Genomic DNA, 72,089 nt, shown 5'->3' on the forward strand with positions numbered 1-72,089 from the left:
AAAATCATACATCATGATTTCAAGTAGGATTTATACCAAGAATGAAAGGGTGGTTCTACGTTAGAAAATCAGCCAATGTAATTCACTGCATAAATAACTGATACAGAAAATGCATTTGATAAAACCCACCCTTTCCCGATAAAAACTCTGAATAAAATAGGAATAGAAGGGAAATTTCTCAACATTATTAGGGGCATATTTGCAAAACTGACAGCCAACATTGTTCTCAATGGAGAAAGACTGAGAGCCTTCCCCTTGAGAACAGAAATGAGACAAGAATGCTCATTATCACCACCCTTATTCAACATTGTACTAGAAGTCTTAGCTAGAGTGATAAGCAAGAAAGAGAAATAGAATATTCAAACCAGAAAGGAAGAAATAAAACTATCCCTATTCACAGATGACATGTCCTATACATAGAAAATCCCAAAGATTCCACAAGAAAGTATCTCGATCTAATAGAAAAATTCAGTAAAGTTCAGGGTACAAGATCAACACACAAAAAAGTTTCATCCATTCGCACTAACAGGGAAAAATCCAAAAAGGAAATCAAGAAAACTATACCATTTACAATAGCCCCCAAAATGATAAAAAAAATCTGGGAATAAATTTAACCAGAGAAGTAAAACAAACACTTATACAATGAAAACTATAAAACCGGTTGCCGGCAAGTCGATTCGACCGATAGTGACCCTATAGGGCTGAGCTGAGCTGCCCCATACGGTTTCCAAGGCTGTGATATTTACAGAAGCAGACTGCCATATATTTCCTCTGAGGAGCAACTGGTGGGTTTAAACTGCTAACTTTTCAGTTAGCAGTCAAGCACTTAACCACTGTGCCACCAGGATTCTTTTTATAAGAGACTACATAAATGGAAGGACATGCAGTGCTCATGGTTTGGAACACTTAATACTGTGAAAATGTCAATACTAACCAAAGTGATCTATAGATACAATGCAATCCCAATATAAATTTCAATAGCCTCATCTACCCTGAGACCAGAAGAACTAGATGGTGCCCAGCTACCTACCAATTGTTCTGGCCAGAGCCAAAACAGATGGGTCCTGATAGAATGAGAGAAAAATGTGGAACCTCAAATTCCTAAAAAAACATTCATAATTACTGGACCTGTTGAGACCAGAGGATTCCCCAAGATCATTGCCCTGAGATGGTCTTTAAACCTTGAGCTGAAACTATCTCATGAGGTCATCTTTTAGCTATATAATAGATTGACCCACAAAATAAAGAATATCACGTTAGTAAAAAATCATCTCTTTAAGACCAAACTGTCAACCATTACTTAAAAAAAAAAAAAAATGAAGGTAAGAAGACAGGGAAGCTGGATTACTGAAAATGGAACAATCAGAATGGAAACAATGAGAATGTTCATGCATTGTGAAGAATGTAACCAGAGCCACTGAAACATTTATATAAAAATTGTTGAATGGGAACCTACCGTGCTGTGCAAATTTCCACTGAAACCACAATAAAATATTATTGAAAAAAAACTCAGTTGAATTGCAAGGACAAATTAATGATTCCATATTTTTTTTTTTAATCATTGTGAGTAATTTTAATACCTTTTTCTGAATTATTAGTAGATGAAGCACAAAATTTTATACATTTTTCATTAGATTTTGCATGTAAAACTGCATCTACTAATTGAAGAATGCAATCTTCTCAAGCCACAAAGGAAATTACAAAAATTCACCATTTACTAGAACACAACACAAATCTCAACAAATATCAAAGAATTGTCTTTATTCAGACCACAATCTCTAAGCAAATGCAATAAAATTAGAAGTCAAAGACAAAAAGATAACTCTATACATTTGGAAATAATGTAACACATATCAAAGAAATTCATGAATTTTAATTCTGACAATGGTAGTTTCAGAATATTTATAATTGTAACAACAGTGAAAATTTTACATGTCCAAACTTGTGGAAGAGAGCTAACAGAATACTCAGAGGAAACTACGTAATTATAAATGCATATGCTTATTTAGAAAAACAGTGAAAACCAACTCAACTGTCCCTTACACATTAGAAAGAGAACAAGAATACAAAGTTTCGTGTCCTAAATGAAAAATAAACATATAAACAGAACTTAATGAAATGTTTTTAAAAAGAAAAAAAAGGGTCAATAAAAGCAAAAGCTGGTTTGAAACCAAATAATAATAATAATAAACTAACTAGACAAACTACTAGCCAAAATGAGGAAGAAAATAAAAGGGAAAGGGCAAACAAATACAACTAAAAGCAGGAGGAATGGACATACTTTCAGAAACAGTACAAAGAAAAAAACTTTAATCAAAAGAGAACACTGTAGCCAATTTGGAGCCCTGGTGGAAAAAACAAAACCAATCCCAGTGCCCTCCAGTCGATTCCGACTCATAGCGACCCTAACGCAGTGGTTAAAGCCCAGCTGCTAACTAAAAAGGTCGGCAGTTTGAATCCACCAGCTGCTCCTGGGAAACCCTAGGAGGCAGTTCTGTTCTGTCCTACAGGGTCACTAGGAGTCAGAACTGACTGGACAGCAATGAGTTTTTATAGCCATTAAATTTAAAATGTAAGATTAAATGGGCAATCTGTTAAAAAAATATTTAACTTACCTGATCTGTCTCCAAAAAACTTCCCATAAAAAAAAAAACCCCTAAGAGATGCTTAACCATTACAGGACAGATATTGAATCTCTAATTAAAATCTATATACCTCACTCTCAAAAAACAGAAGAAAAAAATTCAAATTCCTTTCATAAAAAAAAAAAAACTTTCATAAGGGAATAAAAATATCTGGAATCACAGACTGTTAGAAACGGATGAATCTTAGAGAGCACCTGATCCAACCCTCTCCTATGGATGAAGGAATTGAAGCTCTGAGAGATAAAAATTGCAATAATAATAGCCACCACTCACATTAATAGAGCTATCACTGTGCATCAGGTAGTATGCATTATTCTATGCATTATCTTATTTAATACTTTAAAAAAAAGAATACTGTTGCCATTGGGCTGATTCCAATTCATAGTAACTCTGTAGAACAGTCCCATAGCGTCTCCAAGGAGTGACTGATGGATTCGAACTGCTGATCTTTTGACCTCTAAACCACTGCACCAAAACCCTATAAAAGAAGCACTAACATTTTTATTTTCCATATGAGGAAATTAAGGCCGGTAAATTTTCAATAGTTTAACAAGTGTCACTTGGCTAGTAAGGGACAACTGGATTTGACAAAGGTCACTTGGCTAGTGAGGGACAATTGGATTCAAACTCAGGTTCGACTGTCTGCTGTGCACACAGCAAAGACACTGTAGATACTCAGTTGTCCCTGGCACTCCCCCTCCCCCACTCTCTACCCTCTCCACACACACACCTCCAGCAAGGGTGCCTTTCACCTACCAAAGGATCCCCTCAAGGACAAATTATTGGGAAATATTTGCTGTTGTTAGTTGCCTTCAAGTTGATTCTGACTCTTATCAGCCCCAAGTGTGCAGAGCGTAACTTATCTACAGGGTTATCAAGGCTGTGACCTTTCATATGCAGATCACCAACCTTATTCCTGACTCACTTCTGGGTGGGTTTGAACTGCCAGCCTTTTGGTTTGTAGTCCAGCGCTTAATCATTTGTGCCAGCCTGGGACCCCTTGGGAAATATTAGGGATTATAATATCAGCACCCCCCAGTTTGTTTTACTATGGGGGCTTGTGTGTTACCATGATGCTGGGAGCTACGCCACCGGTATTCAAATACCAGTAGGGTCACCCATGGCTGGCAGCTGAGCTTCCGGACTAGTTCTGAAAAGAATTAGCCAGTGAGCCAAAGCATGACCTTGAGTATATCCCACCTGAATTTAGATACTATTTCAAGAATAGATTGGATGCATTGAACACTAATGATGAGTTGTGAAATGACGTCAAGAACATCACACATGAAGAAAGCGAGAGGTTATTAAAAAGACAGGAGAGAAAGAAAAGACCTAAATGGATGTCAGAAGAGACTCTGAAACTTACTCTTAAATATCAAGTAGCTAAGGCAAAAGGAAAAAATAAAGTAAAAGAGCTGAACAGATTTCAAAGGGAGGCTCAAGAAGACAAAGTAAACTATTAAGATGACACATGCAGAGACCTGGAGATAAAAAATCAAAAGGAAATAACACCCGCAGCATTTCTCAAGCTGAAAGAACTGAAGAAAAAAATTCAAGCCTCGAGTTGCAATACTGAAGGACTCTACAGGGAAAATATTAAACAATGCAGGAAGCATCAAAAAAAAGATGGAATACACAGAGTCACTAAACCAAAAAGAGTTGGTAGACATTCAACCATTTCAGGAGGTAACATGATCAGGAACTGATGGCACTGAAGGAAGAAGTCCAAGCTGCACTGAAGGCACTGGTGGAAATCAAGACTCCAGGAACTGACGAAATACCAATTGAGATGTTTCAACAAACCGATGCAGCGCTGGAAGTGCTCACTCGTCTACGTCAAGAAATTTGGAAGATAGCTACCTGGCCAACCAAATGAAAGACATCCATATTTATGCCTATTCCCAAGAAAGTTTATCCAACTGAATGCAGAAATTATTGAATGATATCATTAATATCACATGTAAGCAAAATTTTGCTAAAGATCATTCAAAAATGGCTGCAGCAGCGTATTGACAGGGAACTGCCTGAAATTCAAGCCAGATTTAGAAGAGGAAATGGAATGAGGGGTATCATTGCTGATGTCAAATGGATCCTGGCTGAAAGCAGAGAATGCCAGGAAGATATTTATTTGTGCTTTATTGACTATGCAAAGGCACTTGACTGTGTGGATCATACCAAATTATGGATAATATTGTGAAGAATGGGAATTCCAGAACAATTAATTGTGCTCATGAGGAATCTGTAGATAGATCAAAAGGCAGTCGTTCGAGCAGAACAAGGGAATACTGCATGGTTTAAAGTCAGGAAAGGTGTTCATCAAGGTTGTATCCTTTCACCATCCCTATTCAATCTGTATGCTGAGCAAATAATCCCAGAAGGTGGGCTATATGAAGAAGAACGGGGCATCAGCATTGGAGGAAGACTCATCAACAGTCTGCGTTAGGCAGATGACACAACTGTGCTTGCTGAAAGTGAAGAGGACTTGAAGCACTTACTAATGATGATCAAAGACCACAGCCTTCAGTATGGATTACACCTCAACATAAAGAAAACAGAAATTCTCACAACTGGACCAATGAGCAACATCATGATAAACAGAGAAATGATTGAAGTTGTCAAGGATTTCATTTTACTTGGATCCACAATCAACACCCATGGAAGCAGCAGTCAAGAAATCAAAAGACTCATTCCTTTGGGTAAATCTGCTGCAAAAGACCTCTTTAAAGTGTTGAAAAGCAAAGATGTCACCTTGAAGACTAAGGTGCAGTGCACCTGACTCAAGCCACGTGTTTTCAATTGCCTCATATACATGCGAACGCTGGACAATGAATAAAGAAGACTGAAGAAGAATGGGTGACTTTAAATTGTGGTGTTGGCAAAGAATATTGAATATACCATGCACTACCAAAAGAACAAACAAATCTGTCTTGGAAGAAGTACAACCAGAATGCTCATTAGAAGCAAGGGTGGCAAGACATGTTATCAGGAGGATTCAGTCCCTGGAGAAGGACATCATGCTTGGTAAAGTAGAAGGTCAGCAAAAAAGAAGACCCTCAATGAGACGGATTGACACAGTGGCTGCAAAAATGGGTTCAAGCATAGCAACAATTGTGAGGATGGCGCAGGACAGGGCAGTGTTTCTGTCGCTATGAGTCGGACTCAACTGGACGGCACCTAACCGCAATAACAACAACAACATCAGCATACCTTAAAGAAGTTGCTACATATGAATTCTCTATAAAACTATTTTCCTTGCAAAAAGAAATCTCACCTTTGCAAGGCAGCTCTGATGACAGAACAAGTGAGGCTGGTGAAGGATAGGTCAACTTCATCAGATTCTTCCCCATGGACAGCATAGCTATAGTGAAGTAAGTTTATTCAGCTCCTTTTTAACTGGTAGCTTCCACTTCCTTTTAGACTTCCCTGTTGTAGGCAGAATAATGGTCCCTCAAAGATGTCCACACCCTAATCCCTGGAATGTGTTAGGTTACATGGGAAGGGGGAATCCAAGTTGCCAAGGGAATGAAGTTTGCTAATCAGCTGACCTTAAAATAGGGAGATTATCGTGGCTAATCCAGGGGGGCTAATGTTATTACAAGGGCCCTTATAAATGAAAGAAGAAGGCAGAAAAAGAACCAGAAGATGGCAACAAGAGACAAATTTTGTCTAATGCTGCTGGCTTGGAAGATGGAGGAAGGCGCCACAAGCCGAGAAATGCAGGTGGCCTCTAGAAGCTGGAAAAAAAGGAAGGAAACAGATTCTCCCGTGTGCCTCCAGAAAGAACGCAGTCCTGCCCACACTGATTTTAGGCCAGTGAGACCCTTTTGGACTTCGGTGGCGTATACTCCTGATTCTCATTTCACCACCGATTATTTTTGTTTTTACTCTGCCTATATCATGTCTCCCCAATCTCAGGCTTTCACTGGCCAGGATCCCTGGATTCTTTCTGTGGGAAAAATAATTAAAAAAAGAAAAAAATGATAATATATGTTGATGACTTACTATGCTAGGAACGCAAAAACCTGGTAAATACTTTTTAACATGGTAAAAATTTCTTAAAGGCAGATTTAAAAAAAAAGAATGAGCTTTATGCATTTGCAGAAACACTGGTGGCACAGTGGTTAAGAGCTTGGATGCTAACCGTAAAGGTCATCAGTTCGAATCTACCAGGCGCTCCTTGGAAATCTCATGGGGCAGTTCTACTCTGTCCTATAGAGTCGCTATAATTCGGAATCGAATCAACAGCAGCGGGTTCGGTTTTTTGGGCTTTATGCATTTGCAAGCCTTTCTTCTCTCTGTTGTATTTCACTAACTTGTGAGCATTGATTATAACACGCACAGACACAACACCACACACATCTGAACCAAAGTCCCTCTTTTAAAATGCCGGCATACCCAGAGAAGAGTGTTTGATGTGACGTTAACCACTGACGACTCTCTCTGGGTCCCTTCAATGCTGTTATTGTTGTTGTTAACTGCTGTCAAGTGGGCCCCCCACTCATGGAGACCTTATGCACAACTGAAAAATATGTTGCCCGGTCCTGTGCCATCTCCATGGTGAGCTGCACGTCAGACAGACTATTGTCATCCATAGAGTTTTCATTGGCTGCTTTTCTAAAGTAGATCTTCAGGCCTTTCCTCCTTGTCCATCTTAGTCTGGAAGCTTTGTCGAAAGGTGTTTAGCATCATAGAAACACACAAGCTTCCACTGACAGAGAGGTGCTGGCTTTACACGAGATGCACTGGCCAGAAATCGAATCCATGTCTCCTCACATGGAAAACGAGAATTCTACCACTGAACCATCACTGCCTTCACTCAGTGTCCTTTATTAGGGTTTAAAAACATATAATATAACAAAATGGACTTTGTTCCCCATCAATAAAAGTGCCGTAAGTTTTAGGGCAAGAAATAAAAATGGCCAGAGTAAGAAAATGCTAGTTGGTATACCAAGATTAGTTGTCATAGCCCAACAGGTTTCCAGACCCACCACCTGTCAGATCCACATCATGCCCAAGTCTTACAAAGTCACATTTTAACACAAATACGGGATATTAAAATTATATATATACGTATATATATTTAGTTTGCAGGTAAGATATTCGTGCTTTCCGCTATGAGCTGCAATTTTAATTAAAGCTGGCATATTTCTACTGCTGTGATTTAAAAGATTAACTAAGTTGGACAAGGTCTCAGATCTTTAACTACACCCAGCCTGTTTGCAATTTTTGGCACACTGCTTTTTAGGTGTGTTATGAAGGTGACAATGTGCCAGTCATCCAAGCTGTCAAATGCCTGCTATAATCTGTTCAGAGCCAAACTCATTTGCACTTGGATGAACACCTCCCAAGAAGCAATCACTTAAATACCTACAGTTTCAGGTACCGCTCATGGCTTGTAAAATGAATTTTACAACAAGCCCAGAATGATTTTTTTCTAAGTGCTGAAATAATTCCCTAGAATAAACCAAGATAAAGAATCCTGGGCATTATTCTTACTAACATTACAGTGTTATCAAACATTCACAGAATAAAATATTGGGTTTGGACAGGCACACAATGCTATATTTTAGGACATTCTTCTGAAACAACTCAATCAACGTTACTTTGAAACACAATATTAAAAAATTTCTCCTCCATCTAGTAGCAAGGACAGTTTCACACACTTCTAGTGAGAGTCTAAATTTAGTACGAATTTCTGACACATAGCAGGGATATGCAGCAATATATTTTAATTTTTGTATACTCTGATTCACTAATCCCAGAGGGAGGGCCAAACTAGGAAAAGAAAAGGGGTGAGGGTGGTGAAATATCCTTCCAGGCAAAGGCAACCTCATATGAAAAGAGTGAAGTGAGAGAAAGCATGAAGATTTTTTCTAGAACTGTTAATACAGAACTAGTAAAATCAGCGGATGTCAGGTTGATTCAGGCTCATGGTGACCCCGTTTGTGTCAGAGGAGAACTGTGCTCCATGAGGTTTTTAATTGGTGATTTTTGGAAGTAGATCACCAGGCCTTTCTTCCGAGGTGCCCCCGGGTGCACTCGAACTTCCAGACTTTTAGTTATGAGTGGAGTGCGTTAACCCTTTTTACCACCCAGGGACCCCAACAAAGAAGGATGGGGGAAGGTAAAGAAAACAAAATGATAGAAACTGTTCAGAAAAGGCCATTTTTAGAGGGTATGGTTAGCAAATATAACAACTCAGGCCTGCCTACAAAGCACCTGCGGTAATTTTTTCAAAACCCATGGGTTGGGGGAAGCAAACCAAAACAGCAGAATAGAGAAAGAATCTACCATGTATTCACCACACCATAAAAGCTGGTATGATAGAGTGCTTGAGTGTGGCAGTACCATGAGATAACATAACAAAGACAAATCATAATTTATAGGAAGAAATGGTTCCATGAACATTCAAAACCAACATCACAAACCTTTGAATCCCGAGAGTTTCCTCTTTAAAAAAAAAAAAAAACTTAACCAGACTGAAAATAGTAACATTAAACACTGAGACAGATGTGTTATTTCTGGGAGGTCTCATAGTAACTTTTGATCTGCTGCTTTAGTTCCACAAGGAGGAAATGGTGTGATGTAACCATTGTCAGAATCAGCAAGCTTCGTTTTGACATCATTTGAAGCAAAATTTGTAAAACAAGAACAAAAGGCAACAGCGACACAGTACTTCCTTTGAAAGCAGATTAAATTGTAGCCACAATAATAATTCTGATGGTATGAGTTATCAATATATACAGTTTCAGGAATGCTGTTTAAAAGTAAATTTCCTGACTTTGCCAGTTACACTGAGGTATCTAACAGTATACAGCCTTGTTTTTAGAAACGCAACTAAAATATTTAGAGTTAAAATGGTACTATGCCCCAAATTCCTCTCAAATGGTTTAGAAAGATTGATACTATTATATATATATTATTGTTGTTGTGTGCCAGCGAGTTGATTCCGACTCACAGTGACCTTAAAAGACAAAGTAGAATTGCCTCATAGGGTTTCCCAGGCTGTAAACTTTATGGGAGCAGGTCGCCAGGTCCTTTCTTCCACAGAGTGGCTGATTAATTTGAACCACTGACCTTTTGGTTAGCAGACAAGCTCTTAACCATTGCACCACTAGGCCTCCTTATTTTATATATGTAGATATACATATGTAAAAGGTCTCTGACTGGCACAGTTCGTCCTCAACTACTAAACGAATGGCTGGTGGTTTGAAACCACCTACAGGTACCTTGGAAGAAAGGCCTGGCAATCTGATTCCCAAAGATCACTGCCACTGAAAACCCCACAGAGTGCAGTTCTGCCCTGAAATACAGGAACCTGTGTCTGAATCAACTCTTCGCCGTGAATCTGAATAGATGCTTCAACAGCTGAGGTTTTGGGGTTTTTTTTTTTTTTGCTTTGTTTTGTTTTTCTCTTTCTACATTTTCCTTTTTGATAGAAGAAGTTTTTACAAGTAACAATGTTAAATATTATGACTGATTTAGACTCTAAGGGATGTGTCAACAGGTCCTAAGCCATTACTATACAATAGCTTAAGGGATTCAATTAAATGTACGTGTAATATTGAATACTAAAAGAACTGATGAAAAAAATTAGTTGAGAATAATTGGTGTGTTCTGGAACTCTGAATAAGACTACATAATAAAACACAAATATCCTTTCCCTTATACAGTCATTCTATAATAAATGTTCTTTTTGTTAGGTGCTGTCGGGTCGGTTCTGACTCATAGCGACCCTTTGTACAAAAGAATGAAACACTGCGCAGTCTTGCACCATCCTCACAATCGTTGCTATGTTTGAGCCCATTGTTGCAGCCACTGTGTCAATTCATCTCGTTGAGGGCCTTCCTCTTTTTCACTGACCCTCTACTAAGCATGATGTCCTTCTCCAGGAACTGGTCTCTCCTGATAACATGCCCTAAGTATGTGAGACCAAGTCTCACCATCCTCCATTCTAAGGAGCATTCTGGCTGTACTTCCTCCAAGTCAGATTTGTTCATTCCCTGGCAGTCCATAGTTTATTCAATATTCTTCACCAACACCATAATTCAAAGGCAGCAATTCTCCCTTATCCATCCTTATCCGTTGTCCAGCTTTTGCATGCATATGAGGCAAATGAAAATACCACGGCTTCAATCAGGCACACCTTAGTCCTCAGAGTGACGTCTTTGTTTTTTAACACTTTAAAAGTGGTCTTTTGCAGCAGATTTGCCGACCACAATACATTGATTGATTTTGGACTGCTGCTTCCATGGGTGTTGATTGTGAATCCAAGTAAAATGAAAATAAATACCCAATCATAATTAAAACTTTATGTAAAAAGATACAAACTTATCCTTGGCTAAAGACAAAAGAAGATATTTTCCACTTGGGGAAATGTCTCCTATTTTATAACACCAGTAGGGATAAATTGCTCAAGCTCCACACTGAGAATCTTAATCAAGAAGCCTATCACAGACAGAGGGTCCCTTTAGATTTTCCACTGGAAAAATACACACTAATACACATTAAGCTGACAAATGCATGTGTTCTTTAAAATTAAATGAGTGTGACTATTGTTATTTTTTAAGGGAAATGAGATAATCCAATATGGAGACCAGGTAGAAATACAATTGAATTCTCAGAGGATGAGCACATATTTTGTCTAGGATGGTTCTGAAAAAAACCCGAGTGGACATACAGTTCCAAGTTATATACAGTTTTCTTCTGGAAGTCGCCTAACACTTATGACACCCCTCACCATCTGTACCAACTCCAGCCCATCTCAACAGTTCTGATCCTCAGACTTAACCTTCTTCATCCTCACGTCTTTCCTCGGGAGATGAGTGGCCTGGTCAAAGTTAAGGATGTCCATTCCAAACATCACTTAGGTTTTTTTTTTTTTAAACTGAAAAAGTAACTGTTTCTTTGTTTACGGAGCATTAAAAATGAACCTCCAGTCAAAATGTCTGTATCACAAAAAGGTAAACATGGCACAATTAATACATGCCTCTAATTTTGCTCCCTTCCACTAAAATGGTAATAAAGTGATTTTTATTTTTAAAGACATAAATCCCCAACTTTGGGTAGAGCAGGAGAGGCTACAACTTCAAGAGCATTTGGGACAATGGAAAGCAGGGGGATGGATGGGTGATAACTAACTTAGACGACCATAGAAAGATGACTCCTAAGCTGACAAAAGGCAAAGTCTGAATCTATCCATAGAATCCCCCAAAGGCTCAGGTGTCTGAAGGACCCAGTGCTTCCAGAAATGTGGAGTCAACATAAAAAAAGGTGGTTAACAGCAATTTAAGAAGGAATTAGAGACCAGATCCCTTTCTCTACTTAGCGAAGCTGGGCAATTTCTCCCCCATCATCAGGCAGAAATTGTTATTTTTAGCCGCTGTCTAGTCGGCCCCTGACTCATGGCAACCCCATGCACAACAGAATAAAACATTGTGCAGTCCTGCACCATCCCCATGATGGGTTGCAAACCTGACATTTTTGATCCATAGGGTTTTCACTGGCTGATTCTTGGCAGTAAAGCACCAGGTCTTTTTTCCCAGTCCTTCTTAGTCTGGAAGCTCCACTGAAACTTCTTCAGCCTCCTAGCAAAATGCAAACCTCCGCTGATAGACAGGTGGCAGCTGTGCCTGACGTGTGTTGGCTGGGAATCAAACCCAGGTCTCCCACGTGGGAGGTGAGAATTCTACCACTGAACCAGGCCAAAGACCAGCAGTTTATTCCCTGGACATGTATCTTAGTCTGACACTCTGAAATGTAAGTGGGCTACCGTGATTTACCAGGCAGGCAGGAAGGAAACCTCACAATACAAGTAGAAATACAAACAAATAAACAAAAAAGAGCAGTTTGCAAGAAACAAAAATCATGCAGGGGAAGAAAGCTTGTAAGAAAAAAAAAAAAAAAACTTCAGTAACAAGACAAAAGGACCATTCAGAAAACAAAAGAAAGATCCCGAAAATTCAAATATCTCTAGTGTGGGAGCATAAATTTCAAAAAAAAAAAAGCTCCATAGAAATATTAGAAAATAAAATTTAGGAAATCTCTCAGAAAGAAAAGAAAAATATAAAATGTACAGAAAACAAAAATAAGAAAGCGTGTGTGTTTGCTTAAGATGATTTCTTACTTTCATTAAAAAATAAATGTACATGTTTTAGAAAGTCAAATTATAGTAAAACGCTTATAACAAAAAAAGTACCAGTTCCCCTACCAGCTTTTTCCTACTCCCTGCTTGGGTCCCAGGGGCAAGCACTTTGATTCTCTCAGCTGTTCCTTGTGGCATTTTCCTAGCTTAAAAATACATATATTTCTTAAGTAATATGTGCATTTTGCAGTATTTAAACATATCAATTTTGGACATTATCTAATTACTTCTTATTCAGGTAGTTGAGCATTGAACCCTTGTACCCGCATTCTCTCTACTTTCCCTTCTCCATTATCCCAGTGTAGTTATGTTGGCTTTGTAGGTTAAATTAATGTTCAGTTATGATGTCAACATAAATATGATGACATTTGCACTATGGTTACATTTCCTTTTTTATTTATATTTCTCCTGAAGCTAATTACTGCCACCTCTTTTTTATTGAGGTATAATTTACACACCATAAAATGCACCCATAATAAGTGTATCTACCACTTGTCTATTAGTTTGTCATAATGTCATGGCTTGCTTGTTGCTCTGATGTAGAAGTTATGCCACCAATATTTCAAATACCGGCAGGGTCACCCGTCGCAGACAGGTTTCAGTGGAGCTTCCAGGCTAAGTCAGACTAGGAAGAAAGGCCTGGTGATCTATGTCTGAAAATTAGCCAATGAAAACCTCACAGATCACTACACAAACATTATCTCACACCCTTGCTTTGGACAAGTCGTCAGGCGGTATCCCTTGCCAGAGGACGACATCATGTCTGGTGAAGTAGAGGGCCAACAAGGGCATGAGAGACCCTCGCTAGATGAGATGGTTTGGCACGGTAGCTGCACATAACAATGGACTTGGGTATACCGGTGATTTGAGGGGATGACACAGGACCGGGCAAGTTTCATTCTGTTGTGCGTAAGGTTGCCATGAGTTGGAATTGATTTGATGGCAGCCAACAGCATAAGGGGGTAATTCAATGATTTTCAATAAATGTATAGGGTTGTATAACCATCACCACAGTCTAGTTTTGGAACATTTCATTACTCCCCAAAACTCCCTTGTGCCTGATTGCAGCCAATCACTGCTCCCTCTCCCAGTGCCAGACAACCACTCTTCTGTTTCTGCTCCATAAATTTTCCTTTTCTGGAAACTTTACATAAGTGGCATTATGCAATATGTAGTCCTTTGTGTCTGGCTTTTTTCACTTAGCATAATATTTTAAGACTTATCTATGTTGTAGCATGTATCTGCACTTTGTTCCTTTTTATTGATAAATAGTATTCTATTTTGTTGCTATACAACACTTTGCTAATCCATTCACCAGCTGACAGATATACAGATTGTTTCCACATTGTGGCTATTATGAACATATGTGCACAAGCCTTTGTACAGACTTATGTTTTCACTTATCTGGGGTAGATAACTAGGCATGGAATTGTTGTACAGTAAATTTCTGTTTAACTTTTTCGAAAACTGCTGACTAGTTTTCCGAAGTAGCTGTCTCAGTTTACATTCCTACAAGAATATATGAAGTTTCCAGTTACTCCACCTTCTTGCTTTCACTTGATATTGTCAGTCTTTTAGTTTAAAGCCATTCTAGTGGGTTTATTACGGTGTCTAATTTTAATATATATTTCCCTAAAGACTAATTATGGAGTCACCATGAGTCGGAACCAACTCCATGGCAACTAACAACATGGACTAATGATTTTAAACATCTTTTCAGGGGCTTATTAGCCATTAGTATAACCTTCTTTCATGAAATATCTGTGCAAATTTGTTGCCCACTGCATTCGTTTTTTTTTTTTTTATTATTGCTGTCATAAAAAGTTTTTATGTTTTATAAAAAGTTTTATAAAAAGTTACCACAATTTTAGCATCTTAAAACAATACGCATTTATGATTTCACAGGTTCTGTAGGTCAGAAGTCTGGGTGGGCTCAGCTGGGTCTCCTGCTTAGAGTCTCATGTGGCTGAACTCAAGGTATCGGAGAGGCCGTGTTCCTTACTGAAGGATCAGGAGGAGAATCTTCTTTCAAGTTCATTCAGGTGTTGTGATTTTAGGAATGAGTCCTTCTGGCTGTCATCAGGGGCCAGTCTTTGCTCCTAGAGGCTACTCGCTTCCTTCTCAGGCTGTTCCATCCAGCAACAGCAGGTCGAGTCCCTTTCAGACATTAAATCTCCCTGACATCTTTTGTCTCATCTCTCTGACTCTAGCTTTTAAGGGCTAGTGTGATTAGACTGAGACTACCCAGATGATTCAGGATAATCCCATTACTGTCAAGTTGATTCCAACTCTTAACAACCCTATAGGACAGAGCAGAACTGCCCCCATAGGGTTTCCAAGGCTGTAATCTTTAAGGAAGCAGACTGCCACATCTTTCTTCCTCGGAGTGGCTAATGGGTTCAACCACTAACCTTTCAGTTAGCAGACAAGTGCTGAACCACTGTGCCCCTAGGGCTCCTTATAATAAGGATAGTCTCCTTATTTTAAGGTTCATAACCTTAATCATGCCAGCAAAGTTCTTTCTGCTATGTAACATAACATGTTCAGAGTACAGGGGATTCAAGTATGAGTATCTTTGGGAGGCCATTCTGCCTATCACACTCAATTTTTTAATTGGGTTGTCTTCTTCTTAATGAGTTGTAAAAGTACTTTAGATATTCTGGATACAAGTCCCTTATCAGATATGTCAGAGGTTCTCAAACATTTTCTGGAAAGGAACTGATAGTAAAGGGTTTACAATTGCAGCTACATACAATCTTTACGTTGCATATTCATTTTTTAACAACCCTTTAAAGCCAAAAAATAATTCTAAGCTCATAAGCCTTATCAAAAAAGGTTGCAGGCTAAATTTGGCTCAAGGCCATTGTTTGTTGAACACGGAAATATATGATTTGCGAATATTTTCTCCAAGTCGGTGGTGTGTCTTTTTTACTTTTTTTACTAGTGTCTTTTGAAAAGTGTGACAGACAGACTTCAAGGTGGCCCTCATAATCCCGACATTATAGGACTCATGCTTTTGTGTAATTCTATCCCTTGAGTGTGGTTGGATCTGTGACTTGCTTCCAACTAATAAGATGCAGCAAAGTTGGTTATATATTAAGAGTGTACCTTTCATCTTGCTAGAGTCTCTCTCCCCTTTCTGGCTTTGAAGAAGTAAGCTGCTGTGATTTCTACAGCCACAAGAAACCGAACTCTGCCAACAACTATGCAAGTGAGAAAGTGTATCTTGCCCTAATGGAGCCTCTGAGATGACCTCAGCCCTGGCCAACACCTTAAATGCAGCCTTGTAAGACCCTGCACATAGGGCCCAGCTAAGAGGTACCCTGGCTTCAAATTCACTGATATTGTGTATTGTTTGAAGCCAGTAGTTTTGTGGTAATTTGTTACATAGCATGAAAAATGAATACAAAGAGCGAAAGTTTTTTATTCATGTCCATTTTATTGATTTCTCTACTCTTAGATATCATAGCTAAGAAATTTTTACCTAAACCAAGGTCACAAATATTTTCTCCTGTGTGTTCTTCTAGAAGTTTTATAGTTTTATTCTTACGTTTAGATCTATTGTCTATTTTCTAGCTGATTTATGATGCGAGGTAAGAGTCTAAGCTAGTTTTTTTACATATGGATATCAAATTGTCCCAGCATCATCCATGGAAAAATTCTCTTTCTCCCATTGAACTTCTTTGGTGCCTTTGCTGAAATCAATTAACCATAAATTAAGGGTTTATTTCTCGACTCTAAATTCTATTTCATGGATCCATATGTCTTTCTTTACACAAACACGCCTCTGTCTTGATTACTATAGCTTTATTGTAAGTTTTATGTTTGGGTATTCCAAGTCAACCAATTTTGTTTTTCTTTTTCAAAATTGTATTGGCTATTCTAGATCTTTTGGGTTTCCATATATGTTTAAGAGCAGTTTGTCAATAGGGACTAACAGGTGATTGATAGGGACTGTATCAAATCTATAGATCTGTTAATGGAGAATTACCATGACCTTGAGTCTTTCACTCTCAGAGCTTAAAAGGTCTCTTCATTATTTAGATCTTCTTTAATTTCTCTCAGCAATGTTTTGTAGTTTTCTATGAATCACAAGAGCCTATTTGGGCATAGGCTTTTCTTTGTGGGAAGATTTTTAACTAGTAATTCAATTCACTTACTAGTAAGTCTATTCAGACTTCCTATTTCTTGAGTTAGTTTCAGTAGTTTGTATCTTTTGAGGGATTTATGTTTCATCTAAGTTTTCTAATTTGTTCACATAAAGTTGTTAATAATATTTCCTTCTAATTCTTTTAATTTCTAAGGGTTGGTAATGATGTCTCTTCTTTCCCTCTTGACTTCCTGATTTTTTTTTTTTTTTTTTTTTTTGTCTCCTCTCTCTTTTTGGTCCATCTAGACCAGGGGTCAGCAGAGTCTCTATAGCTTAGCAGGTACTTCATGTTGTCCAGATATTTTGCCCAAGCACCTTGAGCCAGTAAGGCTTACACCTTGCTCGTAGATCTGTTTGTGCATTGCAGAACAACTCCAAAGTTCCAGCACTTTGAATCTCTGTCCCTGCTTTTACTTTCTGTCACATAAGTCAGGTCTCCTCTGGGCATGTGCGTGGCCTTTCAGTCAGCCAGTGACAGGTGAAGTCCTTACCAAGTTCTTCTACACCTCTGTAATTTTTAGGACCTTCCTGTTACTTCCTGGCTAGTTTGTGGGTCTTCCACTCATCCTAACCAGGAGTATAACCTCAGGTTTACTTTTTAGGGTACTTGGCTTCAATGTTCGTTTGTTTGTTTGTTGGTTTTTTTCCCCAACTTATGTTGCTACTGTTACTGACAATACTGCTGGGGGTGAGTGTTTTGTTCTCCACTTCAAATTAAGTCAGGCCCCTACAGCCACAAAGCTGCTGATTTCATGGCCAGCCCCTGCCTGGTAGAAACAGAACCATGCCAATTGAGCTGAAGCACTGGATGGGGGCAATAATGCCTGTCATGGATTGAACCGTGTCCCCCAAAAACATGTGTATCAATTTGGCGAGGTGATAATTTCCAGTATTATGTGTTTGTCCACCATTTTGTCATCTGATATAGTTTTCCTATGTGCTGTAAATCCTAACTCTATGATGTTAATGATGTGGGAGAGGCAGTGGTTATGTTAATGAGTTAGGACTCAGTCTACAAGATTGGATTATGTATTGATCCAATCTCTTTTGAGATACAAAAAGAGAGAAGCAAGCAGAGAGATAGGCGGACCTCAAACCACCAAGAAAGCAGTGCTGGGAACAGAGTGTGTCCTAGTCCAGGGGAAGATGGATTAGAAGGACTTTTCTCTAGAGTCAAAGAAAGCTTTCCCCTGGAGCTGACACCCTGAATTTGGACACCTAGGCTACTAGACTGTGAAAAAATTAATTTCTCTTAGTTAAAGCCATCCACTTGTGATATTTCTGTTATAGCAGTACTGGATAACTAAGACAATGCCACAGATTTCCAATGCACTTCAACTTTTTATTTTTTAATTAGTAAATGCATCTAATTTGTCGTTTGCCTTTGTTCAATTTCCAGAGTCGTGAAGTGGTTGTTTTTGAAAAATCTGTCATGTTTTATACTTATTTATATTTCTTTTTGAGAGGATTTGCCCGCCTCTTGACTTTGCCATAATTCAAAATCCCTGCACTGGCTCTCTGGCCCTTAAGGTGCTGTCTGTGTTCATTTTCTTAGTTTCTCTTATATTTATTTTCTGAGCACTTACCTGTAGCCTGTCAGAAAAAAATTTCACCAAGTCAACATAAACAGGATATCTCTGTTGCAGTGTTTGATTTTTGGAGATTTCTCTACTGGAAACTTCCTCTTTTATCTGAACTAGAAATTACTTGCACAGCTAATATCTTAAGAGGTTATTTTACCTGTGTTTTATTGACTGCACAAAAGTATTGAACTACACAAAGGATCATAAAAAATTATGGATAACATTGAGAAGAATGGGATTTCCAGAACATTTAACAGTAATTGTGCCCATGCAGAACCTGTGTATAGACCAAGAGGCAGTCATTCGAACAGAACAAGCAGATACTGTGTGCATTATAAGCAGGAAAGGTATACATCAGGGTTTTATCCTTTCACCATACTTATTCAATCAGTATGCTGAGCAAATAACATGAGAAGCTGGACCAGATAAAGAAGACCGGGGCATTAGGACTGGTGGAAGACTCATTAAAACCTGCAATATGCAGATGACATAACCTAGCTTGCTGAAAGCGAAGAGCACTTGAAACATTTTTTGATGAAGATCAGAGACTACAGCCTTCAGTATGGATTACACCTTAACATAAAGAAAACTAAAATCCTCACAACTGGACCAATAAGCAATATCATGACAAAGGAGAAAAGGTTGAAGTTGTCAAGCCTTGATTTGTAGCATTCACCAATTTCCATGGTGTGAATACTCCCATCATGGCTGATTTTAAGCTACCAAAGTGATAGGATATCATTGAGCGTGGAGCTGGGAAGAGATATGCTAGATTAAGAGTCTAAGCATCCATACAACCACATCTCCGAGAGATCTACACATACGCACGTACATGCGTAAAGGGGAAAAATAGAAGAGAACCTCTTCATGGATTGAATTGTGTCCCTCAAAAATATGTGTCAACTTGGTTAGGTCATGATTCCCAGTATTGTGTGGTTGCCCTCCATTTTGTAATATTCCTATGTGTTAAATCATAATCTCTGCCTGTGGTTAAAAAGGATCAGGGTGGGGTATAACACCCTCGCTCAGGTCGCATCACTGATCCAATGTAACGGGAGTTTCCCTGGGGTGTGGCCTGCACCACCTTTTATCTTAACAAGGATAAAAGGAAAGGGAAACAAGCACAGAGTTGGGGACCTCATACCACCAAGAAAGCAGTGCCAGGAGCAGAGCGCGTCCTTTGGATGAGGGATCCTGTGTGGAGAAGTTCCTACTCCAGGGAAAGATTGATGAGAAGGACCTTTCTCCAGAGCCAACAAAGAAAAGAAAGCCTTTCCTTCGAGCTGACGTCCTAAATTTGGACATCTAGCCTACCAGACTGTGAGAAAATAAATTTCTTTTTGTTAAAGCCATCTACTAGTGATATTTCTGTTATAACAGCACTAGATAACTAAGACAAAACTTGTAAACACAGCTCCAGTAACTAAAATATTGGCTTGTGTCCTTTGACCCCTGTACTTACCTTCGCTGAATTTCAGCATTTAATCATCATTTTAAATAACGATTGCCTCAGCCCTAACATCCTGGGAAGGCCTAATTCTGAGAGTCCTGAGTGCATTTCAGATCAACTATCTCCATGCCAAGCCTGAAAAGTGTGTCTTCACTCAGAAGAAATCCAGTGGATCCCTACAAAAACGGTGCGGTGACTCCATGTGTGTCAAAGTAGAACTGTACTCTCTACAGCTTTCAATGGCTGGTTTTCAGAACTAGATCTCCAGGCCTTTCCTCTGACAAAAAAAAGAGATGGCCCCTCAAAAATTTCAAGATTATCTAGTGCTCCCTGGGATGTGAGTTCAACTACATTCAGTCAACAATGGATTTTGTAAGCCAGTGTATGGTGTTCTGAGATTATTACAAATAGTTCAACCAAACCAAGAACCCACTCATTCCTACTCATAGTGACTCTAAAGGACAGAGTAGAACTGCCCCAGCAGGTTTCCAGGGCTATAATCTGTATGGAAGCAGACCGCCACATCCTTCTGGTAGCTGGTGGGTTCCAGACTGCCAAACTTTGAATTAGCAGCTTAACACTTAACCACTGTGCCTCCAGTTCTCCTTAAAACAACTCAACAATGTGAAAAAAATCATAGAAATAAAATTTGGAAAACCTTCTGCATTGACATTGAAAAGTACTATAGAGATAACAAAAAAAAAGATGGTATTCTAAATTTATTATTAATGTATTAACACTTAACTATTTTTAGCCAGTACAGCCAGAATGCTCCTCAGAATTGAGGATGGTGAGACTTTGTCTCACGTACTTTGGCCATGTCATCAGGAGGGACCAGTCCCTGGAGAAGGACATCATGCTTGATAAAGTAGAGGGTCAGCTTAAGAGCGGAAGACCCTCAATGAGATGGATTTTGACACAGTAGCTAGCTATAATGATAGTCTCAAGAACAGCAACAATTGTGAGGATGGCACAGGACCGGGCTGTGTTTCGCTCTGCTGTATATAGGGTCGCTATGAGTTGGAACAGACTTGGCAGCACCTAAGAACAGCAATATTCTTAAAGCATGTGTAAATTAAAGACCTTCTTCTTGCAAATGTATCAATCAAAATCTAAGCTTAAAAAGATATAAACACAAATGAACTATTTTTAAAATCTTAATATTTTATAATCTCTTTCCCTGTAGGTAAACAATGTCTTAAGAAAAACAATTTATCAAATTAATGGCAAGTGTCTCCCCAATTTTAAACTACGCTCTGTGTTGCTGTTGTTTTTGCTGGGTGCCATTGGGTCAGTTTTCAACTCATAGCATCCGCATGTGACAGAGCAGAACTGCCCCACAGGCTTTTCTAGGCTGTGACCTTTCAGAAGCAGATTGCCAGGTCTTTCTCCCTTGAGACTCTGGTGAGTTGAAGCTGCCAACCTTTGGGTTAGCAGCCCAGAGAGCCGTATAGCCTTAATTTAATGCATATCTTCAAATGTATGCCAGGTTTTTTTGTTTGTTTGTTTAATACCGAAGCAAAAAACAATCTACAAGATATAAAATAGTAATGTTTTTGGTCTTTCCTAATAGGAAAACTGCATTTTTTTTTTCTGGCCTTAAAATAAGCTAATTAGTGGTTTTCTTAAAAGGGTAAAATGGAAAAAAAAAAAGAAATCCACAAAATATCAGCCTAAACAGAAAACCCGTTTCTCTCTGTAACATAGCCTGGAGCAGTAAAACAGCCAGGTGAGCACACTGGTGTGGGAGTGCCAGGTGCACACGTGTGTGTGTGCAAGTGTGGGTGGGTGTGTGTGTAATGTATGTGTCAGATCTTTCTTCTTCCTGGAAGATTCTTCATTCCTGCTGATATTGGTTTAATTCTTATTAATATCATTTTAATTTTTTAAGCATACATGCAGTTAAGGAATTAATTCTGTTGAGTATATACCTTAAGCACAAGGGATGGCTCATAATGATATTAGGTGGCAATCTTTTTTTTTTTTACCCTTTATTTATTTTTCCTTTTTTTTTTATTGTGCTTTAAGTGAGTTTACAGTTCACATCAGTTTCTCACACAAAAACTTATACTCACGTGGTTCTGTGACCCTAGTTGCTCTCTCTATAATGCGACAGCATACTCCTCCTCTCCACTCTTTATTTCCTGTGTCCATTCACCAGCTTCTGTCCCCCTCTGCCTTCTCATCTTGCCTCCAGACAGCAACTGCCCACGTAGTCTCACGTGTCTACTTGTGCTAAGAAGCACACTCCTCACCAGTATCATTTCATGTCTTATAGTGGGTTTTTTTAGTCCAGTCTATGTCTGAAGAGTTGGCTTCGGGAATGGTTTTAGTTTTGGGCTAACAGAGAATTTGGGGGCAATGTTCTCTGGGGTCCCTCCAGTCTCAGTCAGACCGTTACGTCTGTTTTTCTTACTAGAATTTGAGTTCTGCACCCCACTTTTCTCCCACTCCATCAGGGAGGTTGCAATCTTGTAAGCACTTAGAGACTAAATAATAAAACTATGCTTAAGTCACAAAATAAATATCGCCATAAAAATTTTTAAACTCACTACCCTGGCACATTACTTTTAATCTTTTTGCTTTTGATACACTCATATTGGGCTGGAATAAATATCAGTACTGTATTTCTTTAGGAATATGGTCTTCATGAAAAATTAAAGTTGAAGATTTTACTCTAGACCTCTTGCCGAGTAGGAACTCATATTTTAGTTTTATGCCTTGGCATCCATGAGGAAAAAAAAACCTATATATGAGGCTATTTGAAATATTCCAGTTTTAAAAACAATTGGCTAATAAGCATGATTACAAACCTTCTTAACTGTCTGCATCATATACTAAGAACCCAGCATACAACGCTGGTTCTGCCATCTAGGACAGGGGTTGGTAAATTACTGCCCTGAGGCCAAGTGTAGCCCTTGAGCTGATTTTGTATGAGTCTTGAGCAAAGATGGTTTTTAAAAGGCTGTTAAAAAAAAAAAAAAAAAGTCAAAGAGAACTATGCAACAGAGACTGTGTGACTCACAAAGCTTAAAATATTTCCCTATCCTTTTACAGAAGTTTGCCAACCCCCAATGCAGGAAGGAGGTCACAATATTGTCAGGGAAATGAGATTTGAGAGCCCTGGTGGTACAATGGTTAAGCGCTTGGCTGCTAACCTAAAGGCTGGTGATTGGAACCCACCCAGTGGCTCCGCAGGAGACACACTTGGTGATCTGCTTCTATGAAGATTGCAGCTGAGAAAACCCAATGGGGCAAGTCTACTCTGTCATATAGAATCAATATGAGTCAAAAATCGACTGGCCAGTACCTATGAACAGCAACGAATAATTAGCAGTAGTGAGAAACATGAGGGTATATAATCAAGGACTGAAGGTAAGGCGGGAGCTCTGAGAAAAGGAGCATTAATTATTCAGGCTGAAATTTTTAGGGACAGTCCCTGTAGAGTCATCTTAGAAAGGATCGCCTCTGGAACTCTCAGGTGCTTGTAATTGCCTGGGGATCTTGTCACCAGGCTGATTCTGACTCGGCAGCTCTGGGTCAGGCCCCAAGCTCTTACACATAAAAAAATAAATAGTACACGTTAAATGGCAAACACTTTGAGGACAGGGAGGGTTTGAAAATGTGAAGAGAAGCAGGTACCAGGGCCTGCCTGTTGATGCATTTAGCAACCATAACGGGCTTAGAAAAATAGCTCAACAGCAGAATAAATGTACCTGTGTTTTCCTTAACCTCTTGCCAATGACATGACAACCCCAAGGCTCAGTTTTCCCCAACACTGTTACCCAGATTATTGATACTAGACCAAAGCCAAAAGAGTCCTCTACACTCGTGTGAAATGCACCAATCATTTTTCCCCAGTAATCTGAAAGACAGGAAAAGCCCTGTTGAAAGGAAAATTTTCTTAGGCTGGGAACTGCACAGTGTTTGTTTTATAATAGAAGTTGCAATTTAACTAACTTTTTTCCTATCTATTCTTTCACAACTTATTCAAATCGATTTAAATGTTATTGAAAATTTTAATATGTTTTAAGTGCTGTGATTTCACTCCTAAACCATCCAAAGCCATTTTCAGCTCTGGCCTGAGAATTCTGCGTGAATTAACTGTTCACCAAAGGAAGCATTTACATCTGGGGCACTTCAAGCATTCCTAGGCATGCATTTGGCAGTGCTAACCTTAACACTATCAAAAGTTGTAAAAATTTTAAGAACTCTTTATTTTTACTGCAAAATAAAGACATGTGTGGTCATCTCAGGCACAGCTTTGAAGCATTTTAAGTTAGAATTATGGTGACAGAGTGAATAAAATGGATCCTGCTGCTTTAAGAAGTGTCAAGGACAAGCTTTAAGATCAGGCCCTCTTCCTGGTATTCCTAAAAGCAAAAACACATACATGACGACTAAATTCCATTATGGGGAGGCAAAAGAAAGTTATCAGCTCTGAATAAGACATTTTGGAGCTGTTCAAAAAAAGTTTTTTTTTTTTTCCTTATAAAGCAGTAGAGGAAAATGTCTTTTCAAATGACCTCTATGACACTCATAGTGATTATTCCTGGGTAGATACAGGTCAGATAGGAGTTGGTGTCTGAAATGATTAGTGGGGTTGAATTCAGTTAGCATGACTGCTAAGTGGTGCCTGCAGGAAGCATGGTGCGCAAAAATATGCCCCACTCCAGAATCAGGTAACCTGCTCTGCTTCTCCTACCAACATCCACAGACGGAAGTCCCAAGAGTAACTTAGGATCTCCTTCTAAGGTTGTTGTTGGTTGCTGTCAAGTCAATTTTGACTCATAGTGACCCCACTGACACAGTAGAACTGCCCCACAGGGTTTTCTAAGCTGCAGTCTTTAAGGGATCAGATTGCCAGGTCTTTCCCCACAGAGCCACTGGGTGCGTTTGAATTGCCAGCCTTTTGATCAGCAGTCAAGTGCTTAACCATTATGCAACCAGGGTTCTCTTTCTCAGCAGCCTCCCCATGTCCCAGCCACAGTAAATTTTCCCAGGCTTTCTTTTCCTTGGAAACCCTGCAGCTGCTAACCGAGAGGTCAGCAGCTCAAATCCGCCAGGCGCTCCTTGGAAACTCTATGGGGCAGTTCTACTCTGTCCTACAGGGTCGCTATGAGTCGGAATTGACTCGACGGCACTGGGTTTGGTTTTTGTTTTTTTTTTTTTTTTTTCCTTTAATATTTACAGCTTGGCTTCATTTTTAAGCCCATAACCTACGGTATAGGACTCTCCAGGTCCAATTCTAACCTTAACAACTGAACTGAGAGACTTAAAACTGATGAAAAGGATTTGAAAAATAGGCAAGACAGGCAAATGGTAAAGGAACTGACATTACTTAACCAGAGAAAGGGAGTGGAAACAGAGGTGACAGTTGGTGGTGGGCTGTAGCCTGCTCATACCAGCTCACCAGAGTTGATTTGTAAATGTTCAGGAATTCCGTGAGCTGGCTGTTAAACACAGCCATTAGTCAAAAGTAAATTATGAAAACTTACTGTTAAATAAATCATATGACAGACAAAAGTAATACAAAGGGGCACAAGGACAATTTGGGGGGGTGATGGATATGTTCATTGCCTTTGATTATGGGTAAGCTTTTATGGATGTGCACATGTGTCAAAATTTATCAAATCGACCCTATAGGACAGAGTAAAACTGTCCCATAGGGTTTCCAATGAGAGGCTGGTGGGTCAGAAATGTTGATCTTCCGGTGAGCAGTCAAACTCTCAACCACTGCACCACCCTAAATATATGCAGTTTGTTGTATATAAAGTGCATTGTTGTTGTTGCTGTCCAGTCAATTCTGACTCTTGGGACCCCCATGTGTGCAGAGCAGAGCTGCTCTATAGGGCTTTCAAGGCTGTGACCTTTCGGAAGCAGATTGCTGAACCTGTTCTTATGAGATGCCTCTGGGTGGGTTTGAACTCCCAATCTATCAGCCACCGGTCAAGCACTTAGCCATTTGTGCCACCCACAGAATATACCTTAGTAAATTGATTTTAAAAAGATAATACTCAAACTTATTCTTCCGGTTTTACTGCATCATATTTTTTTAAGCTTTAGAGGATGGATACATATATTGTATCTGGACAGTGGAGATACTGTATGTTATAGATTGAATTGTGCCCCCCAAAACTATGTGCATCAACTTGGGTAGGCCATGATTCCCGGTATTATGTGATTGTCCACCATTTTGTCATCTGATGTGATTTTCCTGTGTGTTGTAAACCCTATCTCTATGATGTTGATAAGTTGGGATTATGGGCAGTTATGTTAATGGGGCAGGACTCAATCTACAGGATTGGATTGTGCCTTGAACAAATCTCTTCTGAGATATAAAAGAGAGAAGACAACAGAGAGACAGGGGGACCTCATACCACCAAGAAAGCAATGCCAGGAAAAGAGCTCATCCTTTGGACCCAGCGTCCCTGTGCTGAAAAGTTCCTAGACCAGGGGAAGATTGACTATAAGGACCTTCCTCCAGAGCCAACAGAGAAAGCCTTCCCCTAGAATTGACACCCTGAATTTGGACTTTTAGCCTGCTAGACCTTGTGAGAATAAAGTTCTGTTTGTTGAAGGCATTCACTTGTGATATTTCTATTATAGCAGCACTAGATGACTTAGACACTGTATAGTGGTATGCTACCCCACGTCACTTCCCAATCTCACATTCATAATGTCACTTCACCCAACCACTGCCGTCAAGTAGATTTCTACTCATAGCAACCCCATAGGGTTTCTGAAGCTGTAAATCTCTACAGAAGCAGACTGCCACATCTTTCTCCCTCAGGGCCACTGGCGGTTTTGAATCGCTGACCTTTCGGTTAGCAGCCGAGTGCTTTAATCACAGCACCACCTGGACACCCAGTGTCACCATAGTATCTCAAATTAGCCATAGCGGGAGTATTTACAGCACGCAAAGTGGCAAAGACTTAAAATCAAGGCTTGATTTATTGTTTCATTGATGGCCTAGACTTGCAGTGATGGAGAAACTACATTTTGTGGCTGGCATTTCTTGGTTCACAATTCATGACTCCCAATAAGAATTGAGAAATAATTTAAATATAACCCTTGATCTCAAGCCTGGTGCCTTTGCTTTGTCTTAGTTCAGTATTTTGGGGTATAAGGAACAGAGACCAACTGTTATTAGTATAAGGAAAGGTAGTTTACTGTGAAATCACATATGGAGAGAGAACAGAAAACTCATGGAAATCCACAGACTGGAATCACAATAGGACCAGGGTTAGGGGCATTGGAGCTGAATGGCTTCAAGGTATCAGGAAACAATAGATGTTCCTTGCAGTGGTCCTCTGTCAGTGTAGCTCTTCCGTCCCACTTTCAACAGACTTCTTCATAGTTTCATGCTTCCCATGGTTTTGCACATGGCTGTCTATCAAATTCTCAATTCAAATCTCCAAGAGGGAATATGATTATCTGAATGTGGGTTTTTATGATAGTCCAGTGGTGAAGAGCCAGGCTATGAACTGGTTCCTCAAGTCAGGGGTCCATACCTAGTCCAATCTGTTTTACCTGATTGCGGCCACCTGGTCACCTAGGTGGGAGGGGAATGGCTGTGGCAAGATGGTTTTAAATATAATTGCCAGTAAGTCAGGACTGAGGAAAAATGGGGCCAGCATTTCCCCAGGTGCATATTGGGGTATACTTAAGAAAGACAGAAACAAGGCTGCAAAAAATCTCTACTCATTTTGTTACCTTTCAATTCTTTCAGATGGGGCCCTTTATACATAATGTAACAATAGCACATTATGATTTTGTTGCTTTTTCTTGAAACAAAGATTTCTCACAATTTGCCATTGATCCAGTAGATATCATCATAACATAAATGACTTAATCACACTACAGTAGCTCCTTAGCAACACAGACTCTCAGTGTCAGTTTTTTGCTTAACAATCCCTGTCAAACTTACGGATAATTTTTGCAAGTTAAACAAGGAAGAGTCTAACTCCAGTTCATTAAAAAGTTTTCAGTCATATTAAGTGTTACTTCTGTGTATGTATTATTCAAATAGCTAGAAAAGCTAGGTCTTGGAGTTTTGGAGTTTTGAATCATATTGCATTCAACTGTCTACAGGGTGTTATCTTTTGTTTCCTATGAAAACCATTTTATCAAGAAGTTAATTTGCTGCAATTATTTCAGTAGTTATAGTCAGGAAGTACATTGAATTTGAACTACTTTTAGAACTGTAACAGATTGTATAAAGGAAACTTTCAAGCTAAAACTTATGAGAGTTTCCTACCACATAGTGATCACAGATTACAGGCATCCTGGGTGTACTAACGTAGCAACACACGTCTGTTCTTTGTGCTTTTGTTGTAACCTTTAACAATGGTTACTTGGGCACTATGGAATTTGGACAGTTATGGGAAATCATTCACTGCTATTTTATTTGCAGCATTAATATGTTTTAAAGGATTACTACATGCTATTACTCCTATGCACAGTGCCTTCAGGTCAATACTCCTATGCACAGTGCCTTCAAGTCGATTCCTACAGGCACTATTAAATTCTTCAAACTCCTTGAGCTATTTTCTAAATGTGAATTGAGCATTTCTTAGGGTAAATTAAGTCTTTTGGACAGCTTTGATGCCATCTATTTAACAGAGTGTTGTCGTGGACATTTGGCATTTTTTTCCCTGCTTCTGGGATTGTTGGTCGGTTCAGAAGTGGCAAACAGTCTTCCTGTTAATTTAGACAAGTGGGTGGTCAAAAAATTAGAGTTTTAAGAGATGTAGCCTTACTTGTATCCCAAGCAGCCATCCTCTGTTATAAATACATAAAAGTAAATGATGGTTTTATATGTATAAGGAGCCCTGTTGGTATAATGGTTAAGAGCTCAGCTGCTTACCGAAAGGTCAGCAGTTCAAATCCACCAGCTGTTCTTTGGAAACTCTATAGGGCCATTCTCCTCTGTCCTTTAGGGTAGGTATGAATTGGAACAGACTAGACAGCACCTAACCTAACAATATATATATATATATATATATATAATGTACACACATATATATGCATACATATACACATATATACATATAACCCAGAATCACCAATATATAGGTTAAAAAAAATCTCAGCAAGAGAAAGTATTAGTAGAAAGTCAAGGACTGAGAAAAAAGACTGGAATTACTTGGTTATAATAGACTACATAATTGCTAGAGCAGAACCTCAAATTTCGTTCTAGGATTCCTGTCAACCAAAATGAAGAAGGAAAGCAGAATAAGTTACAAATATAGAAGAGCTCCTTGTGAAAATAAAGATTTTTGCTTTACATTAAAATTGTAAAATGTTTTTATTGATAACTATAACAAGTGCACAGAAAAGTACACAGAAAGAAATGTACAGTTCAATGAATTATCACGAATTGAATGTTCTTGTAATCAACAACTAGTACAAGAAAATGAACAAAGCCAACACCTTAGATGCTCCCCTGCTTACCTCTACCCCTTTCTAATCACTCGCTATTCTTACCTCTCAAAGTAAACATTATCCTGATTTTTAAGGTAACAACTTCCTTGATTTTTTAAAATTTTACCACTTAAGCTTACAACCCTATATATTATAGTATAATTTTGCCTGTCGGAGTTTATGTTTTATGTCGTATTACGGACATGGGGCAGGGGCGTCTGGCCTTATTTGCTCAACTTTATGTTTGTGAGATTTATCCATGTTGTTGCATGGAGCTGTAGTCTATCACTTGCATTGCTATACAGATATGTGTCACTTAACCTCGTTTGGGCAAGTCAGACTGCATATCTGTCTTTGTTCCCATGAGGTTATCCCAATCAGTAGGGAGATCTGATCCATCTCCCACTAGCTCTCTGGTTAACACTTCTGTCCCAGCCCTAGGGCGCCAGCGGGAAGAGGGTCGCAGTGCCCATTCATGTTTGCCTGTCCCACCTGCTCACCTCAGGCAGACAGCGTGGCCAAGGGGCATAGCCCATCAGGTGCTGCCCACTCAACCCAGGCTTTCTGCATATAATGCCCGGGCCTGAGGTTCTGTTCCTTCCATGGTGGTGGCCACTGAGTAGTCTAGGCTGAGGTGGGCTGGGCTGGAGGAGTTTAAAGCCCATTAGAGGAGATGGGGAAGGCACGCAGGAAGGAAAGAAGGGAAGGCAGCCAGTAGCCCACAGGGCAGGTAGGTGGCTAGCTAGATTGCAAGTGTACTTGTGAGTGGGCAGATGGGGGTCAGGAGCTGCTCTTGGAGACCACTGGTGGTGACCACATAGGGCCAGTGGTAGTAGAGCCAAAGTTTTCTTAAGATCTTTGGCAAACCAGCTGAGGCTCGGGTCCTGGCCTCCTGGTGACTGTCCTGCACACCTCTCTCCTGTATATAAATGGTGTTCACTCAATGTCCAACTCACATAACATCCTACTTCACAGAACATATGGTGGACATTAAGGAATGCATCAAAGCCCGTTGCCATGAGTTGATTCCTACTCATGGCAACCTTATTTCACTGTGTGAATAAACCTCAATATATTTACCCATTTTACTGTCGAAGGGTATTTGGTTTGCTACCGTTCTCAGGTAATATTGAGTTTTACTGTTAACAGCATTTTTAAAAAATGTTTCTTGATGTGCAAGTTCATGTATTTCCATTGTTTATATTCCTGGAGGTGAGGTTGCTAGATCAAAAGGTCAATAATGCACACTCTGTTTTCCAAATTTGTTATATCGAGTTATACTCTCACCAGCAGTATGAGGGCTCCCATTGGTTTATTTCCTTGATATCGGTATTGTCAGTCTTTCTAATTTCAGCCATCTAGTGAGTGTGCAGCAGTATCTTACTGTGGTTTTAATTTGCATTTTCCTGATAACAAATGAGGCTGAGCATTTACCAGGTACTGTTGAGTTGATTCCAACTCGTGGTGACCCCATGTGTTTCAGAGTAGAAATGCTCTATAGGTTTTTCATGGCTGTGACCTTTTGGAAGCAGAACATAAGGCCATTCTTTTCAGGAGTCTGTGGGTGGATTCGAGCTGTCACGAGAGGAGTTAGTAGCCCAGGTCTTAACCATTTGCATGATAGCCTTTTCAAGTATCTTGGCCATTTTTCTTGTAAGTGGTCAGTCTTTTATATATTCTATATAAAAACAAAAAATCAATCTCATTGCTGTCAAGTTGATTTTGACTTATAGTGACCCTATAGGACAGAGTAGAACTGTCCCATAGGGTTTCTAAGGAGCAGCTGGTAAATTGAAACTGCTGACCTGGTTAGTTCTTAGCCACTGTATCACCAGGGCTCTCTCTCTCTATATGTGTATATATTGTTGTTGTTAGGTGCTGTCCAGTCAGTTCCAACTCATAGTGACCCTATGTACAGCAGAAGGAAACATTGCTCAGTTCTGTGCCATCCTCACAATCTTTGTTATCCTTGAACCCATTGTTGCTGCCACTGTATCAATCCATCTTGTTGAGGGTCTTCCTCTTTTGTTGACCCTCTACTTTGTCAAGCATGATATCCTTCTCTAGGGATTGGTCCCTCCTGATAACATGTATAAATATAGAGAGAGAGAAAGAAAGAGAGAGAGAGGAGGTTTTTATCAAGGAAATGGCTCATGTGGTTGTAGTGGCTGGTAAGTACCAACCCCCTGAGTCAGGTTGCAGGCTTCTCCTGACTGAGGTAGCTGCAGGGGCTGACAAACCCAAGATCTGCAGGTCAGACTGCAGGCCACTGGCTTACAGGCTGCAAAGACCAACAAATCCCAAGATCGGCAGGTAAGCTGCTAGCTCAAGTCTCAAGAACCAGAGGTCAGATAAGGATCCAGAGGGAGTAAAAGCCAGTGGGTTTTCCCAGAAAGTCCTCATATACTGGATGCAGGCCGCGTTCCCAAGGAAACTCCCTTTGAACTGATTGGCTGCTCATAGCAGATCTCATCATGGAGGTGATTGCATTATATCAGATCTCATTGTGGAGGTGATTTCATCATTACATAGCTGCCAAACTACATCATAGCTGCCAAACCACTGAGAATCATGGCCCAGCCAAGTTGGCACACAACCTTAACCATCACAATAGGGATCAAGTTTCTTTTCTTTTTCTATTGGAATATCACATTGACAAAGTACTACTTATTTTCAAAAAGTTCTTTTCCCACTGCTCAGGAGGGTCACCTTTGTCATAAACCAAATGTCCACTTTGGCAGAGATCTGTTTCCTGGGTATTCATTCTGTTCCTTTCCTTTGTCCACCCTTTCACCATTACTACACTGTCTTAACTACCATATGTCTTAGTCATCTAGTGCTGCCATAACAGTAATACTTGAACAAAAATAAATTTATTTTCTCACAGTCTACTAAGTTACAAGTCCAAATTCAGGGTGTCAGCTCCAGGGGAAGGCTTTCCCTCTCTGTCGGCTCTGGAAGAAGGTCCTTGTCCTCAATCTTCCCCTGGTTGAGGAGCTTCTCAGGTGCAGGGACTCCGTGTCCAAAAGACACACTCTTGTTCCTGGTGCTGCTGTCTTGGTGGTATGAGGCCCCGCACCCTCTGCTTGCTTCCCTTTCCTTTTATCTCTTGAGAGATAAAAGGTGGTACAGGCCCCTCCCCAGGGAAACTCCTTTTACTTTGGATCAGGAAGGTGACCTGAGTAAGAGTGGTGTTACAATCCCACTCTAGTCCTCTTTAGCATAAAATTACAATCACAAAATGTTGGACAACTACACAATACTGGGAATCATGGCCTAACCAAGTTTACACATATTTTGGGGGGACACAATTCAATCCATTACACCATACTTTTATAATGTCTTGATACTTGGTAGATATCCCACTTAATTATTCTTCAAGACTATCTTGGGTATTTTTGGCCCTTTGCATTTTCATATCAGTTTTAAAATAAGCTTGTCATGTCCCTAGAAATAAATAAGCCATCTAATGAAAAAGTACTGCGATTTTTAATGGATTTTCTTTGAATCTATAGATCAATTTGGAGAGATCTGACATTGTAACAATACTGAGTCTCCCAACTCACTAAAACTGATTAACCCTCCATTTAATTGGATCTTTCACTTTTTTCAAAAACAGCTTTTTCCCCCAAAAAACTATAGTTCTCTCCATAAAGGTGTTACAATCTTTGGTTAAATTTATTTCTAGTTATTTGACATTTTATATGCTATTATATTTCCTTTAAAATTCACTTTTATGTTTATTAATGATATATTCCAACATGGGGAAACCCTGGTGGTGTAGTGGTTAAGTGCTACGGCTGCTAACCAAAGTGTTGGCAGTTCGAATCCGCCACGTGCTCCTTGGAAACTCTGTGGGGCAGTTCTACTCTGTCCTATGGGGTCGCTATGAGTCGGAATTGATTCCACAACACTGGGTTTGTTTTTCTGGTTTTTATGTTCCAACTTATAGGACAGAGTAGAACTGCCTCACTGGGTTTCCAAGGAACAGCTGGTGGATTCGAACTGCCAAACTTTTGGTTAGCAAATGAACACTTAACCACTGAGCCACCAAGGCACCTCCTACTAGTAGGAATTGATTGGACAGCAACCAGTTTAACGATATATTGAAACAGTTGAGCTTTGTATACTTACTTTTTATCTAGCAACCTTGTTATTTTATTAATAATTTATTCCTACTTTTAAAAAAGTTCACGTACATAACATACCATCTATGAAAAAATAGTTTTATTTCCTTTCCAATCTTTTCTCTTTTATTGTCTCTTCTTGACAAATACAAAAGGCCACAATAATGTGTATCTGAACAATGCGTACTTCTATTTGTAAGCTGAATTAAAAAATGCTGGTGAAGTCAACCAAGCTCCCGCCATCACTACACTGGCCAGACTAACGCCAAAAGCCAAAACCAAAACCACTACAGACTAAAAAATAAAATGACCCCTAAATTCCCTGCCAATCAGGAGCAGTCCGAGCATCTGAGCCTAGGACTCCCCCAAGCACCATCAGGTCCGGCAGCGGAAGCGCGTACCGCCGGAACCCGGACCGCTCCGCCTCCTGCCTCGGCGCAGCCAATCAGCGGCCCCCTCTTACGCGGGGGCCCACCGGCCAAAATGGCGGCGGCCGTTGGCGTGGAGTCCCGTTCCTAGTGATGTTGCTCTTCTGGCGTTGTAAAATATGAAAGGAGAAGCGACTCGTGGAGGGGGGCCATAGGCGATGAGTCGGCGAAGAAAACATGGGGACGGCCCTGGCCCGAAGGACTCGCCGCGCCAAACGGCGGCGGCGGAGGACTTCAGCTCGATGGTCGAGCCAGGGAGGAGGCGGCTGAGGTCGACCTGCGGTTCCGGGCTCCGCGGGGCCGGAGAAGGGCTTCCCCCGCCAATGCGGCAGCAAGAGCAGCCTCCAGCAGCTGCTTCCTGCAGTAAAAGTAACCCTGAGGGTGAGACGTCGGCTGCGCGGCCTTCCCGGGCTTCTGCGTTGCAGCCCCACAGCCCAACTTGCAATCGGGATACGTGGGGTGCGGGTAGAGCCTGAACTGTGTTTTCCTTCTCTGGTCTTCGCCCCTCATGAGGCCAGGAATAACCCAGTGCCACTTCTCCCACGGTTTTAGTTCCAGAGTTTGAGAACTGCAGCCTTAGGACTGACTGCCCACCCCCTTGTCGTCTCTGCACAGGCTTGGGTCATGAGGTTTACCTGTTTGGGGTGGTCTGCTTTCTAGTCGTCAGCATTGGCGGAGCGAGGAGAAATATCTGAGCGGCCCTTTGCCCTCAACTTTTTTCCAGGGGAGTTAATTTCTTTTTTAATTCCTTTCCCTGAGTCGCCTTAGAAAAGAAGCTACGTGAAAAGTTTATTGCTCTTTCCTCTGCGTCTTAGTAACGCCACTCCTCTTCAGGAATGAACCGGAAATTCCTACGTATGCTAACCCTCAAAGTAGTAAACTAAGGCCCTGTAAATTTCGTTCTGATCGATTTTTGGTTTTCCATTTTAAAAAGCTTGTAGTAAACCCTGGCAGGAATTGAAGCCCATACAAAGACTTTTTTCTAGAGTGTCTTTAAATACTTTTGTCCAGTAATGCAGTTCTTAAAATCAACAAAAACAATTTTATGTAGAAATGCGAAAGTGATAGAAAAAGCTTCTCAAGAAGTAGATCACTAAATGCTTTTTGAAGTAATCAGTGTAGGTTGAATAGAGTTGGTGAAAAAGGGGCCACACAGACTTTTTGCTGAAGTTTCCATGGGGATACATTTGACTTTTGAAACACTAGTAAATTACGAGTGGCTCCCCAAGGATTCCAGGACCCAGTGGTAATGAATAAATCACAGTGGCTCCCGAAAGACTCCAAGACCCAGTGATAGTATCATTCATAGAGCTACTAGGTTATCTAAAAGCGTTTGATAATATTCTTAAGTTAAAACGCCGCATTTGTGAAATGCACAGATTTTTATGTGAAACAACCATTTCAGTTGTGCTTAAACTAATCATCTCTGGGAGAAAATTTTATATTGGACATTAAAAAGTAGCCTAAGCTGTTACTTTTTGACGTTTGGGTTTTATGAAGTAAAATGTTTTAAAATGCAATAATTGTTATTTGAATCATACATTGTTTTACATAGAAAGGTATGAAACACCAAAGAGAGTGCCGAAATTGGATTCACTGTCATCTGTCTTCAGTTCTCCTAACGATCCAGATGGACTAAATGATATCTTCTGGGATCAAAATTCTCCAATGACAAAGCAGTTAGGTAATTCATTATTAATGTTTTTATGTGTGTAAATATTTGATTAATGCTTAGGATTTAACTGAAATTTCAGTTGGCTGACACCATCTGGAACTTCGATATAGCAGATGTTTTTTGAGAATTTCATGTTATTTTATCACTATAATATTTATGTGATGTCGGAGTGTGTAGTGGTCTAACCATGCTAATTAAATCATTTTCTAAGAAGTGACAGCTGTTTTTTAAAAAATTAAGTTTTTTGTTTACAATGTATAGAAATGTCTTTGTTTCTTTAGGTAAAGGAAGAAAAAACCAGATTTACACCACAGATAGTGATGAGATTTCACATATTGTTAATCGTATTGCTCCTCAGGTAAATATCACTAGTTTTATAGTTTACCTTAAAACAGTGAAAAACGTGTCACAAGTCTGTGTGCAGCTCATAAATGAAAAAATAATAACATTTTATCTTTTACAATTCTCTTTTCCAAAAATAGGGCAGTAAAGATCACTTTTACCTTTTCTACTTCCGAAATGCACGGTTTGACAAAAGGAACATACTATGAAATTGGTAACATATGTTTTTTTAAAAGTATATGTTGGTTTAATATTTTGAGTGATTTTGACTAAGCTTTGCCCTTACTTTGTGTTTAATGTTATTTGTTTAATATATGGCAGTATTTTTCAAGTTACTGAAATAATAAGAATAAGGCAATTCATTAAACGTCTTGAGATTTTTTTGTGATTGAAATTTGCTTATTACCTGTATTTTACCTTTTCCTCATTTAAGCAGTTCTTCCTAATACTTAGTGCCTTATAACATCATCAAGAAACACTTGTGAAAGTGGAAGGAACACTGGATTTGGAGTTAGTTCTGAATCTGCTCCTTTGTTGGATGCCCTTTGTCAAGTCACTTAAGCATTCAGTACCTCAATTTACTTAGCCATATGCTGGAATTATTTCTTGTCTTACTCTCCTCAAGGTATTATGAGGATTAAAATGGGTAACATATGTTAAAGTCAAACAGCTAGCCCAGTCAAATCTGTTGCTACTAGCTCTACATTCCATGTTTGGCATGTCACAGTAATTCATTTTACATGGGGTTCATTAGTTAAATAGTATTTATGCTGTGATACTACTTGTGTTACAGGTTAACAATAGATCTTTATTAATTATGGGTTTCACATGAATGGAACAAATAAAATGTGTTTGATCTAGCCAGCCTAAATAGTGATAGAAAGATAGTTGAGTAAATTTATGGAATCCTTTACCTAAATGGGCTGGAAATAATAGCTCATATAAAGAAATGGAAACAGTATGCAAGTGGTAGCTCGTGTAAAACAAAAAAGAAAAGTGAAATTAGTTTGGTTTTCAATGTTACCCCCGTCAACCGATCACTTTTAAAAAGTATATAAATCTTTGGGAGTATCAAGATCTGTTTAAAAGCTTGTGATGTTTTCAGAATTTGTTCTCAACATGGAACAGGTATTCATGTTGTTTATTTTTAGGTTAGTTCTTCTCTTCAAATTATTTAATTTCCCCTTAATGTTTTCAGAGGTGGCATATCTTCTTTTAATGTACACTTGCATTTTAATTGACAGCCATTTCACTTTCTTCAGCATACTTTTCATACAGTGTTGTTTGATTATGGTAGATATCTTTGTATCAGATTGATACAACTTTATACAGTGTACTCTTTAAGATTAAACAAAGAAATGTGTTTAAGTACCATGTACAGCACCTGGAATATAGTGAGAATCATTGTTATACAATTTTTAATAATGAAATATAAGAAATATAATATTTAGAAATAAGTAGTCATACATACAATGTATGTATATATAAAGTTGGACATTATAAAGTTGTCATAATTCTCTAAAAATTGAAGGAACTTAAAATTACTCGCTAAATGGGCAAAAGTTCATAATTAAATTGCTAAGAATGTCATTTTCCATAAATTCAAAATTGTGTTGGAACAAAAAGGGGAGAATATTACATAGACGTGAACTGACATTTTGCTTAAGTCCAGCATTGTGGTAGGTGCTGAGATATTTTAAGAGTCTTTGCCTTCAAAAAAAAAAAAAAAAATTCAAGTAACCTATAATCTAGGGATTTGATTTTTCCTCTTTTGTGTGGTAGTCATTTTGTTCATTCTAGGTAATAAAAAAATAGAGCAGAAAATGTGTCTTCTGTTTGATTTGTTGATTTGGTTTCTTATCTAATACATAAAGCTCATTCTCTAATTTTTACATGGTCAGGTGACTGAAGGGCATAGCAAAAATATCCAGGACTAAAATGGCCTTTTCCTTGCTTTTATCTGGGTTCAACTTCTTTTTTTGCTTCCTCTACTTATTTTAGTTCTTATTCCTGTCTCATTGTCAACATCATTTCTCACCTTGGTCCTACTCCTCAGTTCTGACCCCAATTCCATCCAAGTGTTCTCAATTCAGGTCAACATGGATTATTCACTTTTAGGTAGAGATTACAATGGGGGAGGGGAAAATTTGGAGAATCAGATGATAAAGTATTCCATATGTATCTTCTTTTATTCTCAATTTTGATGACTTATGCCATACAGTTTATTTCTGATACTAATGTTTATTTTTACAAATATTTTAAGAAAACTGAAATAAGTTATTCAGTTTTTGGATAAAACATGAGCTTTTACTATTAAATATGCATTTCATAAATAATTTAATATTTAAAACTTTTTTTTTTAATTAGGAATCCCTAATTCTGAATTTTTCTTTTCCTGAAACATAAATGGATCGCTTCTGACTTATTATTGCCATCTCATTGTTTTTGAGTTTGTTTGGTAACTAACTCTTAACAGAATTTATTGCTTTTGGAAAAAGTTCAAAGTAGTTAAAGTTTGTTTTCTTCCTTTCTACCTTTTGTGTGTGTGTGCATATTTTTTCCCCTTCTGCTAAAGGATGAAAAACCAACAACAAACTCCATGTTGGGCGTGTGGATTGGTGAAACTGCTATTCCTTGTACTCCCAGTGTAGCAAAAGGGAAATCAAGAGCAAAAATCAGCTGCACTAAGTGAGTTCAAACTTTTCTGGGATTCAGTGAAGCAAGTATTTTTAATAGTATTCTATTTTGGTTTTTGTTCATGCGTTAAAATGACTAGTACATTCTTTCCTTAGTTCTGACATGTAAAATTTTGAAGTTAAAATAATTGTGTTAAAGTTTCTATGTTTTAATATATGAAAACATGTTAAAAAAATTGAATATTTATAATGGCTCTTAGAACATTTCTCAGTTATAATTTTTTTAATATTTGATAGGTTAAAAACACAAAATCAAGAAGAAGAGCTTATGAAGTTGGCAAAGCAATTTGATAAAAATATGGAAGAACTGGATGTGATTCAAGAGCAGGACGATAGGAATTACAATTTTATCCAGGTGATTTCAGAAACAGAGACCTTAAATGATTATAAAGATAATGTAGAAATGCAGTCATTATGTCATATAGTTCCCGAAATAGATACTGTTATAATAAAGGAGCCAATGAGGGGAAACACCAAGATATCTGTGGGAGATGATCAAAATAGCAGCCACAAGTCATTTGACCAAAGTGTTGAAGCAGCCTTTAATGCCATTTTTGATGCCTCCACTCAGAAAAGTTGTGGGCAATTAAGCCAAGATCTGCCTGATTCTTTTTTGAACACCAGTAACACTACCTTTGGACAGAAAAGTACTTTGAAAGAGAAGATCATTACTAATGAAACTCTGATCAGTGTAAACATGCAAAATAAAACCCCGGAATCACTTTCTTCTCAAGTAGATACTCCCATAATAACAAAATCATGTGTGACTTCCTCTACTAAGGAGCCAGAAACTTCTAATAAGCACAATCATCCATTTGCTGCCAGTGATTTTGAGGAGGATTGGGAAAAATTACTCAGAAATGAACCTTTTGTGATGCAAAACGTAGAAATGCCTGAACTCCTTCCTGTGCCTAAAACAACTCATGGTGCTGCTCACAAGGGTATTTATACTTTTAACAGGAAAAATGATAGAAGTCAATCAGGAATGAATACAAATCTAGATGCCAGGCTAAGTGACTCAAAAATTTTACCAGATCGTCCTTCAAGGACATATAACAGAGAATTAATAGATGCTGAAAAACATACATTTTTGCCAGACTCAAATGATAAACCAAACCGATTATCATCCTCTAGAAATAAAATGAAATTTGAGAAATCTTTCAATAAAGTTATTATTCAAAACAAAATTCAGGATTGTGCACTTGCATATAGTATGGGAAAAATAAAGGAAGATACCCCTACTAAGTTTACTCCTACTATAAATGCTTCTGAAAAGAAGTCTGTTTTGAACACAGAATGTTTTAATGAACGAAAATGTAAGCCCATTTTTAGTCAGCCTTTTAAGACACCTGCTAATACAGATCTTTTTGGCTCTGCACCTTCAGCCAGTAAAACCAAATCAGATGGTCAGCCAAATCAGGATAATGCAGCAGATTTAGGCCCTTTCCTGGATGACTGGAATGATCCATCCTTTGCCAGTGAAGTTATTAAAGCATGTCATCAATTAGAGAACACCTGGGAAACAGATGATGTAGACGATGACTTGTTATACAAAGCATGTGATGATATCGAAAGACTAACTCAGCAACCTGACATTAGAAAGGAGAGCAAGACATCAGAAACTACAGTTGAGACCAATAATAGTTGGAAACATGGAGCTACAAACATGTGTACTACGTCTAAGCAGGGAAGTCGGTTGGTGCAATCAAAGCATTTGAATCTGGGCAGCATCACAGTGCAAACATCTTCCTTGACAAATAGCTCACAAATAGATAAATCAATGAAGATGGAGAAAGGGGAAGCCTGTAGAAATTTGCCAAGTATTTCAGGTGCCACAACCAATTTGACTTTGTACTCTAAGACCTCAAATGATGAGATCAAAAATATGCATGTCTCTTGGAATAACACTGATGTTCCGAAAAAAGTGAGTAGCTCCAAATTGATTCTTGCCCGAAGTTCAAGTTTGGATGTGAGTTCAGGTCACATGAGTTCAGTAATTCCTACCACTAATAAGAAATTGAGTACCCAGCCTCTGTCTCACAGCACAGGGACAGATGAAACGCAGACTCATCTTCACAAAACAGTTAAATTTTCAAAGTACACGTTCACCAAGATGAAAAATTCTCAGACTCGTTCTCAGTTTAATCAAAATTGTGCAATAGGAAGTATGTCTGATACCAAATTTACACAGAATTTAGAGGAAAATAAAACTCCACCTGTCAACGCATTACATGAGGAGGCTTTTCAACAGCAGCCTTTGACAGAACTCTCTGAAACTTTGAAACAACCTTCAAAAGGTATGTATGAAATAATTTTCTTTTAAAAGTATCATTTTAGAAAGTAATTTGTGTTTCGAGTTTGTGTAAAGTATAAGAGAAAAACCATTCTATGGTGTTTAACTGTTTCTTAAAGGGATTCTTAAAAATAATTGAGCCCTGGTGCTGCAGTGGTTTAAGAGCTGTGGCTGCTAATCAAAAGGTTGACAGTTCAAATCCACCAGCCACTCCTTGGAAACCCTCTGGGGCAGTTCTACTCTATCCTGTAGGGTTGTTGTGAGTTGGAATCTAGGGCAATGGGTGTGGTTTGGTTTGGTTTTATACAGAGTGGCATATTTTTCAAAAGGCTACATGAATTCTTTCCTTCCACTTAATATAGTAAGTGGCAGATAGTAGGCATTCAGTAAACTTTATTGAGTGGTTTATGAATTATTTCCTGGAAAATCACACTTTTAGGAATATGTATTCTTGTAGTTTTAAGATTGTGTTTACTAAATATCTCACTGTATCAAAACTTGAGTATTCTAGGTCTACTTTTAGCAAAGCATTGAGGTGAACAGTATCTGAAAATTTAGAGCATTCTGAACACCTTTGCTGATATAATATCTGATATAAAACTCAGTTGGGGCAGAATTGTGATTTATTTACCTGATCTAATCTGTCACCTTTAATTTTTCTCATTCCTCTCCCCCTCCCGAATTCTCTATTCTGTCAATGTGTTCCATGTCTCTACCTCAAAAAATGATTCTTGAGACTATACATTATTCTCATTCTTTACTGCTGCCACCCTTGCCCAAGCCAAGACTACTTGACTACTGCAGTTTCTAGACTAGACTACTGCAGTTCTTTCACCTGTCCTTTTCAATTCTAGTCTCCACACAGCAGGGTAATCTTTTAAAAACATAGGCAAACCTGGCATTCCTATGCTTAAAACAACCGTAAGTGCCGGCCTATCATATTTAAATAAAATACTGACTTTACCCTGACCTACAAGGTCGTGCGTTACCTCTCCTTAACCTGCCTGTCCATCCTATTCTATTCCACTTTTTCCTCTGCCTACTAAACCGCAGCTATATCCGCTGTCTTTCACTTCTTCAAAAAGGATAGTTTCTTTCCTGATTCAGAAACTTTGACCATGCAATCCTCTTTGACTAAAAAGTACTCCTTCCTGACACTTGCCTCTTATCCTACCCTCTTTGATTGATGCCTTTTTATCTTTTGGTCTCAATTTAAGTATTTCCCTCTCACAGAGGCCCTCCTTGACCAGTCTGTAAGTCACCTTTCTCCTTGTTATTTTCTATCTGTCTTAACTTCATTTTTTTAAAATCACAGTTTGCAATTAAATATTTATTTATAATGGCCTGTCTTATAGGTGAATACCATAGCATATGGCACTTAGAAGAAACCATGGTGGTGTAGTGGTTAAGTGCTGCAGCTGCTAACCAAAGGATCAGCAGTTCGAATCCGCCAGGCGCTCCTTGGTAACTCTATGGAGCAGTTCTACTCTGTGCTCTAGGGTCGCTATGAGTCGGAATCGACTCGACAGCACTGGGTTTGGTTGTTTGGTTATGACACTTAGAAGGTGCTGAATAAATATTTGAATGAACATCATGCAATATGATGTGAAGAGTCTGTTACTCACTCATACCGTTACACTTTTTAAAAGGACATAGAATATCTGGCATAACTCAGTGCTTGCTTATAGCCTCATGTCTTCTCAGATGCTGTTTCCTTCACCAGAAACATAGTTCCCTCACGTCCACACACCACTTGTCTTCTAAGATCCAGTGTGTTTCTAACCACTGAGGGTGATTTGGATTCATTTTCTTTGGGTTTCTCCAGTATCCTGTGCTAATTTTTGTGGTAGCATTTACTGTGCTGGTTTGTAATGATAGATTTTCTTAATTAATCTCTAACAGTTTAACAGTATGTGATCATTTTTTGTTGTTTAGATTTGAGATGATGCTTCCGTTGGCATTACTGCTACCGCTTTCCTATTTCAGTGACCCCTTTTTAAAAACTTTTTATGACGATTATGTGCTAGTTTTTTTTTTGTTAAAGCAGTACAGAATAATTTGAAGTAAGAAAGCTAAGTCCCCTGTTTTTCCTTTCCTAGAGAGAGAGAAATAGTCCTCTCTTTCTCCTTTCCCCCTTCAGAGGAAGCCATTGTTAACAGTTTGGCACACATCATTTAGTATTTTCTATGCATGTAACAGTGTGTGTGTATGTGTACACATACATTATTTGTGTGTGTGTGTTTGTGTAGATTTATTATATACTGTGTAACTACTATTTGACAGCTTGCTTTTGCTTTCACTTAGTACAGATTGCATCTGTCATTTTATTGACTGTTAGTAGTATGTCATTATGTGGATGTACCATAAATAATTTAACTATTTCCTTAATGATGTTTGTTTAGATTATTTGTGGTTTTTAGTAATCACAATACTATAGTGAATATCCTTCTGCATAGATACCTTATACAGTTGTATTTTCTAATTTGTAGAAAATTAATGTCAGAGAATGTTTTGAATTTTGAAGGATATAACCAAATTGCCTTCCAAAAAAGCTACAGTAATACAAAAAAGTTCTTACCAACACTGAAAATGAATATTTATTTACATTATAGCCCACATTCGATATTTTGAAACTTTTTAAATGATTGTCTATCTGTAAGAATTTTAAATATTTAAATTTATATTAAAGTGAGTATATTGTAAGTAATTGGACCATACCCGTATTTCATTAAAGACTAAATCTCTTTGGAGTATGTGAATTTCCCCAAAATACCTATTTATTATCGGATCTGGTTTTTTATGGATAAATAATCTGCTTTCAGTTTGCTTATCAGTTTTTTCTTTAAATTATTGATAACACATCATCTCTTAATTACCACTAACCTTGTTGATATTTTCTATTGTTTCTCCTTCCTTTTATTTTAAAATGCAAAACCCACTGAACTATATCATTGCTTTAAGGCTGGTGTTGACAGACTAGCCAGTCCAGATCCAGCCTGCAACCTGTTTTTTGTACAGCCAGGAAGTTAAAAATGGTTTTTACATTTTTAAGTGGTTGAAAATAGACCAAAAGAAGGATATATTTCATGACGTTTGATAATTATATGAAATTGAAATTTCTTTGTTCACAAATGAAGTCCTATTTGAACACAGGCACTGTATTTGCTTATGTATTATATATGGCCGTTTCGATGCTATAATGGCAGAGTTGAACAGTTGCAGCAAGAAACCGTATGGCCCCCAGAGGCTGACATTTTTACATTCTGATCCTTTATAGAACAAATTTGTTGACCCATGCTTTAGGATAAAAATTAAGAAGAGCCATTTTTGCTTTGTACCTTGCAGTAGTTTGAGACTTTTATTTTTAGATTGAGTTAAAGCAATCCCATTTCTGATTATACCAAGATAAGGAAGGGGAGACAGATGATGTATTTTGGGAACATTATTCTCTTAGTTAACAAGAGAAATGTTTTATTAACAGGTAAATTCTGAGTCTTTATCTAGGTGTCAATATAAATAATATTTCTCTGCTGACGGTGTTATGGTTCTTACTTACTTTTCTGAAAAACAATTTTACAACATAAACAATATTACCAATGAAAGGTGGTTTGAGTATGTGTCAGGGTGATGGTCTTAAATTTTTTTTAATATTTAAATGAGACAGTAGGTTTGTTAATTTTAAAGTTTGATTATCAACATTACATAGATAATCTCATATTTTAGTTAAAAGTGACTTAACTGTGGAATTAAATTCACTCTTTTAGAACTCTGTTTTAGCAGAAAAGAAATTGGATGTGTTATTAAAGTGGAACTTACATTCCTTTACTTAATTTAAAACTTATTATTTATTTTCTAGTATATTTATCTAAAATATACACTAGGGTAAGTGGAACTTACATTCCTTTACGTAATTTAAAACTTATTATTTATTTTCTAGTATATTTATCTAAAATATACACTAGGGTAAGTGGAACTTACATTCCTTTACGTAATTTAAAACTTATTATTTATTTTCTAGTATATTTATCTAAAATATACACTAGGGTATGCTACATAAGAATATATCAAAATACCTTCACATTTTTATATATTAAAAAGGCATTAAAATTATAGATTTTATTCTGGTATTCTGCTTTTTCAAATAATTTTCTAATGTTTATATAAAAAATGTGTATTCCAAGTAAATATATAATCTTTAACAGTGAGTAACAGGTGGCCACATTTAAATTTGTCAACATGAGAGATTTCACTTTGAAAGATTTCCTTAGTGCCTAAAATGAAAGCCTTGTAGCTCTATAGAGAAAAAGATATCAATATTAAGATAGCTTATCTTGTAGTAAAAGTGCACTATTGAGGTATTGATACCAGTATACTTTGATATCCATTATATTTTGACTACTTTTATATTAAAATTTATATAATATTTAAAATCCCAGATTGTTTATTTTTAAAACGCATTCATTTGTAGATTATATGAATTGGATACTAGTTCCACAAGAGTTATTTGGTGGGTAATCAGAATAAACATAGATTTTAATCAAATGAATTTTATCACTGTGTAAAAGAGAACATCAGATGGGGCAGGTCAATCAGCGCTTTATTTTCCTTTGACCTGGATGGAGCACTCCATCTGTATGTATGTTCTTGGGATCTTACATCTGGTGGTAGCTCAGTGTGATTTAATAGCCAAACCAGTGTGGCAGATCTAGGTATTAAAAAAGTAACCATACTCAGATTGACTTCACAGTATATCAAACTGATGTTTGTATGTTTTGTTTAATGTTTAGAGGAAGAAGAGAAAAATAGAAAATGTTCTCCTGAAGAGATTCAGAGAAAGAGACAAGAGGCACTGGTTCGAAGGATGGCCAGAGCACGAGCATCCTCCCTAAGTGCAGCTCCCACTTAACGTCTCTAATGGCATGTTGGTTGGAAGACTTACAAAGACTCTTGATGACTATCCATGATAGGAAAAAAATTTTTTTTCTTGATTTCTCTGTGAGAAATTTAATACTGAATTATAAAGCATGGACTTCTTTATTATTTAATAAATCAGTGTTTGCAATGGTAAATGAAACCTTTCCTTGCAGATGTACGTAAAAGTAATCACATGTAAGTTTTGAGAATTCGAGAAAGTTAATTATGTACTAGAATTTTACAGAGGGCAGCGATTATATTTTTAAATACTGTGATTGCAGAGGGCCCTCAGAGAGTAGGCGGTCTGCTTCATTTTTATTGTGGTAAGTTTTTTCCTAATACCACGCTTCAGCTTGCTAAGATCATAGGGACTATTTTATGTAGTTTTACTTTCAATAACTGCTGCTTAAGTTTTTTTTACACATTTCTGAATTTTAATACTTCCATGTTTCTAGGAACATGGTAGGAAATAAAGGACTTATTTATTTGTAAAGAAATTACTAATTTTTTAATATTTTAATATTCCTAAACATACGTTTTGAAAACTTTCCAATATTTTTAGGGAATAATACTCATTTAAGTTACCTAGTTTAGAAAAATAGAAATAGTAGGTTGCCTGTATAAGCAGTGTGGCATCCTTGACGTTCTGACCTGGCTAAAATCCCAGAGGTATTCTGGTCGAGCTTTATTATTGTTTAGGTGAAAAAATGAGTGCTGGGAATCTCAAAGTCACAAGGCAGGTTGAAACCGTGCGGGGAGTAGGGTGATGTCTTTGAATGCCTAGACAGTTATACCATTTACTTCAGAGTATTGGTACATAATTTGAGGGAACATTAATTATTTTATAGTATAAAACTAAAAAAAAAAGTAATTAGAAGCACATTAAGGACTGTTTAATAATAATGCTTATTTCTACTTATTTTATATTAAAGAATTACTCTTTAGGATATAAAATTGAAGGTCTTTTTTCTTTTGTTTTCCATAACTATGTAATTTTTCTCCTTGATTAATATACTGACTTTACTAATTTCTTCTCTACTACTCCACCCCCCCCCCTTTTTTTTTTTTTACCTGTTTGGAACTTGCTGAGCAAAAAATAGAAATCTAACCAGGGGGCACAAGCAGGAAAGGCATTTTATTACTCCTACATGACTTCTGAAGAAAATTACAGATGGGAAGCACCTATCATAGTATTTACCACTATTCAGATACCTCAGATCTGTGGTAATACAGACATAATTATACCCATTTTAAGTTATTGCTGTGTAAGCATATGTCATTTTCTAAATTGTACTTTCACACACACAGTGGAGTAACACATACTGAAACCCATAAACCCGTTGCCATTGAGTCAATTCCGACTCACAGCAACCCTAAAGGATGGAGTCGAGCTGCCCCATAGGGTTTCCAAGGAGCGCCTGGTGGATTCCAACTGCCGACCTTTTGGTTAGCAGCTGTAGCTCTTAACCACTACACCACCAGAGCTTCCAAACACATACTAGGTTACCTTTATTACTTGTTTAAGGATACATAGTAACCTCAGTAAATATAGGTCATTTTCTATGTAAGAAAATGAAGAACTGAGACTGAGAACCTTTATCTTTCCCTAAAGCGTCTATACTGTGTTCTGCTCCTGCTTTGGATATCTATCTCTTTGCTTAAGCTCTTTCCTGCTTACCATTTGCTTCCTTTGAAGTGCCTTTAGCTTGTTTTTTGTTTGTTCATTAATACTCAGCCTGGTCAGTCTCAGTTTCTCTGAAACTTAGCTGAGCCGCCTCCCTGGAATTGATTTCTTCTATCTGATCATGATGGTATTATTCCTTGTATTATTCATAGGGCAGTTCTATAACGCTTTATGTGTTCTGTTTTGTATGTCTTATAGTAGTGTTTCTAAAACTTATCATTTGGTGTCTCTTTCGTTTTTTTGCCCTCTTCTCATACAGCCTATACTGTTAATTACGTGATAGTTTTCTTAAAAGTCATCTCCGTTCTCTTTAAAAGGAAACTTTATAGCAATTCTGGATGGTGGGTGGTGTAGTGGCCCAGGACATCTGAACCTGACCATGTTTGGGTTTTTAGGATTACTCCTGCTGTTCATAACACTCTGTTTTTCAATCCTCTGATCCGTCTTCTTTATCCATTGTTGGAAACACCACAGGTTGAATGGCTCGTGAATGAGCAAGCAGAAGGCTGCCTAAATAGTTTGGCTTGGCTCTTTTCCAGTCTCAGGGAATCTGTCTCCACAGTGAGATGGGACAACTGGTAGGCCTGGGAGCTCTGCTCCAGCCCAAGCACCATTGCTGTTTCTGTGTCTCAGGTTCACCTTAGAAAGACTGATGCCAATAATGCCATTATTGCAGGGACGAGCTTATTGCAGAATAAATCCTACTCTTATTACTCTTTTCCTGCTGCAGATAGGCAGCCCTGATCCCAGAAAGACTTGGATTGCTTATTACAGTCTTAGTCAGTGGCATGCAGATAACATACCACATCTTGGGAACCACTGCTTTATCTCATTATACATTATCCTATTGTCACTAGCTTTTTGAGTTAGTTTTTTAAACTTCTTAAGTTCGTTGGTAAGAGACACCGTACTCATCTCTGTCCATCCAATACTGATAGTAGTTACTTATGAAACGTTGAATGGATTTGGGCAGCTTTGCCCCACTTGAAGCAACTTGACTTTGCTTCTCTGAGTTTAAGAGTTGAAAATCTTTCTAGGAACAGTTTAAATTTTTTTATTAAACATTTAAATAGGACTGTACTGTCGTGGCCAACTATACTGTCATCTATAGAAACTTCACAAGAACTAGTGGCCTATAGAAATTACCCAAATCTACAGGAAGTGTAGCGTTTCAGGCACGGTGCCAAAACTGGCATGAGAATTCTGTAGTTCCCTTAATTTTATAGCTCAGGAGAATTGTCTCTTAATTCCAACTTCTGTTACAAATTATTCCTGTCTTTTATATGACAGTGGGTGGGTGTATGTGTGTTGATTATATAAATCCACAGTCACTTTTTTATATTATTAAACAGAGAAATACATAAGATGTATAGCTAATCTAAAATGTCTTCATTGCGCTTTATTATTTTAGTAAAGCCTGGGTGTTCTGGTTTTAAATTATTGGGGAAAACTTTATTGCCTGCCAGTGGCAAACCTCAAGCTGCTAGTAAAACTTGGGTCCTGGTAATAAAATTAAAGTTTCTGGTTAGATGCACACTATATAGAGCAGTGGTATTCAAACTTCTTAGTCTTGGGCCCTTTTTACAGTCTTACAAGTGGAGGACCCCAAAAAGCTTTTGCTTATATGTGTTATATCTACTGATATTTACCATATTAGAAATTGAATATTTGTTGGTTTATTTAAAAATAAAATCATTAAATGTTAACATGTTTCTGTGAAATTAATTCTCTAAAACAAAAAATTTAACGAGAAAAGTAGCATTGTTTACATTTTTGGCAAATCTCATATCTGATTATAGAAGACAGCTAGAGCCATATGTTTCTACGTTTAACTTGTTGCAATATGTCGTTATGGTTGAAGTATATGAAAAAAGCCCAGTCTCACATAGATACATAGTTGGGAAAAGGATAAGTATTTTAATAGTCTTCAGATAATTTGGATGTCGCCAAAACCTGAGAAGTGGCAATTTCTTAAAAGTTAGTTGTGACTTTTGTTACTAGCTGAGATGGAATAGCAAAGAGTGGATTTACCCTTCCTACTGAAACAGCCAAATTCAAAACAAAAACAAAAAACCTGATAACCTACATTAAAAATGGATTTCAAGATCACTTCAACAAATGAATTGAGCCCTAAAATTTCTCCAGCTTTCTGGGCTGTGATGCAAGGAAGGGGAACTGAGACAGAACCTAGCAGACTCTCTAAGTTGAGGAAATGGAACTGAGAGTCAGGAGAGACCAAGACAGAGCTCACAGGACAGAGGACCAGTGAGGAGAGAGTACACAGAATTCCAGAGGTCTATAGAGAAACCCTCGAGCATTTAGCTCAACTAATCAATGCATGTATGTGAAGAAAGGCATATGAAAGGATTAGAAGGATCAGTGTCTGGTGCTTACATGGGCCTAATAACAGCGCCTGTTCCCACAAGCCGCAGGGGACTGGGTAGTTCTTGCTTCAGTAAACCAAGACAAAACCAAACCCTTTGCCATTGAGTCGATTCCAACTCATAGTGACCTTATATGTTACAGAGTAGAACTGCTCCATAAGGTTTTCCTGGCTGTAATCTTTATGGAAGCGCATCACCAGCCTTGGAGCATCCATGGAGCTGCTTAGTGGATCCTAACCAACAACAGTTGACCAGAAACTGTGTGTGCCACCGGAACTGCCTCATAAAAAAGGAAAGTAACTAGCCTTATATTGAGCACTGCTATGGCCCCTACCCAGCAAATCATAAAAACAAGATCCAAAAGAATCAAATGCATAACTGCATCCTAGAAGAAAGGTCAAAAATATTCATAGGAAAATAAAAAAATATCCAGCACCTAATGAGATAAATTTTACACTATCTGGCGTCCTATTAAAGATCAGCATGCAAAGAAAAAAAACATCAATGTTAATACTAAATTAAAGCTGACTTAGAGCTGACACAGATGTTAGAAATAACAGATAAAGACATTAGAAGTTATTAATACTGTATTCTATGTTTTCAAGAAGTTAAGTAGAAACGAGGATATAAAAAGGACCGAAATAGAACTTCTGGAGATAAAAAATAACAATGAGGTAAAAAATACGCTAGGTAGGATTAATGGCTGATTAGACTTCACAAAAGAAAAGGTTACTGAGCTTGAAGACAGCAAGGGACATTAACCAAAATGAAGCAAAGGAAATTTTTGAAAAGAGCATCAGTGTACTGTTAAATTCAAGCAGCCTATTTTATGGTTAATGGGAGCCACTGAAGGCGTTAGGTGTGGAAAGTAATAATTGCTAAAAGCTTCCAAACTTGATGAAAAATATAAACCCACAGATCTAAAAAGCTAGACAAACCCCAAGGACAAGAAAACGTGAATACGATACCAAGCCACATCATATCTAGTAATAAAGGGAAAATCTCAAAAGTAGACAAAAAGGCATGCTACAGACAGAGGAAAAAAGATGAGTACCAGATTTCTCACCAGAAACAATGCAAGTGAAAAGAGTGGAAGAGACATCTTTATCGAAAGAAAAAAATGTCAGTCTAGAATTCTGTACCCATTAAAGGTACCTTTCAAAAAAAAACGTAAAATAAAAGTTTTTATTCAGACATGCAAAAGCTACAAGAATCCATCACGTGCACACAAGAAATATCTAAAGGAAATCTTTCACACAGAAAAAATACTAGATGGAAATATGGATCTAAGCAAAGGAATGATGAGCACCAAAAATGGTTAACACGTGGGTAAATACAGTAAAACCTGTGAAAGCTAGAACTCGGGTAAGGTGGAAACCTGTCAGAGAAGGAAAACTCATCCCATATTGTAAGTTAAATGGCAAGAAGGGAAGGCAATCATTGTTCTAATTATTCTTTATACAAAAAATTAAAATACTTTAATTCTTGGTGCTTCTGATACTTTAAATTCTAGTGTACTAAATTAAATATTAGCTTTTTTATTTCACAGTACAGAGCTTAAAATTTTTTGGAAAAAATTTTGAAGGTCACAGAACACTTGTAAATTTTCCCATTGATTATTAAGGTGGATTTGCATGACTTCAGCTTGTATGGTCATTCCACTGCCATGGAAGGCATCAACTGCCTGTATACTATGGTAAATTATGTACACTGTAAAAAAATTATATCAAGTATTATATCACCTGAAAGTACACTGTGATAAGTTAAAGATGTGTACTATAAACCCTAAAGCAACTTTACTACAATAACAAAGGGTTATAGGTAGTAAGTCAACACGATATAAAACAGAATAATAAAAAATAATTGATTAATTCTAAAGAAGGAATGAAAAGGGAAAATAATGAACAACCAAAATATGAAAGAAGTAAAAGACCGATGGCAAGATGGTAGACTTAAAGTTAACCATATCAATAATCACATGAAATGTAAGTGGTCTTAATATCCCAGTTAAAAGACAGAATTTATAAGACCGTATAAAAAAGATGGGCCCGACTATATACTGCCTGTAAGAAACACACTTTCTGTTTGAAGACACGAATAGGTTAAAAGTAAAAGAATGGAAAACGATATATCATGGTAACAATGGCCAAAAGAAATCTCGAATGTCTGTATTAATATCACAAAGTGATTTTCATAGCATAGAATATTACCAGACGTGAAGGTCATCTTATAATCATAAAGTGAATAATCAAGAAGACTTAACTATCTTAAATGTTTATCCATATAATAATGGAGCTTCCACACCCCCCCCCCAAGGCATCTGTCAATTTGTTGTACTGTGCGGTCTTGCATATTGCTGTGATCCTGGAAGCTATGCCACCAGTATTCAAATATCAGCAGGGTCACCCATGGGGGACAGGTTTCAGCTGAGCTTCCAGACTAAGACAAGCTAGGAAGAAAGACCTGGCAGTCTACTTCAGAAAAGCATTAGCCAGTGAAAACCATATGAATAGCAGAGGAACATCGTCTGATACAGTGTTGGAAGATGAGCCCCACAGCTTGGAAGGCACTCGAAAGATGACAGGGGAATAGCTGCCTCCTCAGAGTTGAGTCCACTTTAATCACGTGAATGGAGTCAAGCTTTTGGGACCTGCATTTGCTGTTGTGACACTATTCAAAATGAGAAGAAACAGCTGCAAACACCCATTAATAATTGGAACATGGAATATATGAAGTATGAATTTAGGAAAATTGGAAATTGTCAAAAATGAAATGGAACACATAAAGATCGATTTCCTAGGCATTAGTGAGCTGAAAGGGACTGGTATTGGCCATTCTGAATTGGACAAATCATATGGTCTACTATGCCGGCAATGACAACTTGAAGAGGAATGGTGTTGCATTCATGTCAAAAAGAACATTTCAAGATCTATCCTGAAGTACAACACTGCCAGTGATAGAATAATATCCATACACCTACAAGGAAGACGAGTTAATACGACTATTATTCAAATTTACTCACCAACCACTAAGGCCAAAGATGAAAAAATTGAAGATTTTTTATCAACTTCAGTCGGAAATTGATCAAATATTTAATCAGGATGCACTGATAATTACTGGTGACTGGAAGGCAAAAGTGGGAAAGAAAGAAGGATAGGTAGTTGGAAAATAAGGTCTTGGTGATAGAACAATGCTGGAGATCACACGATAGAGTTTTGCAAGACCAACAACTTCATTGCAAATACCTTTTTCAACAACAAATGCCGACTACACATGTGGACCTCGCTAGATGGAATACATAAAAATCAAATCGACTATATTTGTGGAAAGAGACAATGGAAAAGCTCAATATCATCAGTCAGAAAAAGGCCAGGGGCCGACTTGAACTAGAAGAAGCCCAAGCTGCACGGGAGGCATTGGTGAAAGACAATGGTCCGGGAATTGACGGAATATCAATTGAGATGTTTCAGCAAACGGATGCAGCGCTGGAAGTGCTCACTCATCTATGCCAACAAATTTGGAAGACAGCTACCTGACCAACTGACTGGAAGAGATGTATATTTATGCCTATTTCCAAGAAAGGCAATCCAACCGAATGTGGATATCATTGAACAATATCATTAATATCACACGCAAGTAAAATTTTCCTGAAGATCATTCAAAAGCAGCTGCAGCAGTGTATTGACAGGGAACTGACAGAAATTCAAGCCATATTTAGAAGAGGATGTGGAACCGGGTATATCATTCCTGTGTCAGATGGATCCTGGCTGAAAGCAGAGAATACCGGAAGGATGTTTACCTGTGTTTTATTGACTATGCTAAGGCATTCAACTGTGTGGATCATAACAAATTATGGATAACCTTGTGGAGAATGGGAATTCCTGAACACTTAATTGGGCTCATGAGGAATCTGTACATGGATCAAGAGGCAGTCATTGGAACAGAACAAGGGGATATTGGGTGGTTTAAAATCAGGAAAGGTATGCTTCAGGGTTGTATCCTTTCACCGTACCTATTCAATCTGTTTGCACAGCAAATAATCTGAGAAGCTGGACTATATGAAGAAGAACATGGCGTAAGGATTGAAGGAAGATTTCATTAACAACCTGTATTATGTAGATGACACAACCTTGCTTGCTGAAAGTGTGGAAGACTTGAAGCACTTACAGATGAAGATCAAAGATCACAGCCTTCAGTAGGGATTACACCTCAACATAAAGAAAACACAAATCCTCACAACTGGACCAATAAGCAACATCACGATAAACAGAGAGGAGATTGAGGTTGTCAAGGATTTAATTTTACTTGGATCCACAATCAACACCCATGGAAGTAGGAGCCAAGAAATCAAAAGATGCGTTCCATTGGGCAAATTGGCTGCAAGAGATCTCTTTAAAGTGTTAAAAAGCAAAGGTGTCACCTTGTGGACTGAGGTTAACCTGACCCAAGCCATGGGTTTTCAGTCACCTCATATGCAAGTGAAAGCTGGATAATGAATAAGGGAGACAGAAGAATTGACACCTTTGAATTGTGATGTTGGTGAAGAATACTGAATATACCATGGACCGCCAAAATAACGAACAAATCTGGCTTGGGAGAAGTACAGCCAGAATGCTCCTTAGAAGCAGGGATGGCAAGACTTTGCTCACATACTTGGGATATATTATCAAAGGGACCAGTCGCTGGAGAATGACTTCATGCTTCATAAAGTAGAGGGTTAGCGAAAAAGAGGAAGAACCTCAATGAGGAGGATTGACACAGTGGCTGCAACAATGGGCTCAAAGATAGCCATGATTGTTGGGATGGCACAGGACCAGGCAGTGTTTTGTTCTGTTGTACATAGCATTGCTGTGAGTCAGAACCAACTCAATGGCACCTAACAATAACAAAAACAACCCTCAGCAAGATGGACTGACACAGTGGCTGCAGCAATGGGCTCAAGCATAACAATGATTGTGAGGATGCTGCAGGAGAGTGCAGTGTTTCACTTTGTTGTGCATGGGATCACTATGAGTCAGCACTCACTGGATGGCATCTAAAACTCTTGTTTTGGAGGTATCAGTAATGGGATCTAATGGTTTATAGATTCTTTCTGTTTTTTGGTTTGTTTATTTGTTGTTGATTTCAAATGTGAGACCTTTATATTCAGTTCAGTCTTTTTTTGTAGAGCCCAGATGCTATTACTTTATAGCGCCCACCTAAACTTCCTTTCTGGGAAGAGCTACATCTCATGCCAGCTTATTCTGAACTGTCATTCTCTGACACATAATGCGAGTCTGAGTGGGAGAACCCCGAAGCTTTACTTTATACCATAGTTCAGAGTTGGACCAATTGGTGGAAAAGGGTTAGCTCTTTTGCTCATTACTATCTTCATTGTGTAAAATTAAAAGAAAGGGAGCATGCTGAGATCCTGAAGCTTTCCAACGGCTAACAAGAAGCTTTCTGAACATTTCCTTTATGAATGTCTGGTGATTGAATAAATCCATGCTTCTAATCCTTTCTTTAGAAGCTCTAACGCCATAATTTTTTACCCATAGATTTTCCATATTCTAATATTTTTATATCTATTTTACTTTTCTGAACCCTCTTGTAATGTTAAGTCCTTCCAGATAAAGTATCCCTGGTGGAACAAATGACAGTCATAGATATTAGAGTACCAAATACAAAAGGCGTGGGGAACGATTTGAATGGCTATTATTTGTCAGATACTTTGCTGTATGCTTTGCAAGTGTAATGTTATTTAATTTTCACAACTGACCAATGATATTCCCAGGCCAGAGATGAGGAAACTGAAGCTCAGTTTTACTAGCCTGAGATATCCTCCATCTTAAGCCCAATTCAGGCTGACTCCAAAGCTCATGGTCTTTCCAATGCAATTAGTTTCTACTTCATATAATCCATATTCGTTGTTATTATTTTGTGAAAAATCTGAATTGTTTTGGGAAAAACCTGAATTATTTTCAAATTTATCCATACCTATGCTATAATTTGTTTATGGTGTTCAGGGTTTTTTATGGTGCACAACTGGACTGTTACATCAATAACCGGATGAGATCATTTATCTGGAAGTCCCTGGGTGGTGTTCCTGGTTATCACTCTCGGCTGCTAATGGAAAGGTTAGAAAACATTTCTCTTCTTTGCCACCGAGTCGATTCCGACTAATAGCAGCCCTATAAGACAGAGTAGAACTCCCCCGCAGGGTTTCCAAGGAGCATCTGGTGGATTTGAGCTGCTGACGTTTTGGTTAGCAGCTGTAGCTCATAACCACTATGCCACCAGGGCTCCATAACCAGGGTGGTATCCTTGGTTAACACTCTAGGCTGCTAACTGAAAGGTTAGAAAACATTTTCCTTTTTTGGTATCAAGAATGTACTAAATAATTACTTCTAAATACAAATATAGGCAACATTGTTTAAGCGTTAGAAATATTAGAAATAATCACGTCATTTATGCCATGATTTGGGGTAGCAATAACCTATAAGCTTTATTGCGTAGAATTTTTCACTGTTATCAGTAGGTAACTTTCACTGAATAAAATAACTGTCTAATTTTAATTAGTTAGTGCATATGTAAAAAAGGAACTTAAAATACCAAAATCTAACATTTCCAGTCTTTCACTCAGCTAAAAACAGGTTATACAGACATTACCATTTAAAATACATTCTAAATTAAATTATTACTTGTCATGTTTCATTATTGCTCAATTTATTAATATTTGCTTAAGCCCTCATTTTCAATTCTATGCTGATGCTATTCTTGATGTGAACAGGGCAATCACTGACTTACTTCAGTGTAAATGTAATGCCCTCTTTCCACACATTCAGTCCTTTTCAATATAGAGATTTTAATTTATCTCGCAATGGAGGCTTTTGTTTTTATTCTTATGCCTCTCAACTACGCCAGTCTGTCTTCAAATCCAGCTTGTTTTTAAAAAATAAGTGTGCAAAAAACCTTTGGGTGTCAATAGAGTCATAGCAAGGTATGGTAGCCACTAAAGTGATTTTTGTCTATTTTTTAATTTATTTGCTATATCTAATCTTGTTTGGGTTATAGTCATTCTCTTACCGTTACCTACAATTAGTTCTTTATTTTGTCTCATAAAATATCTAGGAAACATATGCAAAAGTTGGGCTAAAAACTGATCAGTCAAAATAAAGAGAAGTTTTATTTCCAAATTAAAAAAAAATTATTTAAACCCATTAACATTAGCACATTTATTATTCTGTTTTTCACCCAATTTTGTAAAATGTGGACAAAATATACTAAAATATTTGGATAATTGCACAAACACCATGTCTAAGGACGATAATCCGGACAAAAGAGAATTGCAGGCTCTCGCGAGGTACAACATCTAATTGAGTGTGGCGTACAAAAAGAGGCAAAGGGCTACTGATGCGTGACGTCTGAAAGTTCAGGCTTACGGCCACATCTTACAAATAGGTTTGTCCTCCAAATGGTTAAAAATAGTTTAATGGAGTGAAGCATTTTACCCTATTAATTGACTTATGATCCACAGTTTAAGTATGGCTTTATGCACATGCTCAAACAATGTCCTAGGGTCAATCTGTCCATTTCTCTGTATCTCCATCTCTCACCTCTGTTTTCTTCTAGATTGACTTCACTCTCAGTCAGGAGGTTGCCACAAAGTGAAAAAGATGGCTCCTGACACTCCCACATATATGTGATTTTCAAGTTCAACCCCTCACAAGAAGGTAGACTGTCCCTCTCTTCCAGTTCCCAGCTTAGTCACTGAACAGAAACTCCAATTATCCCTGCTTGGTCACGTACAATTTCTGGGCCAAGTAAGTGGCACCTTGCTTGACAACTGTAACAGAATTGTGTGCAATATAAGAGGGGGAGTTTCCAAAAGGAAGAAATATGGGGCAGACAAAAAAGTGACATATTTTTACTTTCTTGAATTGGCCTTTGTCCAAAAAAAGGTGTTCATCATTATTCTATACATTTGGCTTTTTGTTTCTTTAGATAGCAAGAAGTACTAAAGTTCTTTTCAACTCCAGGCAACTATACAATGTCACAAACACATTTACCTCTTCTTAAAATGTTGGATGTAGGGAGGCGGGGCCAAGATGGCTGACTAGGTAGACGCTACCTCGGATCCCTCTTGCAACAAAGACTCAGAAAAACAAGTGAATCGATCACATACATGACAATCTACAAACCCTGACCATCAAACACAGATCTAAAGAGTTGACCTGAATGACAGAGACTGAGAACGAACAACCACGGGGAAGCAGCGACTGTTTTCGGAGCCTGGAGGCAGCGTCCCAGTCAGGAAACCTTGGCGCCAGGCTTTGGACTGGGAGCAGGGGAGCTGAGCACGGCATCCTGAGATGGCGCAAACATGGGGCGCAGCCCTAGCCCCCAGAATTGACCTCGGGGGAAGCCCAGCCAGTGCACACAGGCAGTGCAGCGACGCGGTGGACAGGACGAGAAGTCACCGGGAGGCAGCGACTGGTTTTGGAGCCGTGAGTGTGGCGTCCCAGCCAGGGAACATTGGCGCTGGCTTTGGACTGGGAGCGGAGGAACTAACCGCAGCTTCTGAGACAGCACAAGCACGGGACTTGGGCCTGACCCTCGGGGGCAATCTCTACCCAGCCAGCGCACACAGTGGACGCGCCCCTCAGGAATCTCAGATAAAACAGTCATCCCAAGCAAGATAAGTAACTTTGTCTATATTCCAGGGTGCTACTCTCTCCTATTTATCTGAACCCTCCCCTCCCCTTCCCAGGCAGCTTCATTAACATTGGAATTTCCTGAGCCAGAGAGTGAACTGCTCTGCGGTTTTTCTTTCTTTCATTTATTTATGTATTTTTTTGGTCGTTTCCTAACCCATTCTCCTGGTCTGAGAGAAGCAGCTACAAAAAAACCAGGGACCAAAAATCCTTCCCTAATTGAACTAAAAGCACAGAACCAGCTCCAGCCAAGCATATGTGATCCACAGTCTTGGGCTTTCATCCCTACAGGGAACAAGGTGGCTATTATAATGCAAAGACATTTCTGATAGGAATCTGACTGTAATTGTTTTAGCGGATTACTGGAAAGACAAGTTTCCCAGGTCTGATATCTCTACATATTCAACAGAGCCCTCACTGACCCACGACAGGGAACTGAGGGCTGAAGCTCCCTCCAGACCACCTAGCCTCCTGCCTTAGGGGTCTAAGGAGGGTGACACCTACCAATCTGTACAGGTACTTGCATTGGGGGCCAAAGGTACAGCTGCAGAGCCCACCCACCAAGGTGTTTTAGGTATAGAGACACACCTACCTCACTGACACTTGGGGGAAGCCTGTCAGCATCCTGCCCCCCCTGGAGTGTGAACCCCTGCTGCTACTAGAATCTGGTGCACACAACTATCACCACTACTTCTCTAGGTGGATAGGTGACAGTCTGCATCACATAATTGATGACCCCAAATCAGATTCTACTCAAGAATAGTGAATGGACTCAGGCTTATATATCTGGTAACAGCCCAAACCAGCTGGTAATAGGCCATAAGTGAGTCAAGGGCTACAACAATCAAGACAGCGCAATCTAGTAGCCCATCTACATATATTGAAAGAAAACAAAATAAGGTAAGACTCAGTGAGCAAATATAGAATAAATCACTACAATATCTTAGTGATGGCTCGGAGACAGCAGTCAATATCAAACCACATAAAGAAGCAGACCATGATTGCTTCTACAACTCCCCAAACTAAAGAATCAAAATCTTTCCCAAATGAAGATACAATCCGGGAATTGCCAGATGCAGAATATAAAAAACTAATTTACAGAATGCTTCAAGACATCAGGGATGACCTCAGAAATGAAATAAGGCAATCTACAGAAAAAGCCAAGGAACACACTGATAAAGCAGTTGAAGAACTCAAAAAGATTATGCAAGAACATAGTGGAAAAATTAATAAGTTGCAAGAATCCATAGAGAGACAGCATTCAGAAATCCAAAAGATTAACAATAAAATTACACAATTAGACAATGCAATAGGAAGTCAGAGGAGCAGACTCGAGCAATTAGAATGCACAGTGGGAGATCTGGAGGACCAGGGAATTGACACCAATATAGCTGAAAAAAATCAGATAAAAGAATTTAAAAAAATGAAGAAACCCTAAGAATCATGTGGGACTCTATCAAGAAGAATAACTTGCGTGTGACTGGAGTCCCAGAACAGGGAGGGAGGACAGAAAACACAGAGAGAATAATTGAAGATGTGTTGGCAGAAAACTTCCCTGACATCATGAAAGACGAAAGGATATCTATCCAAGATGCTCATCGAACCGCACTTAAGATTGATCCAAAAAGAAAATCACCAAGACATATTATCATCAAACTTGCCAAAACCAAAGATAAAGAGAAAATTTTAAGAGCAGCCAGGGAGAAAAGAAAGGTCTCCTACAAAGGAGAATCAATAAGAATAAGTTCAGACTACTCAGCAGAAACCATGCAGGCAAGAAGGCAATGGGATGACATATATAGAGCACTGACGGAGAAAAACTGCCAGCCAAGGATCACATATCCAGCAAAACTCTCTCTGAAATATGAAGGCGAAATTAAGACATTTACAGATAAACACAAGCTTAGAGAATTTGCAAAAACCAAACCAAAGCTACAAGAAATACTAAAGAAAATTGTTTGGTCAGAAAACCGATAATATCAGATAGCAGCACAACACAAGGTCACAGAAAGAACATCCTGATATCAACTCAAATAGGGAAATCACAAAAACAAATTAAGATTAATTAAAAAAAAAAAATGCTCAAAACAGGGAATCATTGAAGTCAATATGTAAAAGATCACAATAATCAAAAAGAGGGACTAAATACAGGAGGCATAGAACTGCCATATGGAAAGGGAAACAAGGCGATATACGACATTACAAGTTAGGTTTTTACTTAGAAAAATAGGGGTAAATATTAAGGTAACCACAAAGAGGTATAACAAATCCATAACTCAAAATGAAAACCAAGAAAAACATAATGACTCAGCAAACATAAAGTCAAATACTATGAAAATGAGGAACACACAATTTACAAAGAACCACGTCTCAGCACAAAAAAGTAAGTGGAAAAATGAAATTGTCAACAACACACACAAAAAGGCATCAAAATGACAGCACTAAACACATACTTATCTATAATTATGCTGAATGTAAATGGACTAAACGCACCAATAAAGAGACAGAGAGTGGCAGAATGGATAAAGAAACATGATCCATCTATACGCTGCCTACAAGAGACACATCTTAGACTTAGAGACACAAACTAAAACTCAAAGGAGTTTTGGAAAAAAAATATATCAAGCAAACAATAAGCAAAAAAGAAGAGGAGTAGCAATATTAATTTCTGACAAAATAGACTTTAAAGTTAAATCCACCACAAAGGATAAAGAAGGACACTACATAATGATAAAAGGGACAATTGACCAGGAAGATATAACCATATTAAATATTTATGCACCCAATGACAGGGCTGCAAGATACATAAAACAAACTTTAACAGAACTGAAAAGTGAGATAGACACCTCCACAATTATAGTAGGAGACTTCAACACACCTCTTTCAGAGAAGGACAGAACATCCAGTAAGAAGCTCAATAGAGACACGGAAGACCTAATTGCTACAATCAACCAACTTGACCTCATTGACTTATACAGAACACTCCACCCAACTGCTGCAAAGTATACTTCTTTTTCTAGTGCACATGGAACATTCTCTAGAATAGACCACATATTAGGTCATAAAACAAACCTTTGCAGAATCCAAAACATTGAAATATTACAAAGCACCTTCTCAGACCACAAGGCCATAAAAGTAGAATTCAATAACAGAAAAATTAGTGAAAAGAAATCAAATACTTGGAAACTGAACAATACCTTGCTCAAAAAAGACTGGATTGTAGAAGACATTAAGGATGGAAGAAAGAAATTCATAGAATCCAATGAGAATGAAAACACTTCCTATCAGAACCTTTGAGACACAACAAAAGCGGTGCTCAGAGGCCAATTTATACCAATAAATGCACACATCCAAAAAGAAGAAATAGCCAAAATCAAAGAACTATCCCTACAACTTGAACAAATAGAAAGAGAGCAACAAAAGAATCCATCAGGCACCAGAAGAAAACAAATAATAAAAATTAGAGCTGAACTAAATGAAATAGAAAACAGAAAAACAATTGAAAGAATTAACAAAGCCAAAAGCTGGTTCTTTGAAAAAATTAACAAAATTGATAAACCATTGGCCAGACTGATTAAAGAAACACGGAAAGGAAACAAATAACCCGAATAAGAAACGAGATGGGCCACATCACAACAGACCCAACTGAAATTAAAAGAATCATATCAGATTATTACGAAAAATTGTACTCTAACAAATTCGCAAACCTAGAAGAAATGGATGAATTCCTAGAAAAACACTACCTACCTAAACTGACACAATCAGAAGTAGAACAACTAAATAGACCCATAACAAAAAAGGAGATTGAAACGGTAATCCAAAAACTCCCAACAAAAAAAAGCCCTGGCCCGGACGGCTTTACTGCAGAGTTCTACCAAACTTTCAGAGAAGAGTTAACACCACTACTACTAAAGGTATTTCAAAGCATAGAAAATGACAGAATACTGCCTAACTCATTCTATGAAACCACCATATCCCTGATACCAAAACCAGATAAAGATATCACAAAAAAAGAAAATTACAGACCTATATCCCTCATGAACATAGATGCAAAAATCCTCAACAAAATTCTACCCAATAGAATTCAACAACATATCAAAAAAATAATCCACCACGACCAAGTGGGATTTATACCAGGTATGCTTTTTTTTTTAATGCAAGGCTGGTTTAATATTAGAAAAACCATTAATGTAATCCACCATATAAATAAAACAAAAGACTAAAACCACATGATCTTATCAATTGATGCAGAAAAGGCATTTGACAAAGTCCAACACCCATTTATGATAAAAACTCTCAGCAAAATAGGAATTGAAGGAAATTCCTCAACATAATAAAGGGCATCTATACAAAGCCAACAGCCAACATCACTCTAAATGGAGAGAGCCTGAAAGCATTTCCCTTGAGAACAGGAACCAGACAAGGATGCCCTTTGTCACCGCTCTTATTCAACATTGTGCTAGAGGTCCTAGCCAGAGCAATTAGTCTAAACAAAGAAATAAATGGCATCCGGATTGACAAGAAGGAAGTAAAATTATCTCTATTTGCAGATGACATGATCTTATACACAGAAAACCCTACGGAATCCTCCAGAAAACTACTGAAACTAATAGAAGAGTTTGGCAGAGTCTCAGGTTATAAGATAAACATACAAAAATCACTTGGATTCCTCTACATCAACAAAAAGAATATCGAAGAGGAAATCACCAAATCAATACCATTCACAGTAGCCCCCAAGAAGAAAAAATACTTAGGAATAAATCTTACCAAAGATGTAAACGACCTATATAAAGAAAACTACAAAGTACTACTACAAGAAACTAAAAAGGACCTACTTAAGTGGAAAAACATACCTTGCTCATGGATAGGAAGACTTAACATAGTAAAAATGTCTATTCTACCAAAAGCCATCTATACATACAATGCACTTCTGATCCAAATTCCAATGACATTTTTTAATGTGATGGAGAAACAAATCACCAACTTCATATGGAAGGGAAAGAAGCCTCGGATAAGTAAAGCATTACTGAAAAAGAAGAAGAAAGTGGGAGGTCTCACTCTACCTGATTTCAGAACCTATTATACAGCCACAGTAGTCAAAACAGCCTGGTACTGGTACAACAACAGGCACATAGACCAATGGAACAGAATTGAGAACCCAGATATAAATCCATCCACATATGAGCAGCTGATATTTGACAAAGGCCCAGTGTCAGTTAATTGGGGAAAAGATAGTCTTTTTAACAAATGGTGCTGGCATAACTGCATATCCATTTGCAAAAAAATGAAACAGGACCCATACCTCATACCATGCACAAAAACTAACTCCAAGTGGATCAAAAACCTAAACATAAAGACTAAAACGATAAAGATCATGGAAGAAAAAATAGGGACGTTAGGAGCCCTAATACAAGGCATAAACAAAATACAAAACATTACCAAAAATGACGAAGAGAAACCAGATAACTGGGAGCTCCTAAAAATCAAACACCTATGCTCATCTAAAGACTTCACCAAAAGAGTAAAAAGACCACCTACAGACTGCGAAAGAATTTTCAGCTATGACATCTCTGACCAGCATCTGATCTCTAAAATCTATATGATTCTGTTAAAACTCAACCACAAAAAGACAAACAACCCAATCAAGAAGTGGGCAAAGGATATGAACACGCACTTCACTAAAGAAGATATTCAGGCAGCTAACAGATACATGAGAAAATGCTCTCGATCATTAGCCATTAGAGAAATGCAAATTAAAACTACAATGAGATTCCATCTCACTCCAACAAGGCTGGCATTAATCCAAAAAACACAAAATAATAAATATTGGAGAGGCTGCGGAGAGATTGTAACTGTTATACACTGCTGGTGGGAATGTAAAATGGTATAACCACTTTGGAAATCTATCTGGCGTTTTCTTAAAAAGTTAGAAATAGAAGTACCATACAACCCAGAAATTCCACTCCTCGGAATATACCCTAGAGGAATAAGAGCCTTCACACGAACAGATATATGCACACCCATGTTTATTGCAGCTCTGTTTATAATAGCAAAAAGCTGGAAGCAACCAAGGTGTCCATCAACGGATGAATGGGTAAATAAATTGTGGTATATTCACACAATGGAATACTACGCATCGATAAAGAACAGTGATGAATCTGTGAAACATTTCATAACATGGAGGAACCTGGAAGGCATTATGCTGAGTGAAATTAGTCAGAGGCAAAAGGACAAATATTGTATAAGACCACTATTATAAGATCTTGAGAAATAGTATAAACTGAGAAGAACACATTCTTTTGTGGTTACAAGGGGGTGAGGGAGGGAGGGTCGGAGAGGGTTATTTACTGATTAGTTAGTAGGTAAGAACTACTTTAGGTGAAGGGAAGGACAATACTCAATACACGGAAGGTCAGCTCAACTGGACTGGACCAAAAGCAAAGAAGTTTCCGGGATAAACTGAATGCTTCAAAGGTCAGCGGAGCAAGGGCGGGGGTTTGGGGACCATGGCTTAAGGGGACTTCTAAGTCAATTGGAAAATAATTCTATTATGAAAACATTCTGCATCCCACTTTGAAATGTGGCGTCTGGGGTCTTAAATGCTAACAAGCGGCCATCTAAGATGCATCAATTAGTCTCAACCCACCTGGATCAAAGGAGAGTGAAGAACACCAAGGTCACATGATAACTATGAGCCCAAGAGACAGAAAGGGCCACATGAACCAGAGACTTACACCATCCTGAGACCAGAAGAACTAGATGGTGCCCGGCCACAACCAATGACTGCCCTGACAAGGAGCACAACAGAGAACCCCTGAAGGAGCAGGAGATCAGTGGGATGCAGACCCCAAATTCTCATAAAAAGACCAAACTTAATGGTCTGATTGAGACTAGAGGAATCCCGGCGGTCATGGTCCCCAAACCTTCTCTTGGCCCAGGACAGGAACGATTCCCGAAGACAACTCATCAGACATGGAAGGGACTGGACAATGGGTAGGAGAGAGATGCTGATGAAGAGTGAGCTACTTGTACCAGGTGGACACTTGAGACTGTGTTGGCATCTCCTGTCTGGAGGGGAGATAGGAGGGTAGAGAGGGTTAGAAACTGGCAAAATTGTCACGAAAGGAGAGATTGGAAGGGCTGACTCATTAGGGGGAGAGTAAGTGGGAGTATAGAGTAAGATGTATATAAGCTTATATGTGACAGACTGACTTGATTTGTAAACGTTCACTTAAAGCTCAATAAAAATTATTAAAAAAGAAAAAAAAATGTTGGATGTAGACTTTATATTTGAGAGAATCAGAATACAGCTGATGAAAGGAGAGGATTACCTTAGGAAAGTATTATTGAAATCTCACATAATACTCATATTTTGCGTTCCAAGTTGGGCATATTCCACATCAAAGAGAGCCAAATACTTTAAGAAAGTTGTGGGATAAAATATAGGAACAGTTATATGTGTCTGGAAAAAACTTTAAAAATGATGAATTAAGCTAAAAAAAAAAAAGCAATAATCAATTGAAATGGTGCCATGAGACAGCCAGAATATATTTAAATATGCCCAGAAACTTCCTAGTGTGAAGTTCCACCTACAGAACACATCCATTTCCCCTGTCATGTCAACCTTGGTTATTCATTGATACCATTTTCCTTTCTCTGATGCTGGGCTCTTGATCAAGCTTCTACTTCTGCAAGCTGTCTGAACTTCCAATGGAGGAGTCACAATACTGATTTATAAACAAAGTTAAGAAAATCAGTTTAGAAACTTAACCATAGAAATCTTGGGTGTGCATCAGGGTTGTATCCTTTTGCCATACTTATTCAGTCTGTATGCTGAACAAATCTGAGAAGCTAAACTATATGAAGAAGAATGCAGCATCAGGATTGGAGGAAGACTCGTTAATTATTAACAGCCTGTGATATCCAGATGACACAATCTTGCTTGCTAAAAGTGAAGAGGACTTTAAGCACTTACTGACGAAGATCAAAGACTATAGACTTCAGTATGGATTACACCTCAACATAAAGGAAACAAAAATCCTCACAACTGGACCAATAAGCAACATCATGATAAATGGAGAAATGATTGACGTTGTAACAATCAATGCAGCAGTCAAGAAATCAAAAGACACATTGCATTGGGCAAATCCGCTGCAAAAGACCTCTTTAAAGTGTTGAAACCAAAGATGTCATCTTGAGGACTAAGGTGTGCCTGACCCAAGCCATGATGTTTTCAATCACCTCACATGCATGTGAAAGCTGGAGGATGAATAAGGAAGACGAAAGAATTGACACCTTGAATTGTGGTGTTGGCGAAGAATATTGAATATACCACGGAACTGGCAAAAGAATGAAGAAATCTGTTTTGAAAGAAGTACAACCAGAATGCTCCTTAGAAGCAAGAATGACGAGACTATGTCTCATATATACTTTGGGCATGTTATCAGGAGGCATGTTACCTGGAGAGAGACATCACGCTTGGTAGAGGGTCAGGGAAAAAGAGGAAGACCTTCAACGAGATGGATTGACACAGTGGTGGAACAACGAACTCAAGCGTAACAGCAATTTTGAATATGGCGCAGGACCAGACAGTGTTTTGTTCTGTTGTACATAGGGTCGCTGTGAGTTGTAACCAACCCCACAGCAACAACAGTTTTCTTAACCTATCAAGTGTTTAGACCTAAAATATATAATGAATAAATTTAAGTAATATGGTTAAAACAAATCAAAACAAGCAAACCCTTTGCCTTCAAGTCCGTTCCAATTCATAGTGATCCTACAGGACAGCGTAGAACTACCCCAGAGGATTTCCAAGGAGTGGATGGTGGATTTGAACCATGAACCTTTTGGATAGATAGCATCCAGGCTCTTAACCACTGTGTTGAATTGCAAGATACTATATTTCAACTACTTGGGTAAAAACTCTCTGCAAGATGCAGATGTAGAATGTGCATTTCCATATGTTAAATTAATATTCCAAGAACTCTAATGTTACACTCAGATTTTCAATCATCAATTGAATGGACAATTGCCGACACTTGTTTTTGGACCTGCCTGCAGGCCAATAGTTTTATTTTTGACTGTATTACTATCTTATGCAGCAAAGCTTGGACGATTACGTATTGCATTTGTTTTATTTTATAAAATTCAGCGAGAATCAGAAGAATGAAATGCTAAACTATCGATTATAGAGGAATTATATAATAGAAAGCCCCTTTAAAAAATTAAGCTTTCTGTAACTCTCAGTCCAAAGCCTCTGTCCTAACATGAGAAGAAATAAGAGTTTGGCATGAAGGTAGGAGTAAGGTTAGGATACAAAACATATGTCATCAAGTTCTGATTATTTTCAGCCATACGGCAGAAACTTGATTTTTAAGCTTTATAGCATGGGGAGGTCTTTTAGACTCCTTGTTTATGTGGTAGGTGGAGAAAATGCTCTGGGTCTGTTTTGTTTTCAGTCTACTGTTAAGTACTATCATAAGCCCTCTATAATTCTGTGTTACTTATCTATTAATCAGGAACACCAATGAGAACTTAGAATTACCATTTTGTCTTTTAAGTACTTCAATTTTATTTTCCTCCAGTTGATGTGTAACAGTCGTGTAATTTTTTTTTATTGCTGTTAGTCTGATCTATTTATGCCGGATATGGAGAAACATCACAGAAATATCACAGAGTGCCAAGACGTTGAGAAAAGCTTAGTTCTATCTGAATCTCCTTCAGTGCCCATAGGTACAATTTTTATGTTTTAAGGTACTGATTAAGCCTGGTGTAGGCCCCAGATAGGTACTTTATAAAAAATGTAAGGGGAGTGCATTACATTTGAGAATCATTGTCCTAAACTTTAGCCTCTGCTATTACCAGAGGCTCCTTTGAAGCTCTATGGGGCAGTTCTACTCTGTCCTATAGGGTCACTATGAGTCAGAATCGACTTGATGGCAATGGGTTTTGGGGTTTTTGAATTAGTTAACATTTTATAAACAGCCTCCTCTACCCAGGAGCACCTAATTCCTAAGAGGTAAGTAAGCTCATGGTCTATTTGTTCAAATTAGGGTATGGGAATTACAGTGGCAAAGGGACTAAGGCTTTCCAACACCACTAAATAAGGAATTGAAAACAGCTGATTTTCTTACCGGGCATTGTAGACTTTCAATTCCTTGCAGTGTCTCAAGCCGCAGAAGCCATTTTTGAAAAATTCTTTTGTATCAGAAGGGGCCTATTTAGTCCATCCTTTCCAGATTGTGGATGTAGTTGTTGTTGTTAGGTGCCATCCAGTTGGTTCCAACTTATAGAGACCCTATGTACAACAGAAAGAAGCACTGTCCTGTTCTGCGCCATCCTCACAGTTGTTGCTATGTTTGAGCCCACTGTTGCAGCCACTGTGTCAATACATCTCATTGAGATTCTTCCTCTTTTTCACTGACCCTCTACTTTACCAAGCATGATGCGCTTCTCCCGGGATTGATCCCTTCTGATAACATGTCCAATGTATGTGAGACGAAGCCTCGCCATCCTCGCTTCTAAGGATCATCCTGGCTATACTTCTCCCAAGACAGATTTATCTGCTCTCCTGGCAGTCGGTGGAATACTCAGTATTCTTCACCAATGTCGTAATTCAAATGCATTAATTCTTCTTTGGTCTTCCTTATTCATTGTCCAGCTTTTGCATGCATATCAGGCGATTGAAAACACTATGGCTTGGGTCAGGTGCACCTTAGTCCTCAAGGTGACATTTTTGCTTTTTAATACTTCAGTTTTTTTTTTTTTCCCCAGCAGATTTGCCCAATGCAATGCACTGTTTAATTTCTTGACTGCTGTTTTCCATGGGTGTTGATCGTGGATCCAAGTAAAATGAAATCCTTGACAACTTCAATATTTTTTCTGCTTAGCATCATGTTGCTTATTGGTTCAGTTGTGAGGATTTTTGCTTCCTTTATGTTGAAGTGTAATTCATACTGAAGACTATAGTTTTTGATCTTCCTCAGTAAGTGCTTCAAGTCCTCTTCACTTTCAGCAAGCAAGGTTGTGTCATCTGGATATCACAGGGTGCTAATGATTAATGAGTCTTCCTTCAATCCTGATGCTATGTTCTTCTTCATCTAGTTCCACTTCTTGGATTATTTGTTCAGCATGCAGATTGAATAAGTATGACAAAAGGATACAACCCTAACGTACACCTTTCCTGGTTTTAAACCATGCAGTATCCCTTTGCTCTGGTGAAACAACTGCCTCTTGATCTAGGTACAGGTTCTTCTTGAGCACAATTAAGTGTTGTAGAATTTCCATTCTTCGCAATGTTATCCATAAGTTGTTATGATCCACACAGTCGAATGCCTTAGCATAGTCAATATAACACAAGTAAACATCTTTCGGGTATTCTTTGCTTTCAGCTGGATTCTCTGAATCCAGTCTGAATTTCTGGCAGTTCCCTGTTGATATACTGCTGCAGCCACTTTTGAAAAATCTTCCTCCAAATTTTACTTGCATGTAATATTAATGATACTGTTTGATAATTTCTTCATTCCATTGGATCACCTTTCTTTGGAATAGGCATGCATATGGATCTCTTCCAGTCAATTGGCTAGGTAGTGTTCTTCCAAATATCTTGGCATAGACAAGTGAGCGCTTCCAGTGTTGTATCCGTTTGCTGAAACATCTCAATTCGTATTCCATCAATTCCTGAAGCATTGTTTTTTGCCATTGCTTCAATGCAGCTTGGACTTCCTCCTTCAGTACCATCTGTTCTTGATCATCTACTACCTCCTGAAATGGGTGAAGGTTGACCAATTCTTTTTGATACAGTGACTGTGTATTCTTTCCATCTTCTTTTGATGCTTCCTGTGTAGTTCCAATTTTTGCCCATAGAACCCTTCAATACTACAACTTGAGGTCTGAATTTTTTCTTCAGTTCTCTCAGCTTGCGAAATGCTGAGTATGTTCTTCTTTGGTTTTCTAACTCCAGGTCTTTGCACATTTCATTGTTATACTTTGTCTTCTCAAGCCACCCTTTGGAATCTTCCGTTCAGCTCTTTTTCTTCATCATTTCTTCCTTTCACTTTAGCTACTCTACATTCAACAGCAAGTTTCAGAGTCTCTTCTGACACCATTTTGGTCTTTTTTTTTTTTGTTAATCTTGTCTGTCTTTTTAACAACCTTTTGCTTTCTTTGTCTGGTCATCAGTCATTAGTGTTAAATGCACCAAATCTTTTCTTGAGATGGTCTCTAAATTCAGGTGGGATATACTTAAGGTCATACTTTGCCTCTTGAAGACTTATTTTCATTTTCTTCAGCTTCAGCTTGAACTTGCATAGGAGCAATGGATGGTCCATTCCACAGTCAGCCCCTGGCCTTTTTCTGACTGATGATATTGAGCTTCTCCATTGTCTCTTTCCATAGATGTAGTCAATTTTATTCCTGTGTATTCCATTTGGCAAGGCCCACCAAGGCCATATTTTCCAACTACTAATCTTTCTTCTTTGTTTCCAATGTTCACATTCCAATTGCCAGTAATTAGCAATGCATTTTAATTGCATGTTTGATCGATTTCAGACTGTGGAAATTGGTAAAAATCTTTTCAATTTCTTCATTTTTGGCATTAGTGGTTGGTGTGTAAATTTGAATAATAATTGTGTTACCTGGTCTTTCTTGTAGGTATATGGATATTATCCTATCAACGACAATGTTGTATTTCAGGATAAATCTTGAAATGTTCTATTTGATGATGAATGAAATGCAACTCCTCTTCAATTTGTCATTCCTGGCATAGAAGACTGTGTGGTTATCCAATTCAAAATGGCCAATACCAGTCCATTTCAGCTCACTAATGCCTAGGATATCGATCTTTATGTGTTTCATTTCATTTTTGATGATTTCCAATTTTCCTAGATTCATATTTCACACATTACACCTTCTGATTATTAATGGATATTTGCAGCTGTTTCTTCTCATTTTGAATAGTGTCATATCATCAGCAAATGAAGGTCCCAAAAGCTTGACTCCACCCATGTCATTAAGGTCAACTCTATTTTGAGGAGGCAGCTCTTCCCCAGTGGTCTTTTGAGTATCTTCTAACCTGAGGGGCTCATTTTCTGGCACTATGTCAGACAATGTTCCATTGCTATCCATAAAGTTTTCACCAGCCATTTTTTTCTTGTGTAGATTGCCATGTCCTTCTTCCTAGTCTGTGTTAGTCTGGAAGCTCTGCTGAAACCTGGCCACCGTGGGCAAGCCTGCTGGTATTTAAAATACTGCTGGAACACCTTCTAGCATCACAGCAACACACATCACCACAGTACAACAAATTGACAGATGAATGGGGGTGGATTTATTAAGTAGGGGAGAAATTTAAGAACTTCAGGTGAAATCTGCACTTCCTCTCCTGACATTGTAAATGGCTGGATTAAAAATACCTTCAAATTATAAATTTTTATTTTTCCTATTAGAAATGACTTTATG

General features: G+C 38.2%; 1 protein-coding gene across 5 annotated transcripts; it reads left to right on the plus strand.

Annotated features, from left to right (window-relative positions):
- Nucleotides 1-33,983: 33,983 nt before the first annotated feature.
- On the plus strand, nucleotides 33,984-51,470 carry ETAA1 (ETAA1 activator of ATR kinase). 5 transcript variants are annotated; one of them, XM_023552705.2, is made up of 6 exons: nucleotides 33,984-34,412; nucleotides 35,509-35,637; nucleotides 35,910-35,986; nucleotides 38,546-38,658; nucleotides 38,904-40,963; nucleotides 45,747-51,470. In XM_023552705.2, the coding sequence occupies exons 1-6, from the start codon at nucleotides 34,112-34,114 to the stop codon at nucleotides 45,863-45,865; spliced, it is 2,799 nt and encodes a 932-aa protein (XP_023408473.1). In that variant the 5' UTR covers nucleotides 33,984-34,111; the 3' UTR covers nucleotides 45,866-51,470. The 5 variants fall into 5 exon arrangements, with proteins under 5 accessions (XP_023408473.1, XP_003413698.1, XP_064124734.1 ...); XM_003413650.4 differs by having other exon boundaries at nucleotides 33,984-34,334; XM_064268664.1 differs by having other exon boundaries at nucleotides 34,224-34,334; nucleotides 35,513-35,637.
- The last annotated feature ends 20,619 nt before the right edge of the window (nucleotides 51,471-72,089 follow it).

Source organism: Loxodonta africana, chromosome 15 (genome assembly GCF_030014295.1).
Source record: "Loxodonta africana isolate mLoxAfr1 chromosome 15, mLoxAfr1.hap2, whole genome shotgun sequence".
Lineage (NCBI taxonomy): Eukaryota > Metazoa > Chordata > Mammalia > Proboscidea > Elephantidae > Loxodonta > Loxodonta africana.

Excerpts from the sequence above, each read along its gene's own strand:
- ETAA1 (XM_023552705.2), top strand. The coding sequence starts at position 34,112 with ATGAGTCGGCGAAGAAAACATGGGGACGGCCCTGGCCCGAAGGACTCG. Across the intron at positions 35,638-35,909 it reads TCCAATGACAAAGCAGTTAG|GTAAAGGAAGAAAAAACCAG; the intron begins GTAATTCATTAT and ends TTGTTTCTTTAG. Across the intron at positions 35,987-38,545 it reads TTAATCGTATTGCTCCTCAG|GATGAAAAACCAACAACAAA; the intron begins GTAAATATCACT and ends CTTCTGCTAAAG.